General features: G+C 45.0%; 3 protein-coding genes across 3 annotated transcripts in view; all 3 read right to left on the reverse strand.

Moving 5' to 3' along the window:
* The window catches only part of TAL2 (TAL bHLH transcription factor 2), a 30890-nt gene extending 27936 nt beyond the window's left edge, over window positions 1-2954 (reverse strand). Inside the window, exon 1 of the mRNA XM_071580737.1 lies at window positions 2893-2954. The gene's annotated coding sequence lies outside the window, so the exon portion shown is untranslated. The remainder of the gene's footprint in view (window positions 1-2892) is intronic.
* An 8223-nt stretch (window positions 2955-11177) lies between these two features.
* LOC139684613 (ribitol-5-phosphate transferase FKTN-like) lies at window positions 11178-26302 on the reverse strand. The gene is made up of 9 exons (XM_071580736.1): window positions 26153-26302; window positions 24664-24723; window positions 21972-22175; window positions 20367-20644; window positions 19165-19297; window positions 17645-17774; window positions 16422-16555; window positions 15389-15516; window positions 11178-11479 (listed from the first exon to the last, which is right to left on the reverse strand). Exons 1-9 carry the CDS (start codon window positions 26255-26257, stop codon window positions 11266-11268), a joined length of 1386 nt encoding a protein of 461 aa, XP_071436837.1. The 5' UTR covers window positions 26258-26302; the 3' UTR covers window positions 11178-11265.
* A 371-nt stretch (window positions 26303-26673) lies between these two features.
* Window positions 26674-55058, reverse strand: LOC139685044 (FSD1-like protein). The gene is made up of 13 exons (XM_071581560.1): window positions 54913-55058; window positions 49877-49969; window positions 48311-48442; window positions 47638-47739; window positions 45077-45099; window positions 41980-42101; window positions 38383-38592; window positions 37812-38073; window positions 36903-36935; window positions 33631-33728; window positions 32244-32495; window positions 30828-30916; window positions 26674-29974 (listed from the first exon to the last, which is right to left on the reverse strand). Exons 1-13 carry the CDS (start codon window positions 54925-54927, stop codon window positions 29852-29854), a joined length of 1554 nt encoding a protein of 517 aa, XP_071437661.1. The 5' UTR covers window positions 54928-55058; the 3' UTR covers window positions 26674-29851.
* Between the last annotated feature and the right edge of the window lie 16526 nt (window positions 55059-71584).

Below are 71584 nucleotides of genomic sequence, written 5' to 3' on the forward strand. Positions count from 1 at the left end.
GTGTGAACTCAAGAGGATTCCAACAATGAGTAATAAAGGAGAGAACCAACTTCCTCAAAGTCACTGTGACAAGCCAGTCCTTGGAAGGGAGGCATCTGTATTTTTACACAGATGTTACTCATTTAACATTTCATTCATCTGGGGAAAACACACAATTCCAACTGACAGTGCAAAGCAGAGACTGGTTTTCTCTTCAGCTGACAGACTTTAGACTTATGATGAGGGTAGAGAACTTTAAAGCAGCCAAGAATCAAAGAAATCAGCATCTCCCAGACTCTGGTTCAAGAGAAAGGGTGTAACAAGATCAGCTGCTTCTTTTTCATTTGGACAGCAGAGAAAGACTCAAGCACAGAGCAGCAGCAATTCACTGTCACTCCCAGTATGAGCTCTGGTATAGAGTGTAATTCTGGAAATAGGACTTTTCTTAAGCTCATATACAAATGATGATTCCAATATCCCTTTTATAAAAGCAAAAAGTTATGGAAAACCACTACAGACTCATGGGAAATAGGAACTCCCCCCAGCTGGAGATCAGATTAGCCACAGTCAGTCCTTAACTACAGACTGACAGTTGTCTGATGTGTTCTCAGAGACACCTGGAGTCAAAGGTTTTACACATTTCCACAAGTAAAATATTCCAGTTTCTACACAGGTGGATCCATTTGCATTCTTCCCATTTATTTCCTACCAACCACAGAAAGGGAGCACATACACCCCTTCCTTTTTGCAACCATCCTTTATGGCTTTGGGAAATGGCCTTCTACAGTCCCTTTCTTCAGGCAGTGCTATTTCTTCAGTCTTTCTTGTCTCTTATTTTGGAGCTTTGAACATTTTCCTCTCTAACAGCTGCAGACACCTCACATGCCTTCTTTTCTGCAGGAAAGTCAAGGAACTCTACCTGTTGTTTAAGGCCACAAGGGGAATTTAGGAAGTGCCCTGCTCTGCAGAGCATTTTGAACATGAAGGTACTTACTAAGTTAAGAAGGTGACACAGAATCAAGAATCCGTTTCAGATGAGGAAATTCAGGACAACCCATCAGGAAACATGCCTAGATCTGGATGTTCCCATGGGAAGGGTGAGGCTTCAGCCTCCAACTTTAAAACAGCAGCAGTTCCATGATGTTTCTACCACCCCTTGGGCCTCAATCTGTGTCCAGACACGAGATCTCTGGTCAGGGTACTGCACAATGCGTGACAGGAGACATGCAGAAGGGCACTCTGTGCAACTGAAGGATCCCTTCTCCTGTAGATGGGGATCTGCCTTGTTTCAAGTACCGTGTTGTGTCCAAGTATCTTTATTAAAACATAAAAGCTCAACACAGTCAATAAGCAGCGTAAGAAACAGTTCAGAATTTGTCTCTGTGCATTATGTCACAGTAACTGCAATGAAGTGTGTTAAATCCTGCACAAGATGACAAAACAAAGGATGAAACAGCACCTCGAGTTGCAAATTAGACTCTTCTTCTTTTAATCAGTGTTAAATACACACTTGTATCTTCTGAAGAGGAAATATTTTAACCTCAAGAAACCTTACAGGTATAACCAACCATTCAAGACATCCTCCCTTTTCAGGGACATGCATTTTTTTTCCCATTAGTCTTTTCATCTACAAATACAAAGTCAAAAATTAGACAGGATCATAATTTTCTGACAGCAGCTCTTCTTTCATTGTAAACACATGTTACATCTGAAAACCTTACAGGCTTTTTGCATGTTATCAAACAAGTTCATGACAACAGAGTTATGAACATGAAAACCAAGAGAACACTTGCTTTTTTCACTTGAAGGAAGAAAATACAGACCATTCTACCTGAGAAATCATCCCTCATATGATGTAATGTTTACTTGACAGAGTTAGAAGGATTTTACAGCTCTCTCCTCTTAATTAGGCAGAGTTAGCAAAGTTCCCCTACTATCTGAACAGCCAGCATGACAAGTTGCTGAATGATTCACTCTGGGCCCTCCAGTGGCAGGAGAAACTGAAACTGAGGGGATTGGCAGCAAAAAGCAGGCAGCACAGTCCAGGACAATAGGAGGGAAGCCCCAGACTGCAGGTGGAACGATGCAGCACTAAAACTGTCCCATGGCTGTGCCACCTCTCCAGAACAGGACACACTCAGAACTCGGCTGGAAACTGGAGATGAACAGAGACAGGTTTGTTTCAAGTCAATGTGAGCACCATCCAGTCCCTTGGCACTGGTTCACCAGCATTCCTGGCTCTGCACCAAGCACTGTAACTGGAACTCACAAGCAGCTCCAGTGCCCTTGTTGTCTCCTGCACAGCAGGACTGGAACCTGGACACAAACTCCTTGGAAAGGGAGTATCCCCACCCAAATTACTGAAGAGAGCCCACTTCACTGACCAAAAGCACAACTAGAATGTTGGAGATGGGGACTATATGGACATGCAGGAATGGAGGAGGGCAAGGGATCGCCGTACGGAGTTCAACGTGTGGAAGGTCCAGGAAGACCCCCATGAATCCGGACAGTGACTTGACAACAAGGACTTTCTCAGTTATCCGTTATTTCCCCCATTTTTTAATAAATTAAAGTTGTCTATTGCTCTCCCAGTTCCAGAACCTTCCCCAGGCAGGCAGGAGCTGTCACCAAGGGTGCAGCTACCATTGGTCGGCTCCCTCTAGGGGGCGGGCCCAGCCCTGCCTGTCACAAGTCCCCACCCCATTTCACTCCCCCTCAACTCTCCTACCCTATAGTTGTTAGCGGATTTGCATGCTCCGCCTTAGTTCCTCCCCTTTTCCAGAACCTTCCCTATCCCAAGTTATATAAACCCCTGTTCCCCTCAATAAAGTTGGATCAGCCTGGATCTTCGGATCAGGTCAGACCATCCTTGGCTCCTGGGTGTTTGGTCTCATGTCGCGAGGCAAACCTTACCTAGGGCCAGGGAATCCCGGCGAACGACAACTCAGTCGGCAGTCTGCGAACCCCCGTCGCTGGTCTGGTCCCTTCCCAAAGAGACCAAGGCTGTGACAGATGGTGCCAAAACCCGGGAACTGTCGGCTGAGTCTGTCGTTCTAGATAGGCTTGCTGCTGTCCCGATCGGTGATAGCCGCAGGAGTGTTCTGAGACACTGCGGTCCGGCAGTCTCCCCCGGCAGAGACTGGGCATCGGACCCACCTCATCGTTGGAGCAGGCGACCAGCGAGAGAGGTGAGCTGTCGGGGTAGCCCCTACCCTTCCTACCCCCATCTCCAATTCCCCCGAAAAGACTGAGAGACTCGGAACTCTATACTAACACCAGGGGAGCTGCTCTTGGGAAATCCGAGCGCCCAATTTACAAAAAGATCAGAGCAGTCATCGAATATCAGGGCCATAAATATGATAAAGCTTCCCTGAAGGCCCTGGCAACTTGGATTAACACCCACCAGTTGCAAATCCCAGAAGAACTAAACATCAAGCACTGGGATAATCTGGGAGCCACACTTTGAAGAGCAGAGAAAAAAGGGGACAAAACGGCGGCAAAGGCGCTAATTGCCTGGAGGCTAGTATATATGCTGCTCCAGGACCGCCAAAGGACTGGGCTTAACCACCCGACCGTTAATTCGGCAAGGGCACAAGATGGCGCCTCGAAGCCTTCGTCCTCCCCTACCAGCCCCAAGGACAAGAACAAGGACAAGATGGCGGAGGGGGGACACTGCATGGCTCGCGGCGAATATGGCGGCGGCGCGAAACACCTCGTGGCCTGGGACAATGAGGGGGGAGCTGTGGGAGGAGCTGTTGACGGGGAACGATGGGAGGGACCACCCGAGTACACGGCCCCTGAGGCACCGCCCAAAGGCTACGCCCCTCATGGTGTCATGGCCCCGCCTTCACCTGGTGGCCACGCCTCCGCCCAGGCCTAGAGCCCCGCCCATCTGAGTCAACATGGCCACGCCCATGCAGCTAGGCCCAAGGCCCACTCGAGGGAGGCCTACCCACCGCTACCACCGAGGCCTCCCTGCCACCGTGCCCTGCCCAGTCTGCCCTGCGATGCGGCACCGGAGAAGCCGTGTAGGCCCGAGGCCCTGGCCAGGCCGCAGGCCTTGCGGCAATCCGTCGTGCACAAACAGCTATCCATCCGGACATCTCAGGAGTGCTGCCGCGTCACCCGGGTTACATTGTCGCCTCCGGAGTGTGCACACCCTCCTGCCCCGATAACACCGAGGGCTGAGGGTTGTGTTGAACTGGACAGTGAGGGGAAGTCGAACATCTCTCCCCCCGCTAGTCCCACGGGACATTTATCGGACTGTGACTTTTCAGACTTGACACATGCCTCGGCGCCAAGGCCAAACGCTTTCGACACCACAGCCGCAGACACGGCCCGCGCTTTCCCAGCCTCCACCACCTCCCAAGTGCAGGTGGTACACCACATCGTGGAGGCACAAGAGAAGGCGTGGAAGGCCGTGCACGAGCAAGCGGCCCAGGCAGGGGACTTGGACATGCTTAAAGCCTTCCCAGTACATGTGGAGGGAGGTAGGCCGCCACAGTGGAGGCCTATCTCCTACCCTGTGCTCAAAGACATCAAGAAGGCCATTGCTGAGCACAACCTGGACTCCCCATACACGCTCAGCCTCCTAGAATCCTTTTTCCAGGCGTTCGACCTCACGCCAAACGACATCCGGCAGGTGATGAGCGCCTGGTTGCCTTCCCTCCAATACTCCGCCTTTGAGGCGGAGTGGAAGGCACTTATAAGGAAACATGTCACCGAAGGGGACTTTGTTCCCGTTCCTAGGGGGCTGACAAAAGAAAGAGCTATCGACCAAATGTATGGGGAGGGAAGGTTTGTCACCAACGCTCAGCAAGCCATGATTCCCCTGCCTATACTGCATAAAACGGCGGACCTGGCGTTCGAGGCAATAAAGAAGGTTGCGCAAACCAGCTCAAGCACACCTTCATACGCACTGATATTCCAAGGACCTAAGGAACTTTTCTACAACTTTGCGTCCCGGCTTAGGGAAGCTATCGCAAAACAAATTAGCGACCCTAAAGCCCGGGACGTATTATTTAAATCATTAGTTGTGGAAAAGGCAAACGAAGAGTGCCGGAGAATCCTCCGGCCCCTGAAAGATCCCACGTTGCTGGAGATGGTGGAAGCCTGCCGCAACGTGGATTATTCGAAAAGGGACTTAGAACTTGTTGCTTGCGTGGCTACGGGCCGCTGTTACAACTGCGGCCAGGAGGGGCACTATGAAAGACATTGCCCCGCCAACCAACCACCACCTTCACCCAAGACTCTGCCTAAATACAACTGTCAGCGTTGCGGTAAGGGGAAGCATTGGACCTCACTGTGCAGGTCCGTAACTGACATCAATGGTGACCCGCTTCCTCCGAAGTCACCTAAATCCCAATACAGGAAGCAGATCACCTTCAGCGACCCCCCAACGCAACGCAAAGAGGGTGGTGGGCAGGGAAACTCCCCGCCGAGCGCCAGGAGGGGCGCGACGACAATAAATGCCTCTCCTGCGTGCCTCCAAAGGGCTCACTCAGAGCCAAGCCTGCACTAGGGCAGGCTCGCTGCATCATCTTGCACCCCAGTGATCCCTGTGTCATCCTAAATGGGGAGGAGTGCGAGATGAAAGTAACACCTGTGCAGCCGTTGGAAGAAGGGGAGGAGTACCTCTTGCAACCACCCGCGCAAGCATCACAGAGGGGCATCATTGCCCAATCCCAACTTGTAACCTCTAACGGACATGACAATTTCAATGACTTGACTGTATCTTTTAGAGTTCTTCTCCCCCCAGTGGAAGTCTCCTCAACGGATCCGGTGGCTGTCCTTCTCCCAACATCACATCTACAGCGCCACCAACCAACGGAGAAGGCGGTCAACTGGACCACGACCCTGACGGCCGAACAGCCCTTGTTGTCGGTGGCAGTAGCCTCGCCCTTCGGAAGCACGAACATCGAAGGGCTACTCAACATGGGGGTGGATATCACCATCATCGCCGTCAGGGACTGGCCTAACACTTGGCCAAAGGAGGAGACTATCTTAAGTGTTACTGAGGTGGGAGGGACTCTACGACCCATGCAGAGTCGACACGTTATCACCTTTACCGACTCTGACAACAACGTGGCCTCCTGTAGGCCACTGATACTGCCACTGCCAACGACGCTATGGGGGAGGGACATACTGGGGCAGTGGGGCACCAAATTAAAGACAAATTTTTAATATCGGCCACTGGTGAGCAGCTGCTACCCAAACTCAATTGGCTAACGCAAAAACCTATATGGGTAGACCAGTGGCCCCTTCCGGATGAAAAGCTGCACCAATTGGAGTTACTAGTGAAAGAACAGCTAGAATTAGGCCATATCGCCCCATCAACCAGTCCCTGGAACTCTCCCATCTTTGTCATCAAAAAAGCGTCAGGCAAGTGGCGGTTGTTACATGATTTAAGGAGAATCAACGACGCGATGGAGTCCATGGGCCCAGTACAACCAGGTATGCCAGCCCTATCCATGCTTCCTCGAAATTGGCCTATTGTAATAATTGATATTAAAGACTGCTTTTTCCAAATCCCCTTGCATCCGGAGGATGTGGACAAGTTTGCGTTTTCTGTTCCAACTAGGAATGCCGGAGAACCCCATAAGAGATTTGCGTGCAAGGTTCTGCCACAGGGCATGAAGAACTCGCCCACACTGTGCCAAATTTATGTTGCTAAAATTCTATCCCCAATTCAGCTCCAAAATCCAACAGTCATCATTTACCATTATATGGATGACATTTTAATTTGTGCAGAATCCAAAAAAGATGTAATTCGGGTCCTTAATTCGGTCACAACAGCGTTGCAGGCCTTCCATTTCGAAATTGCACCAGAAAAAATCCAATGGGATTCTCCGTGGCATTACCTAGGCTGCAAACTGTCCCACTCCTCCATTACCCCGCAAAAAATTAAGATCGATTATGACATACAAACTTTAAATGATATGCAAAAATTGTTAGGAAACATTAATTGGATTCGGCCTCAATTGGGTATAACAACCAACGAGTTGAGCCCCCTATTCGACCTGTTGCAAGGGGATCCCAACCTCGATTCTCCCCGGTCCCTGACAGAAGAAGCTAAAAATGCCCTCCAAATTGTAGAAAACAAAATTTCGAAAATGCAGTCTAACAGGAAGCTGGTGGGGGTTCCGCCTGTCCTGGTTGTACTCAAGGATCCAAAACAGCCCTTTGCCATCATAGGGCAAATTGATGAAGAGAACGATGAAGTGATCATTTGGGAATGGGTCTTCCTCCAGCACTGCTTCTCTAAAACCATCGTTACCCTCCCTGACATGATTAGCAAAGTCATTCTCAGGGCGAGGAAGCGGTGCTGGGAAATGGAAGGCAGAGACCCACATACCATCTTTCTGCCAATAACATCAGAAGCATATGACCAAATGATCCTTCTCTCCACAGATTTCCAATTGGCGGTCCAGGATTTTGAGGGCCAAGTGCAGTTCACCCTACCGGGTAAGAAAATTACACAGAAAATTACACAGAAACTCAAATTTATCCTTCTAAATTTAAAAATTATGCGGTCCTTGACCCCTATTCCCGGCGCCGTCACCGTGTTCACCAACGGGTCGGGAAGAACGGGCAAGGCTGTGGTGACGTGGAAAGTCAAAGATGAGTGGTGTCATGACTGCCATGTCACCACAGGCTCTTCCCAAGTGGTGGAGTTGTCGGCAATGGTCAGAGTCTTTACCATTTTCTCCAACCAGGCTCTGAACATTGTCAGCGATTCGGCCTATGTAGTAGGAGTTGTTAAGAGAGCGGAACACTCCTACCTCAAAAAATTGCGTAACCAACAACTCTTCACCCTATTTCGGACCTTAATGACACTAATTGACAAAAGAGAGCACGCTTATTTCATTGTCCACACCCGCTCTCATTCCACTCTCCCTGGTCCCGTAGCGGAGGGAAATCGCCAAGCTGATATTTTAGCAGGTGTATCTGTTGTCCCTAATCTGGTGCAGCAGGTGCGCACCTCCCATGAATTTTTCCACCAAAGTGCAAAGGCGTTGCAGAAACAATTCAATCTGACCCAAAATCAAGCTAAAGAAATTGTCAAAAGTTGTTCAGAGTGCCAAAAAGTTTCCCCCCTTCAGCCCTCAGGAGTTAATCCTAGGGGGCTGAAGCCATTACAACTGTGGCAGACAGACGTCACACACATCCCTCAATTCGGCCGTCTAAAATATGTACATGTATCAATTGACACATTCTCGAAATTAATGATGGCGTCTGCCCACTCGGGGGAAAAGAGTAAAGATGTACAAAGGCACCTTACTGCAGCCTTTGCATTCATGGGAGTGCCAGCACAAATAAAAACAGATAATGGCCCCGCATACGTCTCGGCCAGCCTGCAGGCATTTTTCCAGCAGTGGGGCATCAGACACACCACGGGGATACCTCACAATCCTACGGGACAAGCGATAGTGGAACGTGCTCACCAAACTCTAAAAAACATGCTGAAAAAACAAGAAAAGAGCACCGCATCACTAACGCCCCAAGAAAAATTGGCCAAAGCCTTGTATGTCCTCAATCTCCTGAACCGCCAAGAAGGAAATCTGACCCCCATCCTTCGCCATTTTAATGAAAGTAACAACCTAAGCAACGAAAAACCTAAAATAATGTATAAAGATCTAGAAACCGATAAGTGGGAGGGCCCCTTTCCCCTAATAACCTGGGGGAAGGGTTACGCTTGTGTCTCTACAGACAGCGGACCAAGATGGGTGCCCTCCAAGAGAGTCCGGGTCTTCCAAGGACCATTGCCGTCATCATCGCAGCCACCGTCGTCTCCTTGACCGACCTGTGTGCAATCCTGATCCTCCTCAACATGATATCCCCGACCGAACACCGTCCCGTCCCGTCTCCGGCATCTCCTAAGTTACCACCTAAGGCGGCCCTCAGGGGCAACATCTGGGCTGAACTTTCGGATGTGATGAATTCTGGCAAAATCTGTTTGACCAGCACTAACATAGATGACCCTCTAAAATCTCACCTGATGGCTCTCCCCGATAGCTCCAAAGTCAGCCGGCTGTTCAACGATTATTACTTCTTGACCCTGGCTGACTCTGAACCTATCGAGATAAAAATTTTAGGCTCCCCCCGCAGTAACACTTGTTTTTCATTTTGCAAAACCTCTGCTATTGCTTACAACACCCTAACGCCTGATTCCTTTGCTTACCGCAACATTTCGTTTTGGTGCCTTAACAAATGATATAGAGAGCCTCTAAAGTCCCATGTCTTCATTCGGCCAAAAAACCTACCCAAGGGCTGGTTCCTGGTCTGCGGCGACCGCGCCTGGACGGGCATTCCATCTCTGCCAGTAGGGGGCCCGTGTACCATCGCCCGGCTGGTCCTCCTTGACCCAGCCACCCCCACCATGCCCAGGCGCGTCAACGAGGACCCGGACCCAGACAATTTGAAATCCATGATAGTATCGTTCATTTCTATTAACACCACCTCAGATCTCGACCTCCTAGACCGCTTCATTAACCATTCTTTTGTAGGAAAGACAGACGGGCACATCGACAAATATCTCCCAATTGGCTGAAGCAGATTGTGCTCGTGTGCCTTTCCTCGGCTTTCACTTATTCTTTGGCTCTTGCCAGAAATCTGATCATCCGAAAGGTCTTCCCTGCTTCAATACAAAACAAAAAAGGAGGAGATGTTGGAGATGGGGACTATATGGACATGCAGGAATGGAGGAGGGCAAGGGATCGCCGTACGGAGTTCAACGTGTGGAAGGTCCAGGAAGACCCCCATGAATCCGGACAGTGACTTGACAACAAGGACTTTCTCAGTTATCCGTTATTTCCCCCATTTTTTAATAAATTAAAGTTGTCTATTGCTCTCCCAGTTCCAGAACCTTCCCCAGGCAGGCAGGAGCTGTCACCAAGGGTGCAGCTACCATTGGTCGGCTCCCTCTAGGGGGCGGGCCCAGCCCTGCCTGTCACAAGTCCACACCCCATTTCACTCCCCCTCAACTCTCCTACCCTATAGTTGTTAGCGGATTTGCATGCTCCGCCTTAGTTCCTCCCCTTTTCCAGAACCTTCCCTATCCCAAGTTATATAAACCCCTGTTCCCCTCAATAAAGTTGGATCAGCCTGGATCTTCGGATCAGGTCAGACCATCCTTGGCTCCTGGGTGTTTGTTCTCACATCGCGAGGCAAACCTTACCTAGGGCCAGGGAATCCCGGCGAACGACAACTCAGTCGGCAGTCTGCGAACCCCCGTCGCTGGTCTGGTCCCTTCCCAAAGAGACCAAGACTGCGACACTAGAAGTTGGAGAGAGCTGTCAGGCTTCCACTTTCTTCCCATCCAAAGCCTCATGTCACACTGACACTTCCCTTCCAGTTCTCCTGCTGCAAATGTGATGAAGCAGTTGGTATTTGTACACATTTCTGCTGCCCTGAGAGGGAAGAGCTGCAGTTCTCAGAGGCCTCTGTTCTGTGAGCCCAAGTAAAACAGAAAACTATGAACAACCTCCACATTTGTTAACTTACAAGAAAGCAGGGACAGCTGCAATTTCCTGAAGCCCAGTCAAAACTTTTGCAGGGGGAACACCGGAACTGGGATGGCAAAACCAGAATTTTACTATTTTATGGGGAACACATCCAAGCAGCACGAACCTTCACATTCTTAAAAAAAAACAGATTGGAAGATGTCCAGTGTGGATAGTTTCCTCTTCCATTCCTTCAGTATTGCACCATTATCCCCTACATGTAAAGCAGCTTGGCCACATGGGTTCTATGCAACAGAAACATTCCACTCTCAACCTGTTGGCTATTGTAGGAATGGATCAGTCTCAAATGAAGCTCATTTGAGGGACTTGTAATTGCAGTGTTTAGAACTGGAATATTCACAGGATCTCCTTTGAAAAAAGAGGAACTTATCTGATTTTTCCATCTTAACCCTCTCTGAAGCTTGAGAAGTGAACAGTCCGAAGGTTTGGATGATCCCAGGAAAGTCCAAGCCACCTGGCCACTGTTTACACATAAACAGACAACTGCCCATGAGGTTTCTGCAACATTTCTTCTCTGTTCCCTTTGTGCAGCTTTTCTTTCAGCTTCCCTTCTCTTCAGCTGCCTTTCATCTTCTCCTGTAACCACCTGGAAAACACGCGGTGAAGGTGAAATAATCCCTGCTAAGCCAAAAAGCAGGTAAACATCTCCTTAGGAAACACAGGAGAAGTTCCAAAGGGAGTGGATGTTGCTGCCTTTGGGCAGCCAGGGGTCACAACTGGACAGCCCTGAGGGCAGCAGGCACGCTCTGTGGGCAGCCAGGGGTCAGTAGATCTGGATGACATCGTCCCACTCGCTGACAGGCCAGACACCGTTGTCCTGCACGTTGGATGGGGAACTCTTCCAGTCCCACGTCTGCACAGGAACCTTCCACTCTGGGCCGTAGTTGGCTTCAACATACTGGAGGGTTTCACAGGGCACGTGCACCTTGAGCTCTACAAACTCAGTCCAGCACAGGGTGAACTTGGGAAAGAGATACCTGTGTCAAACAGAGGAACATGGTCACTGGCAGGAGACTGACACAAACCTCTCAGCAAGGAAGTCCAAGGAGAGAGCAAGCAGCTGCAGCAAGGAGCCAGGTTACATTTATGCTGTTTAACTTATTTCATAACTTCTTATCTATGAAATATTATTTACATACTGGACAAGGGTGTAACCAACAGTAAGTGATGAAGATTTGCCTCATGTGCTTAGGAAGGACCATTCCTAATTCTTTGGCTGCTCATTCCCAGATCATTCTGCCACCTACAGGAAACCACTTGGTCCCTGTCTCTGCTTTGCCTCTTTCAAATGGGATTGAACAGTTCCCTCTTTAGAGGGTGTGAGGATGAGACGTGCCCACAGCAGGGGAAGTTCACAGGTAAACTGCAGGGTTCAATCAGGATGACATCCTATAGAAGCACAATGTCAGAGCTGATGTGTTAACCAAGTAACTGCCAAAGTCTGTGCACTGTTCCTGCAGAGAGAACTCCCACTTTGGAAGCACTGAAATTCCAAAGGAAAAAATTCCTTTCCACAGGTTAAAATGAAACCATAAGTACTCAGTCCTTTTGAAAAAAGTTAAAATATTTGTGCATTTGCATGAACTAGAACCTCCCCCCTTCATGTTCTCGTAAGCATAATTTTATTTCTCAGCTCTGAGCAAACAGTATCAGAAAACAAGACACCTTTGTTTTATGCCTTAAATGGAAGGAAAGAACAAAGTGATCAAACATGTTCTGGATATATATCCATAGACTACTGATTAAACAAAAAAAGCAGAATAACACCAGCTACAAAGGGAAAAACAAGGTAAACTTCATTTCTGCAATTGTGACCATCACACAGCTATTTAATAGGAAGCCCTTTCACAGCCACTTCACATGAACACGGGCTCAGTCAGCTGGGGTTGCTCAGCTGGAGAAGAGAAGGTTATGGGCAGACCTTACAGCAGCTCCACAGCACCCACAGGGGCTTAAGAGAGAGCCAGAGAGGGACTTGTGACAGGGCCGTGCAGGAGGAGCAGCTTTCAACTGAGAGAAACGGGTTTGGATCAGATCTCAGGATGTAATTGCTGGCTGTGAGGGTGGGCAGGCCCTGGCACAGGTTGCCCAGAGAAGCTGAGGCTGCCCCAGCCCTGGGAGGCTGGGCTGGACAGGGCTTGGAGCAACCTGGGCTGGTGGAGGGGACTCTGCCCATGGCAGGGGGTGGGAATGGGATGATCTTTAAGGTCCCTTCCAAGCCAAACTGTTCTGTGATGCTGTTCAGCTGTTCCTAACCCAGGAAATCATTTCTCAGAATTCAGGGGACAGGTACACAAAAAAAAGAAAAAAAAGACTACCAGCAAACCACTGAAATAATATATCCTCCAGAGAGAGAACTCTGAATAACTCTTCTAAGAACATCATACAGGTAATTTAAATAAACTAATCTGCAAATTAAAAAGTCATTTGGAAATTTCACCTGAACAATTTTTTAACTATTACTAAAAATCTAATGTTTACACTGACTGGCAAAAAATAAAAATGTGGCTTGCAGTGATGCCTCACACTCCTGGAATCCTTGCTCATCATTTGCTCATTCCAAGTTGCTGGAATAAAGTTCTTACACACAGACACTTCTCACCACTTTTTCTATTTCAGATTTATCAGTCTTTGGACATGGAAGCACTAAAAGGATTATACACTTACACAAAGTCCTCTGGGTTAAAAACCTACAGAATTAACTCATTATAAGGACTAAAGGATAAAGTACAGATCTGATTCCCAGTCTGAGCTTTTGCAGATCCTTACTCTCTGCTGGAGAATGCAAGTGTCCAGTATGAATTCTGCAAAAAAACAGAAGGTCTCAACTGCTGCAGCTCCAAGGAAAGATCAGGAAGATGCACATCCCAGCTTGTGTCTGCAATGCTGGGTGAGTGTTTGTGCACACAGGAATGCAAACCACACAGACTGGGAGGTTTGGAAACCAGCTCTCCAAGGAAACAGAGACTAAAACTGACTGTGAAAAAATAGTTTAGGGACTAAATGAGAAAACCTTCAGCTCTCCATGCTGTCATATGGCTGGATGTATAGAGAGTATGGCTGTGCAAATATTTAGCTCTCTGAAGAAAACATAATTTACACTTCAGCTTTAGAAACATAAATATCTTAGAAGAAAAACTCCACCCTTCCCTGTGATGATCCAGTAGCAACTAATCTCTCTTCACATCATCAGCTGGTGAGATTCCTTTAAATTGTGACAGTGGATTTCAGATTCATCAGAACCAACAACCACTTTCTGACTGACCTCCTCAATTCACCTTCCTCCAAAATTCTGACAGTGCTGAAGACAAAGCAAAATTGAGGGTCACTCAGATCAAACAGGCCAAATGATCACATCTCACAGGTACAAAAGCTGGATCTTTTTTGTTTTCTCTTTCTGAGAATGCATTTGAAATAATACCTATCTGGAATTACCTGGCTAAGGATTATGAACAGCTCTGTTCTGTCAAGGCTCAGGGCCTTTACAACGATAAACAAGCAGCTTTCTTGCTCCTTTTCTGCCTGCACTAAACTAAGATTAAGAAACAGTAGCTCAGAATTAGTGTTGGCTTCCTTATAATACTGTGCCTAAGCAAAGTTATTGTCTAATTTTCATTGAACTAGAAAGCCACGTTGGTAACTTTTAAAAAATGACCACCAAAAAAAGGACTAGGATGCAAGAAGAGGAAAGAGTTTTGTGAAAGCTGGAGCTCCCAAAGAGCTGTAATATCCAAGGATACAGGGGCTGGAGTACAGCACAGGTTCCCATTTCCCTCCTGTTCTTGAGCACTGGACCAGCCATATCCACAGGAATGGGGAAAAAACAGCTCTCAGGTGCCCAAGGTCTGATGCCACAGTGGAGTTGTGACAAAGCCTGTCAGCTCCACGGTCATGGGAACAGCTGCTGCCATTGAGATCCAACAGAAGCACAAAGAAGTGGAAAGGAGCTTCTTGGTCAGCTCCTCCTCAGAATGCACCCACAAGAAAACTGTGAGATTGATGCTGCATTCTGAGAAAAATCCTTTGCAACAGTGGCCATTTCCTGTGGGGATATTCCAAGAGCTCTTCCTTTAGTCTGTTGTAAACTGCCTTTGGGATCTGGTCATCCAAATACCTTTCCCAATCTGTATCATTTCAGAACAAAGATGACTAAGACAAGGACTCAGGCACCACCACAGCTGGGTGACAGAATTCACTGAGTTCCTGTTAGATAAACAGAAGCAAATACAGTTCAGGCAAAATAGAAAGATCATGAAATCCTACACAAGCCAACAAGGTTTTCAATTAGTCTGTGACTGTCTCCTGAATGCAGGTGGGGGATGGAAAGAAACAAACTGAATTAACAAACCTACAGTCAGGTTGCTGAGCAGATTAGGAAGCTGTTGTCCTTCCTTGCTGATTTAACACTGAAGGGGATGAAACAAACACAGGGTGCTGTTCAAAGTTCTGTTTTTACAGCAGGAACAATCAGGCCTGCAGGAATCTTGTGCATTGCTGTCACAGCACCACAGTCAATAGAAGTATTCCAAATCATTACCTCAAAATCCCAAATTCTGGGGTTCACTCTGCAAGGACAGTTGGGGGCTTTTTTTGCCCTAATGCTTCCTCATCAAGAGAGATGCCTGAGGATTGATTTTTTACTGCAAAATTAGTTGTGTTTTAGAGACCTCTTTCTCATCCTGGAGTTCATGGAACTCAGAGCTTGCCACAGTCAGGTAACATCTGCCTCACACGGGACATGCCAGCACTGCTTTGGATTTCATAAGCCTGGCACCTCTCCAGCAAAGCACAGCACTGTTCTCTTTCTACTTTGCACACAAAATGCCAACATTAAACACTAACTTGTTCAGTTTCTTTCCTATTAGTGGTACAAATCCAGTTCTTACTTGAATTTCTTCCCCGACTTGGCTTGAGTTCCTCCATTCCACATGTGGTCATCCTCTTCATAGAAGAAAAAAATATCAAGTTTCACATCACCTTCTCCCTGGAAAGAGAGTTCCAAACTGTCTTCCACCTGCAAGACAAAGGGACACACTGTACATATACATGAAAACAGAAGGCAACTTACAGGTCAGAGAACAGAACCATTTTCATCAGACACACGGGGGACTCATATCCTGACTGAAGAAAACATCAATTCTGCAACCTTTTTGTTTTAATGCCTTAGAAGCTGCAGAAATTTTTTGCTCCTCAGTGGAACCACCTTCTCTTTCCTCCCTTTAGCCCCAAAAGCTTCAACACCATCTCTCTGCCTTCTGCCACAAGGAAAATAATCTCAGTGAATAACTGTGTGATTTGTAGGTGTCTTCATCTCAGACACTCCCTCTGTGATAAAACACCCACAGGCAGTGTTGGGATCTCTCTCTTGAACTGGGGCTGAGCCTTCATGTTCCTCTCCTGTTAATTAATCCTTAATTTCCTTCTCTCCCAGCCTGCAGTTTGCACTCTGCAAAGAGCTCAGCAGAGACCCACAGAAGCTGATAATGAACAAGCCCAGAGCCCTCCTCAAGCCACCCTTCCCTCTCTGCTGGTTTTACATCCAGGTCTACAGAGAATCTCAGAATTGCTGCCAATCCTCCCAGAGGAGATGAGGCCCTCACAGTCCCAAGGACTCAATTCTACCTTATGTTTCCTCAACACCACTGACACAGATCAGACACCTTTAAAGCTTATTAAACACTCCTGAGGTGAAATTCAGACTCCCCAGACAAGGCCAAAGCCATCAAGAAGGGTATTTGCCCACACACAGTCCAAGAAAACACACAAAAATCAACAACTCTGTGATCAGGTGAAACCCAACTGAGTAAATGTCTGATGAGGAGACTTCAGATACTCACTTCTGTATAACTGATCTGCAACAGGACTCAAACTCACAAACCCACAGAAAGGGACATGAAGTAAAGCATTCACTGTCTGTACCTTGCCAAATTTGTGCTTCAGTGGCAACCCTGCTTTCTGAAAGGCTGGAATGATTTCTGCTTTGTAGTCCCTTATAAAGATTCCCAAATCCACATCTTTGCTGTAAGGAATGACACTGCACTGTCTATACCAGCCTGAGGGGGGAGGGAAATAAAACAGAAAAAAATAAGAAGTTAATTCAGGAACATAAATTCAGGAGGAAAAAAGCAACACAAAAATGAACTGCCATGAGGTCATCAGGCAGAAGTCTTTGATTGAGGCCATAAACAAACTTCTGCCTTTCTCTAGTTTGAAATGAACCACAAAGCAAACAAGTATTACTGCAATTACATCAGCCCTTTCCCCCCAGAAAGCCAAGAGTGAGGGAGAAAGCACTAACTCTTTCAAAGACAAAATATCTTCAGTTTTCTAATGTAAATGTCTTTATAGAAAAAAAGAAATTCTCTCTTTGGGCCCAAATCTAAACAGCAATGAAGAGCTACAGGGCCACAGCTGTGCCTGATTTTCAACTCTTGTTTTATATCAGCATCCAAGATGTTAATCATCTTTCAATCACCACTGCAAAACAGAAAGACAAGAACTGGGACACCCTTTGGCTGTTTCACCAGGGGAGCTTTTAGTAACTCTCCATTCACAAAATTATATTCCCCAGGATTAAACAAATACAAGTCCAATGTGCACACCCAAGTTTTCACAAACTCTTTCAATAACAAAAGAATCCTCACCAGGAATAAGATTCTCAGCAGAAGTGAAAACTTGCATTACCTACTCCAATAGGCTGGATTTGTATTAAAAGGTTGGGGTTTAAAAATAAATAAACATGAACTATGGGTTAAAAGTCAGTGATAAGCATTAAATGTCATGGTAAGAACAATCAGGGGAGTCTACAAGGATGTGTGTCTAGCACTGTGTTTTCCAAGCAGCATTTCAAGAAATTCCAAGCCACACCAATTAGGGACCTGTTGATTACTTTCTAGCAGTGATGAACACAACACAGGTAATTGCTGACATTAAATGCTCCATGGAAGTTTTCCCAGCATCTCCAGGGCTTGGGTTTCCAAACCAAGCATTCTGACAGGAGCAAAAAGGTGGATTCCAACAGAGCCAATGCCACTTATTCCCTTCCAACCCAGCACATTTGGCCTCTGCTGACATCACAAGTAATGGAGGGTGAAATGTTTAACATTTCAGATTAAAAATGCAACACAGCACAACTGTTTTACCAAGGCAGGTTCCACTGCTCAGCCAGAACTTCACTCCTAAGCTATTCAGTGTCAGGGCAGCCAGGTGCAGCAAGGACTTTGCTTTTTTCCTGAATTCCACTGCGCCAAGAGAGGCATCATCAGGATACAGCTGGAAGGCAAAGGCAGAGTTATTGTCAGAGAGCAAACTTGGCCCTTCATTTTTTTCAAATTTAAAGCATTTCCTTAACTAGAATCTGCACTAATATCTGTTTTTATACACCCAGCCCATGCACTGGAATGGCAAGTTAAAATTTAACCTCTGGAACATCCATCCTCAGCATTCCCAAACCACCAGAATGCAAACTCACAACAGGGCAGGATAAGAAAATATGCACCAGACACTGATTGTCAGCACTTCGCAGCAACAGGGACTGTTAAAGTCGATGTCCTGAGCCCAGAGGGAACTCGGGGACAGAATACGTCCCTTTCAGCCCATCAAGGCTTTTCCAGCCTCCAGCGCTTCATGATTAGTTTATCTGGCGCCACCAAGAGTTACAACTGGATATTGAGTGTTGGAGAAAAACCTGCCACGGAACAGAAACAGCCTGAACACAAAGCCCTGCACACCTTCCAGCCACAGCTGGGGGAAGATCTGCTGTCAAGGCAAAGCCCAAACCAGCAGGGCAGGCTGGGCAAACGTCACCGAGTCTAACAAAGGAACAACACACCACTCAGCTTCATGACTGGTGTCTCTAAGAGCTGAAATGAACACTTTTCCAAACTGCTCATCTCAGTATTAAAGCGCCAGCAAAGTTCAATAAACATTCAGAGGCACATTTGCTCTGCCTGGGGGTGATTTCTGCCTGGAGGCTTTAGAGCTGAGGGGAACAGACTGGACTGTCTTTCACATGTGAAGGGACAACACAGAGTTGGGTAAAGTGACCCTCCTGTACACACATGGGCAGCTACAGCCTCTGAGGCTGAACAAGAACAGCATTCCCTTTCCTGAGGACACACATGACTGAAGGAAGGAGCCTCTGGTGTCCTTTTTCCCCCCTTTCATGAACTCAGAGATGGCTCAGATTCGGTGCCCTGATTCTGACTCCACAGTCTTAACTGAGGTAACTCTTGATCACTTTGTAACTCACATCCCTTTCAAGTTACAAGGACAGAATGCCACCCAGACTGAAGCAGAAACTTTTCTACTGCCTGCAGCACATGGTTCAAAAATATACAATGAAACTCCTCAAAACTGTGAGCGTTGCCATGAGGAAAGTTTTCAGCCACAAAGATACAGGAGATCTCAGACTGACTTACATGAGATCTATTTAACAGTAACGATGTGTGAGAACTATGGACATGTTGGTTCCCTCAGGATCTTCAGGTAAAGTTTTGGTTTTGTTACCACTTAAACTCTGTGGAATGAGAATCAGGGTCTGTATTTCAGCTTCATGTCTGCAAACAGTCCCATTTAGGGAAACAATGAGCTGTTCCTGGGTTTGGGTCAGTCAGTGAGAACACACATCACATCTCAGAGACACAACCTGCTTCCCACTAACCTGAAAGAAAGCCCGAGCTTCTCTGTACCTGCACTCAAGGAATCTGGAGTGTGACATCTCCTCTAGAAAACTGGATGGATCTTTGGGAATTTGAACTTGTAAGTCATCAATGGAAACATGCAGAAGTTCTGGCCTGCAGGAAAGAAAATAACATATTACCCCATTCAATTCCTTTACAAACCACAAGGCAATTCTTCCTGTAACTCAGGTTAAAATCTTAATGCACAGACAGGCAGTGATTCCTTTGTCCAAACACAGCCAGACCCAATTATGGTAAAAAAAGAAAATATCAAGAGCTTCAAAAAATCCCACATACATTTCAAAATTTTGTTTCAAAACCATTTCTATGCCTACAAGCCCATAGTTAGTCAGATCACTCACTGATTCCTTTACTGACTCACACCTTGCACTGAATTTGTTCAGAGATGTTGTTCAGTACATGTGAAAATTCAGGCTATTTGGTTATTGTCCAAATGTGCCATGCACTTAGGAATGATTTTTCCCTGTCCTTAGAGGCTTTTTGCTTTTAAATATCAGAAGAGAATTCCCTCAGCACATTAAGAGCCTGCAGTAGTTGGCACATGTCTTAATAGTGGGATGTCACCTCCCCTTATTCAAACTCTTTAACACTGACTATTTGGACTGGATTTCTGTTGGTTCCCCTTTTCATTTAATGTTCCATTCCTGCATTCAACTTTTAGATACACTGTGATATCTGTCGGGTGGTACTAAAAAATCTCTTGCTACTTCCATTTCACCTCTGTGTTGATAGCACAGAGGGCTATCAAAGGATTTCAAACTTTTAAATATATTAATAGTGAACTGACTTTTGAGCAGAAGATCCTCTGGCACCTTCAACCTCAGCCAGAACTGCTTTGACTTATCTCATTTTTCTGCCTGCTTGGATCTTGCTACAGAGCAACGTGTGCCCAAATGTAGCTCTGAATTTATGAATGGTGTGAAGCTCTTGTTTCCAGGGGATCAGAACTCTTAATTTATGAGTGATACGAAGCTCTTGTTTCCAGGGCCTCAGAACTGGATTGATGTCCACACCGTATCTTACCTGCTCTTTTTGGATCTGAAGCACACCTGGGCTAACTTTCACCACCTGGCCTTAGGAAGGAGTAGGTTTATATACACAGGAGAAAGAAGGTTTTTGGAGGGGCCATTGTGGCTCTTTCCCTTCTCTGTTCTGCACTCACTTTTCATACGCTCCAGGGTAGCGCCCAAAGTGGAGCCTCCGGAAAGGCACAAACTTCCTGTCCATGTGTGGCTGGAGCCTCAGGGGGCCGTGCCAGAGGAAATTCCCACTCCTCTCATAGAAGACCACCAGGTGAATGGCATGGGATGCCAGCTTGAAGATGTAGTGCAAGGGAATCTCCATCCCAGACAGGTCATCCATCCCAGCCAAGCGGGGGTCCTTGTTTAAAATCTTCAGCCACTGGAACCCCATTTTCTCAGCAGTTCTGAAAAGGCCCACCTGAAAAATGAGAGAGGCAGGAGGTGGGGCAGGATAAAGATTAGAGAAACCAGCATTGAATGATAAATTATTAACTGACTATATCCCTCATTGTAATTTTTTTAATCAGACTTAAACACAAATGAATCAAGAACTTCTAAGACCTTGAAGACCAATCACAGAATCATAGAATGGATTGGGTTGGAAAAGACCTCCGAGATCATCAAGTCCAACCCTTGGTCCAACTCCAGTCCCTTTACCAGATCATGGCTCTCAGTGCCACGGCCAAGCTCAGGTAAAACCTCCAGGGATGGGGAATCCACCCCCTCTCTGGGCAGCCCATTCCAATGCCTGAGCACTCTCTCTGGAAAGAATTTTTTTCTGATATCCAAGAGCCACAAGCAATTCCAACCACCTCATTTCCTTAAGTTTTGTCCTGCAAACTATTCAGTAAAAGAACAAATAAAGGTTGTGAGCTGTGCTTGGACTACGTTTGCTCCTTGCCATAGCACTTTTCTCTGCATTCTCAAACTGTTCTCTAAAATTATTCTTCTGCCAAACGTGCTGTTCTTACATCCTTGAGTAACATCACCCTTTTACAGCTGTGGGTAAAACAATTGCCTGATCAAGTCCGAGTGACATCACCCTTAAGTTCTTCAGCAAAATAGTCACAGACCATTTCAATGTCTCCTGCTTAATTTAAAAAAAAAAAGAAAAAAGCTGTTTGTGACTGATCTCTTGTGTCTGTGCAAATGAATTGGGTAAATATTTCCAATTACACTTAATTGATGAGGTAATCCAGCATTCAGCTTTGTCCTTCATCACATGCTACACCTCTATTTTTAACATATTCATTAAAAACCCCTAACACCAAAGAGAAACAGAGGCACCAATGTATTGAGTGAAAGGGTATCAGGTACAAGGATGTACTAAAAGAAACATAAACCAGCAGAGTACGATAATCTTTCCACTCTTGTCCCATCAATACCTGCAAATCCTCCTTGATAAATCCCCAAACTCCAGATTTAGAACAGCTGCACCCACATTACAGGCTTAATGTTCTCCTTCTTCCTGTCTAACAGACCCTCCTTCCTTCTCCTTTGGCAGGGACTCTTATTGCAGGTATTTGGGAATATCCTAAAACCCTCCAGCCCTCTCTAAATGACTCCTAAAGCATCCAGGCTGGCACCTGGGGAACTCCTGCTGGAAAACAAGATTTCCTCTGCCTGAAATATGACAACAAAATGAATCCAGAGGCCTCACTAGAAAGAGGAAAGCATCATGAAACGGCATCACAGCACAGCTGAACACTGCAATACACAAATGGGTGCTGAAGGCAGACACTCACTTCATGTTTCCATGTTTTGTCCAGCAGTGCAAACGTGGTGAAGTCTCTTGGAGCACAGAAGTACCTGCACTGTGGGCTGGGGCCACCAGGAGAGCTCCTGATCTGCTCCATGTCCTTGTCAACCAGCCCCAGAATCAAAGGGTCGATCAAATACACTGGAATGTTGTGGCTGGATATCAAGCCCAGGAACTTCCTGACCACATGCTGTTTGCCAGAGGAGAGAAACACCATTGTTAAACACACAAAGGTAAATATTATATATATATAACACTAAACCCCTTTGACAGAAAGAAAAAAGCCCAGCTCACTGCAAGTAGGAAATGTTATCTCCCAGAGCATCTGAGTGCACACTCCACTGCCACACCTGTGGAAATGAAAGCTTTCTCTTCCAGAAGAGCTGGCTGCTCTCGGGCTTTTCAGGTCTCTAAAAACCCTCCAGCCTCAGCTGGCACTTTCTACAACTCTGAGTGCTGGAGTTGAGAAAGGACTCCAGGCTGAACTCCACATTCTTTCCCACTCTTGATCTAGAGAGGGAAAGCACTTGAATAAACCAGGGATACAGAAGGAGATGTGATGTGTGTGTGGGTGCTGAGGGACCCGGCTGGTGTCATTTCAATGTTTCTCTGCAACACCTTTAATGGCTTTGGGGGTCAGAAGCTGTTCTGAGAAAAGGTGGATCTTGGCCATCTGCAAAAAGGAGGAACTGGGGAACTCTTTGCCACAAACTCAGCCCTCAGGAAGCTCCTGAAGCAAAAGCCCCTGCCCAAGTCCCATCCCAGCACAGGCAGGACAAGGATGTGAGTGGGAAAGCCAGACAAAGGCAAACTGCAGCACCCACAGAGCCAGACCCCCAACACTGTTCACACCTTGACTTTACCAAGGCCTTGGACTCACTCCCAGACAGGGCCTCAGGCACAGGGACTGCCTGACATGGAGAGGACTGAGGGAGAGGGCAGGATGCAAGTGCTGAGGGGCTGGAAGCTGCAGCAAGAAGGCTGTGCCTGACCAGAGGATTTATTACCTTGATGCAGTGGAGAGTTTTAGTCAAGCACATTGAAATGTCCCTGGCACACAGAAGCCAAGGGCAGCAGCCACAGTCATCCTGCTGTCTGAAATGCAGCTGGGTATTCATCTGTAGCATTTAAATTTAAGGGCTTCAAACCTCTGGCTTGGGAGAGATGTGAGGACAGGACAGGACATGGGTCAGCAGCACAGTTTGGGCAGCAGCACTGCCCGTGTGGTACAGGCAGGAGTGAGGCCACTCTGAGTAATTTCAGCTGCACAGAGAGAAAAGGGCCAGTGCTGTGTCCACAGGACTTCTCTAACTAGAGCTGGCAGATCTGACCAAGGAACAGGAAGCAAATCTGTGCCAAAGTGCCACTGTCCCTCCCTCACCCCATCACTTCTCTGAGAAAACACACAGGCTGTCAGGTTAAACTGAATCATGGCACAAAGGGATGGCCTTGATGTCAAGCCCTCAAGAGAAAACACTGAAATAGTATTTTGGACACATCACTGCAGGGGCTCTGGAGAAGGCCTGGAGTGCAGTGGGGCCCTGGCAGGGCCTGGAACATTCTGCTTTATCACTGATGACCTGGAAAGGGCCTGTTAAACCTTGAATCATAGAATGGATTGGGTTGGAAAAGACCTCCGAGATCATCAAGTCCAACCCTTGGTCCAACTCCAGTCCCTTTACCAGATCATGGCACTCAGTGCCACGGCCAAGCTCAGGTTAAAAACCTCCAGGGATGGGGAATCCACCCCCTCTCTGGGCAGCCCATTCCAATGCCTGAGCACTCTCTGCAAAGAAGTTTTTTCTGCTCTCCAACTTCAATTTCCCCTGGCAGAGCTTGAGCCCGTGTCCCCTTGTCCTATTGCTGAGTGCCTGGGAGAAGAGACCAACCCCCACCTGGCCAGAACTTCCCTTCAGGGAGTTCCAGACAGTGCTGAGGTCACCTCTGAGCCTCCTCTTCTCCAGGCTAAACATCCCCCGCTCCCTCAGCCTCTCCCCACAGCACTTATGCTAGAGTCCCTTCTCCAGCCTCGCTGCTCTTCTCTGCCCCTGCTCCAGCCCCTCAGTCTCTCTCCTGAGGACAACTCTGCCCACTCCCTGGACCTGCCCATGGCACCCATACCTGGCAGGCAGTGCCAAGGGGTGTCACCTCCCAGAACAGGGAGACACTCCTGGCACAAGCAGGAGCAGCCCCCAGAGCAGCTGGGCTGAAGAACTGCCAGGAACAGCTCAGAACCAGAGCCCCTTCCTTCTGGCTCAGCACAAACAGGGCCTTTAAAGGGCTACTTTGCCAACCAGCACCGTGATCCTGTTGCACTGGGCAGGGGCAGCTCCCAGCACATCCCTCCCTTGAACCAGCTGGGCTGTTTCTCCCCTGGGAGATCAGTTACCAAAAGCCTCTCCAGAAGTGTTTCCAAACAAATCCCAACCACAAACACGGTCACTGAGCTTCCCACTCCCCCAGGGCAGGGGGTGTTTGGGGGGCACTCAATCCTGCAAACCTCGGGCAGGACACAACAAAAAAAAAATCCATTTCACACATCTAATGGTACTTCTGGTGCTGGTCGTGAGGACTGGAATGATTTACATTATTGGGAAATTGGGCCCTGAGTTTGCAGTTCTGTGTGAGTTCCTGACGAGACCTGGGGCAGAACTGTATGAACCAGTGACTGTACATACCCAGCTGGTGCTGCCTCGGCTTGACTGGCTCCCTCTGACTCTGGAAAAAGCTGCTCCATTCTAAAAAAAAAATCCAAAAAACAAACAACAAAACCTCAAACAAACAAAAAAACCCCAAAAAATACGAAAGAAACAAACACAAAAACCAAAAAAAACAACAAAAAAAGAAACAAAACCCCAAACAAAAAAAAAGAAAAAAAACAAACAAGAAACTCCAAAACAAAGAAAAAAACGACAAAAACCCGACAAAAACCCCCAAAACCAACAAAAAACACAAACAAAAAACCAACCAAACAAATAAGAAAAATCACCAAAATAATAAACAACGAAGGAAGGGAGAAGGAGGGAGAAAGAAGAGAAAAAAAAAAGCTTCAGTTGAATCCTTGCTTAGAATTTCTTACCAGGACATTCAGGGACATTTATCCAGCCAGCACTTGGTAGTTATGGCTGTGGTTTTGCCTTGGGTCACTCAACTACAGCACTGAGTGTGGAATCATAACAAACTGCCTCGGCTCAGTGTATTCAGAAGGACAACACGAGCCTCAGGGACCTCCAGACATGCCAGGAGTGTGTGATGAGGCCTCAGGTTGCCAAGTCAATGTACCAGGACATGTGAAATAGGAAGATGACAAACACTGCCAGGCAAATACCACGGGAGGAAAGACAGCAGGACTTTGCCTCATCTTTCCAGGTGTCATCCCAGACAATTCAGGTTTAAAGATAAAAGCCAAGGCAGCTCACGGCTCAGCTTTTACTCTTTCCCAAAGTATGAAGAATTTTCCATTCACAGCCTTGACATTTAACCATCAGAAAGGGCAAGAAAGAAGTCAGAGGCTGCAGCACCACCTGGCACTGAAACTGCATTTATTAAAGAAGAGAAAAACAAACAAACAAAGTCAGGCAATTTGATACCTACACAATTCTGGGGCAATAAAAGGAGTTCCTTCGTCGCAGCTGCAAACTATGAAGCCATCAGAGTATTTAATCTGCAGTGCCATTTCCCTCTGTTACAGAAACTCCCTCGCCTGAGCATTTCAGGGGTAAAGAGCAGGGCTCCAGGGATAAAAGCAGGATTTAATCTGTGACATGAGGAGAGTTCCGAACACTGAGCCACGAAGCACTGAGACAAGGGCAATTAAAGTTGTGTTTGCTCTGCAGGACAGCAGCGCTGGCAAAGCTGCAGCCGCAGGTGCCGCGTCCCTTCGGCAGGGCCCGCTCCGGGTTCAGCTTCAGTAAAAGCCCCTGAATTAGAGCTGAGAGTTCAAAGCCGCCTGTCCCCCCGGGAGCATCATCCCGGCTGGAGCCGCTGGGATGCCTCTGGATGGCACAGGGACTTGGATACTGAAAACCGACCCCTGACCGCCCTCGTGCCACGGGCTCCACATCCACCCGCAGGAACCTCCAGGGAATTCCTGGGCGGGATCAACGCCCGGGGAGGAGCGCAGGGAAGAACAGACACACCCACCCGCCGGGGCAGCGCTGCCCTCACCTTCTGCGACAGGTAGAACTTGTAGTAGCAGAGCTGGAAGAGCAGGAACACCAGGCTGGCCAGCGACAGCAGCGCCAGCACCGCGTTCCTGTTGATTTTCTGCATCAGCGCCCTGCCCGGGACGCGCCCGCCCGGCCGCCCGCACCGCGCCGCGGCTTCAGCCGAAAAGCGCGCCCGCTCCTGCCCCCGCAAAGCGCCGCGGCACGCCGTAAAGCCTCCCTCGTCCCCGTCGTAAAGCGGCCCCCCCAACACCCCCCCCTCCAAAATCCCCCCAAACACGCCACGGGCGAAACAAACCAGAAAGAAGAGACAGCGGAGGCCCGTGGGGTCCAGGCTTTGTGTATTATTAGTACAAACCATCGCGTGACACGCGCACGGCCCCCCTGGCTGCGAACGGCGCCCTCCGCCCACCCAGGGATGGAACGGGACGGGACGGGGGGAACAGCGGGATGGGAGGCGGGGGGAGGAAGGAACACCGGGAATGGGGGGGGGGGGGAAGGAACACCGGGAACGGGGGGGGAAGGAACACCGGGAATGGGGGGGGGGGGGGGGAAAGGAACACCGGGATCTGGGGAGCCCCCCGGGCTCTGCCCCCTGGGAACACCCGCCCGGCTGCCCCTGCCACGGGACACCCACAAAGCGATGCTGGGGCAGCACAACCCCAGCACAGCTCCCAGCGCTGCCTCCAACCACAGCACTGACACATCCCCGTGTTCCTCCAGGTTATCCCCCCGTTCTGAACGCCAAAGCCACGGAGGAGGCAGCATTTGTACACCGGCCTCTGCTTTTTTTGTTGGTTTTCCCATGGAGAGTGGCTGAGAAATGAGCCTGCCACCCCTGGCATTTGTTGAATATTTGGTATTTGCAGAAGCACCTACTATATCCCCTGGATGGTTTTTTTGTTGTTTTAAGTCATCCTGACACTGACATCCCTTGTTGCAGTTCATGCAGCTTTTCCCTTAAAGTTTTCCACGGGAACAAACAGGAGCTCGAGGGGAAACCTTTTAGTTCCTCACAGGTCTTTGTGAGGTTATTTTAGCTTTGAAGGGTTACCAGCAATTAGTATTAAAACAAACTAAAACCTGAACATCTCCTTTTGGTCACAGAGCAGAAAATTCCTGTTCAGCCCCCACAGTGGCAGCTCCAGAGCAGAGACTGGGGAGTGTTCAGTACAACGAGGTGGCTTCACCTACAGACCTTCCAAAGGTCTAATCCACTGCCAAAGAACAACCCCTGGAATCCCTGAATGGACTCACACAGGAAAAGGGAACCCCACGGGCTCCAGGCATCCCTTCCCCAGCTGCAGGCACAGAACTTGTGCCAACTGCAACAAAAACATCCCTGGGAGCAGCAGCGTTGGCATCATCGCTCCTCTTTCCATGCTGATGGTGCTGGAGAGACACCAGTTCAGGGAAAAAAACAAATAGTCTAAAAAAATCTAAAGTGCTTAAGGCAATTCTTCATATCCCCATTGACTAAAAAAACCAAAACAAAACTGGACTAGATGTTAGCAGCAAAAATTTGACATCTGTGCAAACTATTATAGAACAAATCCATCCTTTGAAAGGGTAAAAAGTCACAGGTTAAGTTCATCTAGGACATCAGTTAAACCAAACTTGCAGGTCACAAGTCACAGTATAAAACACTCCAAGCTTTTCTCTAACTAAATGTTAAAGAAAAAAATACATTTTTACATTTGTGCAGATCAAATCCGCTTTGCAGGTTGCACCACATCTTGCAAAAAGAAACGTTCATGATTTGAATGCTCTTACAGAGGGCTGGAGATTAGTCCTGGTTTGTTCTTACTACACATTAACTTGTTGCAAACATCCCATTTCTTTCCAGAAAGGGCAATTTCAAGAGGAGCTGCAGCTGAACCCCCAAGATGAAGCCATGGCTGGGCAGGGGGAGGAGGTGCCTGTTCTGTGTCTGTGTGTCCTAGTCCTGGACCAGAACAGGCCCCAAACTGAACTCACAGCAGCTGAGCCCCTAAAACTCCAAGCCAGGTGCCACTGCAGCAAAAAGGAAAGAAAAAGATTACACAGAGACTCTTGGGATAGCAACATCTGCAGGGAATGTGTGAGACAGAGTCAGACACTGTGAACTCAGAACCACGTCACTTTGGAGTGTCTTTGTCCCAAACCCCAAACCACTGAACTGGCAGAAGAAGGTACAGTTAAACTGGGAATTAGTTTGTACTTTCCTCTGCAAAAAGAAATTATTTGTTCACAATGCAAAAGAATTAGAGATGCTCAAGTTCCAGAGGCAAAATCAATAATTAAGGGCTCAGCCATCCCATCAACTTTGTGATTTCTGAAGAAAGAGAAAACTTGCCAGAGCTGGTACTCACATTTCCTTGTTAATTTTAACTTCCCACTGAACATCACAGCCGGTTTATTAGAAGTTGTCTCAAGGAATTTCTCCTCCTCTTGAGAAATTGTGATGGATAGAATGGAACCATTGCTGAGAACAGGATTTAACATGATTAGGTGCTCATGTTTTTATGGGCTAAAGGATAAACTGAAGAAAAAAGGACACTGGCCCAGCAGCAAAGGAGCCAATTCATTATGGGCTGTATTAGCATGAATTTACAACAGTTTTCAGGTGACAGCAGGAAACAATCTGCAGTTGGGACACAACTGGTTCAAGTTGCACCTGAAAACTATTTCTGGCTCCTGGACTTGATTAGAGGGAAGAAAACAGATTTAAAGAGTCTGGAACACACCAGGAATTCTCACTGAGAAGCTGGAATTTTCCATGAAGAATATAATGTGATTTTTAATTTATTATTTTTTTAGCTGTCCAGTTCCTGTGAATGCTTTGACTTCTTACTAAGCTTCCAACCAGGGTGATGGACACCCTGGCTCAACCCTGGCTTTCAAACGCCAGGAGAGGACCCAAAATTGAGGCTTTTGAGAGAACAGGACCACCCTGTACCTTTAAAAAAGCAGTTCTGGATCATCTGGGTCTGAACCTCTCCCCAAAACCCTTCCTGTGTCACTTACTGGGTATCGTAAGTTGTGTTCACTGAGGACATAAGAATGCTTTTAAATACCTACACATTGTTACATCTGCTGTAATTTGGGATAAACAGGAGCCAGTCTCAATATACATGATTTGAAATGAGCTACTCATGAAAAATAGGAAAGTTATGTATCAGGAAAAACAATAATCACAGCCTGCTCCTGCTGTTTCTTCAGATCAGGTCTGCAGGTTCTTTTAACATTCTTTTGAAGTTCTGCTGCTGTGATATTTTGCCAGGCTAGGCCAGCAAATCAACATTATTTCAAAGTGTGTGTCTGACATCACAAGTTCTAATGGGAAGCTTAGCAATAATAAAATATATAGCTCAGTAATTTGTATTAGGAGAGCTAATAAAATGGTATTTGCTATATTCTTCATAGCAAAGTAACATTTGTAACAAAACTAATATTTGAGTCCATAATAAAACACTTAAATACAGCATTAGAAAAGTGCCCAGTTACAGCTCTTGGTTTCTTTTGCTTTAAACAGGGAGCAGTTCAGTTCCCTGACATTTCTCTGGATTCCCAGGAGGTTCCAAACACTTTAGCCCCAAACCTTTGCACTGTCAGGCCCCAAACAGCAGCAAACCCAGCTCAATCCAAAGCTCACGAGCTCCTGTGAGCAGGAGCTGCACAGAACAAAAATCACATTCAGCGACAGAGTGTTTGACAGACATTACTGGGCAACATTGTTTAGGCTGCTCGTTGAGCCACTCAATCCATTCTCACTTCTCTGAAGGGTTTTCACTGCACTTGGCACCTGCAATCCAGTGCTCACTGTGAGCCCTCCACACCAGATCTGAGGGGAAAGAGAAAAATCTGCATTATGAGACACACACATCTTTCCCCTCCCATCCCACAAGTCCCACAGTGGCCCCAACACAAAAGTCATCCTGCAGCTCCACATCTCTCTGGCTGCTGGCACAGCACTCTGTAACACATTCTAATCACTGACAAGCTCATTTTTGAGTCCACAAAGTCTAAGATGCTTCACATTCTATGCTTTATGACTGTAAGTTTATAACTAAGGCTAAAATCTTATATTTAAGATGCTCCTAATAGGAAACTTCTTTGAAGGCCACTGTGCCAGCAGGAAGTACTTCCCATGACAGGGAAGAGCAACACCTTCACTGTGCTCCAGGGCCTCAAAGCAGTGCTTATTTCTGCCCTGGCAGTGTAAACACAGTGCCAAAAGCATGTTTTGTTTCTAAAATAGGTTTTATTTATAATACCTACATATTTTATAACCTATTGTTATATTACTAATATGTAACTTTATTATATGCCTCTATGTATTTATAGCATTTCATATTACAATTATTATTAAATTATATAGTTGTTAAACCAATGTTTTATTTATTTTATATCTATTATTTTGTGTTCCTCAGGAACTGACTTCATGAGTCAGCCTTAGAGGGAAGGCTGAGACAGTTGAACAGCTCTGGAGCCATCCCTGACCCCGTGGGTGTGCAAAGTTCTGCTGGAGTGTCACTGCAAGCACCACAGGAATTCAAAAAGAAAACAGGATAACATTTAAAAAAATTACTAGTCAGCAAAACCAATGCTTCCAGTTTCCTACTTTAACAGACAACTAAGTCTTCAGTAAACTGAATTCTGTGCTAGAAGCTGAACAGAATGGAATAGATACTGACCATGAAGCCTGGTAGTAATGGCTGGGTAAACTTTGTTCTGAAGGTGTCTAACAGCGCCTTGGAGTTTGCATTGTAAAAGGAGAGCTGGCCTGAGAGAAAGAGAAAACAAGCTGACATACAGTTTAAACATGAGCACTTACACAAGTTTAGATGCCACTGCTGTCTAACTTTTACAAAAAATGATTATTTCCCAGGTGACCTCAGCACTGTCTGGAACTCCCTGAAGGGAAGTTCTGGCCAGGTGGGGGTTGGTCTCTTCTCCCAGGCACTCAGCAATAGGACAAGGGGGCATGGGCGCAAGCTCTGCCACGGGAAATTGAAGTTGGAGAGCAGAAAAAAATTCTTTGCAGAGAGAGTAATCAGGCATTGGAATGGGCTGCTCAGATGTTATGGGTTCACCTAGGTGGGCCTAGATTTGGGCTCTGGAGTTTGGACTAGGCCGAAGCTGTCAGCTGACTTGAGCTGGGCTGAGCTGACAGCTGACCTCTTGTAGCCAGTAATTTTGTATTCCATACCACATTATGACATCATCTCCAGGAAAGTAGGAACCAGTGTGGGAGTGGTTAAGGCGGTCGCTTCTCAGCCCTCCTCTGGGGAGGACGCACGATGCTGTCCCAGGGGGGATGGAGAGGACCAGGCCCACCACTGGCTCACAGGGTACCTCAGGAAAGTAAAATGTCTTGTTCTGGGTCTCTCCTTTCTGCTTGGGTTTGTCTCCCTGGGGAATAAGCTTCTTCTTAAGTAATGTGAAGTTAGGACAGTAGAATTTGTGTGTTCGTTAAGAAGTTGACGTGGGGAACTTGTTGTTGTAGACTTGTGTGAGTGTATATTTGTACTCTCTTCTAATTGTCTCTTTCTTTCTGTGAAAAATATATGTAGATTTAGTATAAATGCAGTTTGAAGTGTTTTTTTTTTCTTTCCCCTCTCTTTTCCTCCCTTTCCCTGGTGTTAGGAGGGAGGCTTTTCTCTCTGTGCTTGGCGGGGTTGGCAGTTGCTTATCTCAAACCAAGACACCAGAGAGGGGGTGGATTCCCCATACCTGGAGGTTTTTAACCTGAGCTTGGCCATGGCACTGAGTGCCATGATCTGGTAAAGGGACTGGAGTTGGACCAAGGGTTGGACTTGATGATCTCGGAGGTCTTTTCCAACCCAATCCATTCTGAGATTCCATGAAAGGTCTCCAGAACACACTATGTACAGTCCACAAGCCTGAGAAATTCACAACCAGTAGCTCTGCCACACAGATGAACTCAGGGTGTTTGGCATTACAAGAACTAGTACACAAACAGCTCTGTGTCTGTTTTCATAAAAGACTCTCATGCTGGGAGTAATGTACTACTTCAGCCTTTCACTGCCCCAATTCCACACAGGTAGTCACCTAAGTTTTCACCTAAATCCTTCCAGATTGTGATTTACCTCCATCAAAGTCGCAGTATACTCCTATCCTGTCTGGAACAGGGATACCAAGAGTCTTTGCTTTATTATTATGTTTGGCTGAAAATGTGGTTTGCAGCCAGTTGTTGACATGGATGCACCAGCTTGAATTAGTCTTTCCCAGCTGGTCAAATTTCCCTGGGTTTCTGTGGGTGACTCCCACGCTGTAGGATTTGCAGTCCTTCTGGGCTCTCACTTTCCAGTAATGCTGTCCACTTTCAACAGCAGTGTCTCCTACCAAAAGAAACATATTTAGTTGCTATAACTGAGTGTACCTTACACTGCTGCCTTCCCTAGAGGACCAAGTGATGCCTCCTCTGTTTTACTTTAAGGGATAAAAAAAAAAGGAACTCGAAGATGAAAAAAATTAATTGTACAGTATAATATATATCTATATAAAACAGATTCTATTTCCATTGAACAGCAGTGAATGTCACTAAGAGCTTTGTAATAAAGAGCTTCAACAGACTCGAAGATGCTGCAGCACAGAATTCTGATGCTGTACAGGCAAACCCCGCAGGACAGTGTTAATTACATAGCCTCCAATAGTCACAAAATTTCCCTCCAATTCTTGCCTTGATGGGGGGAGGGGAAGGGGGAGCCTTTATTTTACTTAGGGCTTATGATGCTTATTTTGTTTATGCTTATTCTACTTATGGTCATTTTGTTTATGCCTATTTTGTTTATGATTATTTACCTAGGACTAATGATCATACTTATTTTCTTATTTTACTTACGCTTTTATACTTATCATGGAATTTGCTTGGTAATATGAAGTTCACTGTGTAACATGTAGTGAAACACTCACTGTCCTTGAAGGTGAGATACCAGGGGGCCCAGGCCAATTAAAACAGCTAGGATACCCCATGATAAATCAGAAAACATGTCAAAAGAACAAGATAAGTCCAATTAGACCTACTAAAGTTGCCAACAAGACTGGTTTGAACCAGTTCTGAGCAAAAGGTAAAAAGTTCACAGGAGGAAGATGTCTTACTTCATCCCTAAAGACCCCTAATGAACACCATTCTGAATTACCTGGAGAAACAGCACAAGTGCAAGAAGGAGTGGCATGAGGAGGAGAAAACGAAAGTCAGTTCTTGAGGTCATTATAATAACTCTGCCTTCTCTAAGAAAATAAAGTTTATGCATGAAAGAAAAATAAATATGTATAACTTACTTGCATATAAACCCTTTGATAGCTCAACCAGGTGCACATGTTTTGGAGAAGCATTCCCTATGCATCCTGGGCTCAGAATAAACGTACCTCTCTACAACCTCACTGGATTATAGGCTTTTTATTCTGCAAAACAGCCTCACCTGCCCTTTCCACAGCATCACCCCCCCAGCAGAGCAAACAAGGTCCCCTTACCCAGCACTGTGTAGGACTCCCCAGCAAAGCGGTCCCTGCTGCCCCTGGCTGAGGCTCGGGGGCTGTTGGTGCCTCTCTTCGGAGATGCTGCATTGCTTCTGAAAGGAGATGAACCGCTCAAGGTTTGGACACAGTGACAGAAAGGTGCATTTAAGCGTTCCCAAGTCAGTCAGAGACACACACAGCTATTGAGAAGACACATTAGTTCAGCCACTTAGTAGCTCTTAACAGCTCGCATGCACAAGGACCGAGGGAAGAGGTGACAGACACAAAAACAAACCACAAGATGTTGTAAGGAACAAGTTCAAAGGCAGCTGAGAACAGAAACAGGAGCAGGGGTAGGGGGAAAAGCAGATGTGTGGCACATGGTTTGAATGAAAGGCACTTCACACTGAAAAATACACTAATGAGCAATCAGTTGTATAAAAGAGTAATTTTAACCTAATGAGGCTTTCAAACTTTTCTTTTTAACCTGGTTAGGCCCTCAAAAATAATTCCCAGCAATTTAATAATTAAACCAAGTGAAGGCTACGGGCAGTATTCCCCAGGAGCCAGAGAATCACATCTGATTACTATTTTAAAGGCAGTCAGTAGCAAAGAATTTTAACTTCTCAGAAACAGCTATGCAGTTTAATGGCATTGATGAAAATCCCCGAAATAAGTACAAAATTGGTCTCTGAAATACACTTGAGAAGTCATTTGCATTTCTCATCCTCTGCAGTCTATCAGACATTCACCTTAGAAGAGTTACCACACACCAAATAGTTTTCTGTCCAACTTCTCCTTCCGCTACAATTCGGTAAAGCTCTTTTCTACTCTAATGTCCACTAATGCAGTGGAGTTCAGCTTGGTTCCTTTTTACTTCATTCAACACGAAGTTCTCTGGATTTATTCTCAAATACCACTTCAGAAAGGGTTAGAAAATGCCCCTTTTCCCTGATACCATCATTAAAATAAGGTCACATGGGAATCAAAACATGAGTGATCCTGAGGTGCCATACATAAGAATGCTAAACTCTAGTTCATCACTGATTTTCATTCCAGTTACAGAATTCTACAAGAAGTCACTGATGAAGATTGTTCATCACCATATAGCACATAAATTTGACAACACTGATAACAAGACAGCTCTGCTTCCAAACTGCACACAAAAGAATTACATGAAGGGGGTAAGTGTCTGTAGTGCAGGGGCACCACATCAAGTGCTTTTCAATGTTGTAGACATGGAGGATGCTGCAGTTTACTTACCAAATAAAAAGTTAACAAGTGATAGCATGAAAAAAAAGCAAAAAGCAAAGGCAAGAATTAAAGCATCATTTCAGGGGGAACCATCCCTCTTTGCAGATTGCATCCTGCTCCATGTGCATCAGACATCATCCACTCACACGTCCAACAAATGCTGCTGAAAGTTTTTTATTAGATTCAGTATAAATGAGTTATGCAGAAAGCAATGTGGCCATTTAGAGAATCACCATGAGAAAAAAATGCAGGTGCTTTGCTGGTAATTTCTCAAGGTTAGGAAAGCATTAAAAGGTTCTCAACATCACTTCTTTTTCACAAGTCTGTAAATGGCCATTGCGTGTGCTTTGTCCTCTCAAAATCTAATAGCCTTTAAGAGTTGAGAAAATTACATTAAATATTTGACATAAAAGCTTCAAAAAAACCAGTTTTTCAGGCTTTTTTTTTAAATTTTTCCTCACAGTGCTTAATTTCCCTTCCAGCAGGAAAAGGCAGGAAATTTTACAGCAGAAAGTCAGTTTGGTGCCCTTTTTCCAGTACAGCAGAGTCTTCATCACCCAGTCACTGACACATTTCTCCCACTATTCAGTGGCCTGATACTCTGTCTCGTGGTTAGGATTGCTGCCTACAGGACTGCAGTCAGTCCCTGTCTCCTCATCCACTTCAGCACAGAAGGTGTATTCCAAGCAACGTGTATTCTCTTCTGGAGAAGAAAGGTCAAGGGAGGGACATCTGAAATCATCCAGAGCCTTTTTTCTAGTCTAGTAAGTCACAGGTAATTAAGCACTTGGTTGCCATTGTGTTTTCCCAATCCCTACAAACTGCAAATTTTTTGTTTAGAACAATTACAGTACAATTTTTTCCCCATCTACTATGGAGCCAGCTCCAAATTTCCCCTGCAGATGGTCTCAACAGGCAACAGAAGCCTCCTACAAGAATAGAGCTCATCTAAATCTCCTGCTAGAAAAGGGTGGTTGAGATTTAAAGTTCAACATGGGACCTTCTACCAAAGCAGCAGCAAGAATTAGGGAAGCTCTTTACTCTCAACTAGAGAGAGGCCAAGGTACAAGATTCCCAGACTTGGGCAAGTAGGAACATCTCCAAGACATTTTTAGAACTTAGTTTAGCAGAAGTTGATGGATTTGTGGAGTGGAACTACTGACACTGCACAACTTCAAGAGATTGTTTTGCCTGCACAAACTTTTCCCTCCTGCTGATCTCAAGCCAAAGAGAGATCAATACAAGGGAGTAAAACCTACAAGAAATTGGGATCCTGGGCATGTCTTTGGTCCCCACAACTCTTAAACCAGCAAAAAAGAAAAAGAGAGCAAACATGGGAGAGTAATTTCTCAAAAAGGACTATTAGAAAACTAATGAAAAAGAGTTTGCACTTAAAACCACAACTCCAGGAATAGGAGAAAATTTTACCTAAAATCTTTCACATCTCAAAAAAGACACTCTCTCATTTGAACAACTGATTCTGCAATTAGAATTGCCATGAAGCCTTTGACACATCAGGTTAAATTTCACCCTTTTTCAGGATGTAAAAGCACTTACTTCTTACTCTGCTGTCCAGTGACAGCTACAGAACAAGTTCAGATGCAAAGAGGTTTTCAGAGTCAAAAATAGGAACCAAAATACTTTAAAGTTCTCAGAAAGAAGATCTGTACCACATTTTAAAAATGTAATGAGACATCCTGTGCCAGCAGGTTAAGTAAGCATCAGTATGTCTGTCAATAACAGTGATCTTTGTATCAACATTAAAATACAAAATGCTCTTCCAACCATTGCAAATCAGGTTTCCTACACACAAGGATGCATCCTGCCAGAAAGACTCTCTTCCAGTCACTGAAAAATGTTTAATAATCTCTATGAATCCAAATTAAACTTCAAAATAATTTCTAAAAGCATATGTGCACTGTTACTGATAAAGGCTATTAGATTTGTTTCTCATGGCATCAAGCAAAGGGAAGTAGCAGAAATTCCCAACAAAACTAGGTGCTACGTCCTAGGAATAAGAGGGATATTATCACCTTCTATTGCTCTTCAGCAGAGGGTTCTGGCCACTGTCGACAGAAACAAATAGGCATTAAGGAACTGTTCTATTACTACAGTGAACTATCCCCATTTTTTAAAAGCCAATTAAGGGACTGGAGCCCAGAAAGACAACTGGGTTTGCTCAACCTGAGGAAGACAAGAGCAAATTGCTGTCATTAGTGATGTAACAGGAACAGAGAAGATAAAGTCAGGCCTTCCTCAGAGGGGTGCACACTGAGAGGCACCACTGGAAACCCCAGTCAGGGATCAGGATATTCCTTCCCTCCCATGAACGTGGCCTGGAATGGAGGGCCAGCAAGTTAACACATTCTTCATCCACACCTCCTTCATCCTTGGATATATTCAAGGCTCAGCCAGAGCAGACTGACCTAATAATGTCCTTCCAACAGTATTTATTCAGTGATCCAGAACAGCACACAACTAACAACCTACCAAGAACTCTGCTGAAGTTACTTAAAAAGAATTTTTTCTGCTAGTTTCTTTAGGAAGCCATCCTTAGCAGTCCTCAGATCAACAGACTTCTGACACAATGACTACCAACCTTCAGCAATTTCAAGTTGCTTATTTTATTAATATTGAAAGTGATTAGAATCTACAGCTAAGAAAATAATTTAAAAAACCCCAAACTAAAAACTTTCCAGCACCTTCTAGTTGCAGGAAGCTGCATCTGTCACTAATAACCAGATAGCTACACCTCCTGCTTAGATGCCCCAAGAGTCCTTCAGCCACAACATCCATCTTTCCCTTGCTGTGTGCTGGCATGATGTAGCAGCACATGGTCCTGTCCATCCACAGTTCAAAGCAACCCATGCCAAGCTCTGCTGGAGAAAGTCATTATCCCATTTTCCAGAGTCTGAATGCTCTAAGGACAGCTTTGTGCCAACAAGTTTCTTAATCCTCCACAGAAATGGTTGTTTTCCTTTCCACTTAGGATGTGTTTCAGCAGTGCTTGTGCAGAAGCAGATTCAACATGCAGGTTCATAAAGAAGGCAGAAGAGTTTAAGTACAGGGTTTTCACTCCAGATAATGTTAACTTTTCAATTTTACCTTTGGTTTCCAGAGTCACAGGATCGGAGTATTCCCCTGCCACAGCTTTGTTGCAAGCTTGTACTCTAAGGTTCACAAATTTTGTATCAAACTTCAGACCTAAAAAGTGAACATTTAGAAACATTAAATTATATTGATTACTGACAATTTTGACAGGATTAAGGACTATTACATGCAGCTGACTTGCATTTATCCCAATCTGCAAAAAAACACACTTAAATATCAGCTTGAACTTTAATTAACACATGATTTTTTACAGAGCCTCAAAGTCAAAATAAAGGATGGAGCTATTACTGCACAAAGATAATGGAAACTTCAATACATGTAGAAAAAGGGGCATTTTGCAAAACTTCCAAGCATAAAGAGTTCTACTGATATTCTTGGGTTGGAAGTTTGAAACACCTTTACCTGATAACGTGTATTGAGTAGCTTTAATGTAGTCGATCAGTTCCCAATGCTGTTCCCCTTTTAGTCGAGGGAGCCCACCAAAGTTGGTTTTCCGGTACTCCAGCACAAAATGATCAATTCTGCTGTCTTCTTCAGGCATCCTCCACGACACTGTTATGCAGTTATCAGCAACCAGACACGCTGCTACATCTATCTCTGGAGCTTTAGGGACTGCAGAAACACAAACACACAGACCAGCTGAAAGAGGAGAATGGACTGAAAGTGACTTTATTCTCCTTGGATTTACAGAATTCAGAAGTTATCCCTGGCCTAGTAACACTCCTTTTTTTAGAGGATCTTTTTCATTAGCAAAGCATGATCAAAGACAAGGCTTATTACCCACTTTTTCCACCTAACATGCTTTTTACAAAATGAGAAGTACCCATTAGCTCGAGAGGGAGTATTTGCATCAAGTCTTCCAGATGTTTGCTTTATTTTTAAGTTGGGCTCATTCCCTTATGGAAGCAGCAAGAAGGAATTCCTGTGTAGAGTGGGCATACAGCTGTGAACCTACATTTAAAATAAACACCACGGAGGGAGAACATTAAGAAACAAACTTCTGTTTCTGAGTCTTTGGAAGGTAAGCACAGTTGCAGCCCCCACACAGCATCACTTATATTTGCTATAAATCACTGCTTAGCACTACAGACAGGGTAGTATTTCCCACTAACCACTCCACAGTTACAGAGTTTTCCTTCCTTTTCACCCTTTGTCTTGAAAGAAGAGGAAACAATTCCAAAGATCTACTAAAGACTGAAATTTTGTTTATATACAACACAAGTCTATTTCCAGGGAATCAAGGGGGACTCAAGTCTGTGGACAACCATTTGCAAGAGAAGGTATTTATATACTATTTGTAGTGTCTAAAGCACATTCAAGGGAGACTTTTGCTGGAGGAGTGCCAAAGAGTTTCTGTTTGCATTTTTGGAGAAAAAATCTGCCAAAATCTTTTCCTTTGTTTCAGCACTGACAAAAGCCTGAAATAGACATAAAAGTGGCCTGCAAGTCAATGTATCAAGCAGGAACATCCAAAAAGTGTAATACTGATGCAGCTGTGGAACTGACAGACCTGCAGATTTCTCTTTTTTATCAAAAATCATCTCCTTTCAATCCACTGGAGCCCTTAATTGTGCTGTTCTGCAGAGGTCCCAGTGACCAAGACCTAATTCCATGTTTGCCTTTATGCAGTTTTCTGCATAACTATTTCTTGAATAGATTGGCAGCCATGGTTCCCCTTCACAATGACTGATGACAATCAGCTTTACATTATTTACGGCTGAGACATTTAGAGATGTAATTTTACCACCTAGATACAAAAAACACCTCCTAGAGCTATAGCAGGTCCACTAGAAGCAGAAAGCCTAATTTGCTTTGGGAACACTCCCTTCACACCTTCTCTTCATGATCTATTCGGTATTTTAACCCAGCACTACCAAAGACACCCTTTTACCCTCACATCCCTGCAGCTCAAGCCAAGCAGCAATTGCACTGAGACTGCTGTGACAGCTTTACAAATGCTTCAGAACTAAGCAGCACAGAGGAGACTTAAAGCAAAAAATACTCAAGGCTGCACTGGTTCTGGCTGGGACAGTCACATTTCTTCCCAGAGGCTTGTGCAGGGCTATGCTTTGGCTTTGTGATGAAAACAGTTTTGATAACACAGGGTTTTAGTTATTTAGAGCTGCATCAAGTTCTCTTCTGCTTCTCACATCGCCCTGTCAGTGAGGGAGCTGAGGGAACACAGCCAGGAGAGCTGACCCCAGCTGACCCAAGGGATATTCCTGACCAAATGATCCATACCCAGCACATAAATTAGGGGGGAGAAGGGGGGAAGGTGGGAGGGATGTTCAGAGGGATGGCATCTTGTCCTCCTGAGTCCCCATGACTGGGATAAATTCACCAGCACAGAGAACTTTTGCTTTACCTTTTCATCTGTGTTTATCTCAACCCACAACTTTTCTGCCTTTCACCCTTCTCATTCTCTTCCCCAGCCCACCACAGGGAGAGTGAGCAGCAGCTGTGGGGTGCTGGGCCTGTCTGCTGGGGTTAAACTACAACACAGGCTCAGGTGTTAATGACATGCACTTGACATCAAATTTCAAAGTCATCCAGCAATAATTTCAAATTCATTCAAGAAATTCCCTTAACAGGAAAAAGCAAAATTTAGGACAAGTAATTCAGTGGCTTCAAGTTCAGCCACTTACCCCAATTATTTTTGTCTTAAGATACCAGATAAAGAGTCTAACAGGTGACCAAGCCTTCAGCACAATTGTGGTACACAGTGTTCAAATTACCACACCACCAAACCCATTTTCACCCTCCTGCACTAGGACATTATTATCTCCTGATGTGTGAGGGCCTGGCAATGCTCAGTGCAAATTTGTCTGCAACATTTTGATGTCTGAGTAATTTGAAAAGCTTGGCACTACAGCAGAAAAAACAAGATTGATACTGAGACAGTCAAATTTCCTGGGAAAAAAAAGGCCCAAACGATTTTAATTCCTTTGTATTTGACAAGGAAAATGCATGTCTAAGAAGGGTCATACCTCTACGTAGACACAGCCTTTGTTCACACTTGCTGCTAGACAGGTGCACTGCCATCAGCTTACCTGCCCTGCTCCCTTAGCTGTGAAATGCACGGCAATGACTGACATCCAGAGTCTAAGGCTAGGAGGGGAATTTCTGCCTGGAAACTGGGAACTGTCTAAGGCTAGGAGGGGAATTTCTGCCTGGAAACTGGGAACTGTCTAAGGCTAGGAGGGGAATTTCTGCCTGGAAACTGGGAACTGTCTAAGGCTAGGAGGGGAATTTCTGCCTGGAAACTGGGAACTGACCTCCAGGAATAACACTGGGCAGTTCCCACACCTGCTGCCACACACTGCATCTGCAACATGCCAGGCAGAAATGCAAACTGATGCTGCCAAGGCCTTAACAGCTTTGGATTAGTAACCTAGAGATGGAACAATCTGCATCCCTGCCAGCAGGATTCCTGTCAATATATTCTTGAGAACAGTCAAGGGCAAAGTATTCTAAACAGCAAAGTACTATGAAGAAAAAGAAATTCAAGATATATACTGGCCTAATGCACCTAAGGCAAACAGGAATAGATGTATCAATATAAATTCTGTATTACAGTAACACCACTGCATTACTAGACTCTCTCTCTCCTACCATTTCACCACTCTTTTAAGTGACATATTAGTCTGCATTTCCATCCCTAACAGTACTGCAGAGGAGCAGCACTTTGGAGTGCCACTCAGCATCAAAAGAAACTTCAGGTAAATGCACAAAGTACAGAGAACTGACAACACAGAAAAAACATGGTCTGGAAGACTCATTCTCCCTTCTGAAACGCTGTCTTATCTAAAAATTAACACAATAAAACCAGAAAACTCTCTTATCCTCAAGCTATTCCATTTAACATTCAATGAGTAAGAACGAGTTGAGGTGCTGTGACAATGAGGCTGCAAGAGGGGTGGGTTTCTTCTGTCTGGTTGTTTTTAACATAGCAAGTTGCTCATGGAATAACAAATTAAACCCACTGCACGCAGTTTTTACCTGGCAAAAACTTCACAGCCTGGAGCATGCGCTTTTCCAGAGCAAAGTCCACCATCAAATGAGCCATACTGTCACTGACTTTGGGTTTCAGGGAGAGGCGGAACGCTGAAGCCACTGTGACACTGAAGTCAAGAAAGCAGCATTAGCAAAATGCATTTCACGTTGTTTAAGCCATTTTCCAAAACAGCAATCAGATAAATCTATTATCATTAACCTCAAACTACTGATCAAAGAGCAGAACATTCCTCTAACAGAAAACTTTACCATTTAGCACACTCAAAAATAAAAGTTTTGATAATGTGACTGTCTCACAATAATAGTGCAAGCTATCAGTTGTTCCATATTATTTGGCAAATAAATACTGGAGATAACTAGAGAAGAGGTTAAAACTGTTTGCTACTGAAAAAACTTGGATAAGAGGCAAAACAAAATTCGTAGCACTTGACATAAAATCAGTAAGTCTGAAAAATGGAAAGCATTTCAGACCCAGGATCATGTTTTAGGCATTTCTAAACAGCAGTGAACAAGCTGACTACGCTGACTGCATATCTGTGCCTGATTTTATCAGGAGATGGAAGAAATGTTTAAGCTGCAGATTGGAACATGCAAGTGTAAAACCTGTTTTACAAGACGCAACCTTCTGAACGTCAACAGAGGCAAGTTGAGGGTCCTGCACCCAGGAAGAAATAACCCCAGCCACTAACACAGACTGGGGATTTGCTGCTGGAAAGCAGCTCTGAGGAGAAGGGCACGAGGGTCCTGGCAGACAACAAGTTGTCCCTGAGCCAGCAGTGAGCCCTGGGGACCAAGCAGGTCAGTGGCATCTTGGGATGAATTAGGTAAAGCATTGCCAGCAGGTCAGGGAGGTGATCCTGCCCCTCTGCTCAGCCCTGGTGAGGCACATCTGGAGTGCTGTGGCCAGTTCTGGGCTCCTCAAGGCAGATGTGGAGCTCCTGGAGTAGGTCCAGAGGAGACTGTGGAGATGCTGAAGGGACTGGAGCATCTCTGTGACCAGGAAAGGCTGAGGGAGCTGGGGCTGTTCAGCCCCGAGAAGAGACAGAGAGGGGACCCCATCCATGTCTGTCAGTGTCTGCAGGGAGAGGGCAGAGGATGGACCAGGCTTTGCTCCGGGAGGCCCAGCAATGGGACAAGAGGAATGGGCAGGAACTGATGCCCAGGAACTTCACCTGGACATGAGGAAGAACTTTTCCTGCACAGGTGAAGCAGTACTGAACAGGTTGCCCAGAAAGGCTCTGGATTCTTCCTCACTGGAGATACTCAAGGACCATCTGGACACAATCCTGTGCCACGTCCTCTGGGATGACCCTGCCAGAGCAGGGAGTGGGACCACATGACCACTGTGGGCCCTTCCAACCAGACCCATCCTGTAATTCTGTGAAGCACAGCTCCCATTTCCACGTCTGAAATCTGAGCTCAGTACTTGTTCTGAATGCTCCCAAGACATTCCTGTCCTCCAACGACACTACCAGAAATAAGGACAAGTCTCTAGAATAGTTCTCTGACTCTGAAGACATGAGGCCACACAGGAGAATTTGAGTAACACTGATTCAGACAGCACACAGGTCCCAACTGCTTTAAAAAACCCCAAGATACTTAACTACAAAGTATTATACATAGCACAAAAGTCAGCTGTAAACACCTGAATCTATTTGACACCCACAGATGCATGGCACCTTTGGAGTACCTAGTGCATATCAGTTCCTGTGAGGCACCACATACTTCACTGGCATGTAAGACAGATTGTGTGCTAATCACAGATACACCCAATAATGGTGAAAACCAAAACAATCTGGTAGTGAGGAACAGGGAGGAAATACCAAGTTTAATATGAAAGACATATTCATGTCAGGAGTGACAAGTATTACAATTTTGGGATACAAGACTGAACTATGTACCACAAAAGACAAGCCAATTGATTTCCCAAGGCAGGGTTCACGTTCTGAGATTCTGCATGGGCTGCACAGCAAATTCCACTGTTCAGCCAGATGGGTAGAGTAAATCTCTCCTTAAGGAGGAGTAATCCTCTGATTAGCAGTAGGAGAACACCAGAGAGCAGTCAGCTCCAGACAGCCCTTTAACTTCTGTTCACACACGAGCCTTAGAGAACCACAAAGGATTAGGTGATACAGCATTTCAAGAAAGCAGAAGAGGATGTTTATTACAGATAAAAAGTATCAAGATTCCCATCACTGCCACTATCCACTATCTCTCTCATTTGTTAAGGACCATAAGTCATTACCCTTGGAAAAGTAAAGATTAATTTCTCTAGCAATTACTCATTATCCACAGAACCTCAGAGAATTTAGTCCATAAGACCAAGACCCTTCCTGGAAAAACCTGTAAATTGAAAGCCAACCCATTTGGTCCATAAGAGCAACATATGCTGAAAACACCCTGTAAGGTGCCTTCCAAAATATTATGCACATCACAGTAAGTTTTCTGAACCAGAAGGTCAGACTTTTGCAACATAGTGAACATTTTTCCAAGTGAAGGAAAAATGGCCCTAACATTTATTTGGAAACAGTCAAGTTTTGCTTTTGAAACAATTGTTTGAAGACACAGTTCAAAGAAAAGCTATCAGAAATAATAACTTCACTGTCATTAGACAGACTGATGCCACCAGAAACATTTTAACAGCTACAGGACTTTTTGCATTCAGAAGGAAAATGAGAGAACAAAAGTCTTTAAGCATTTTAAAATACATAGAAATAACAAGATATTCTCACAACTTAAAGGGGCAGAGTCAGCTTGAAACATCATTAAATTTCAGCCAACCAGTATTAAGAATAATCTTATTAATAATTGATATATATATTTAAAGACATAGTAATAATAGCAGCAGCTGATGCAGAGCTCTACTTCCCTGCATTAAAAGCATCTCTTTATTTAGAGATATGAAAAGCCAGGAAAAACCCTACATGAAGTTTTGAGTTCTCTCTCAAAAGTTGTCAGAACTAACACTTAGGAAAGAGTCAATCAATTTGACTTAAGCTGACTATGATCCTTTCAAAATAAATGCATTTTCAAGGATAAAGATTAATTCAAAGACAGAAAAGTGATAGATTTGGTACTGTACCTATGTTTGATCTGTCTGGCAGCCTTGATGCATGTCAGGGAGAAGAGAGAGAAAGCAGTTAGTATTTCCATGCAAGTACCAATGGCAGTAACATGCAAGAAGGCTGAGAACCATCTCTGCTGCAGTGCCCAGGCTTTAAGATCAAAGTGAGTCCAACATTTCCATCGCAATAAATTGTCCCATTAAGCACGTTAATAGCATGGGTTAGCATGGCAACAGCACATCACCTGGGACAAAACACTGATTCCAAGAGCCACACCAAACCAACACCAAATTACTTGACTTCCTGGGTGTCACTTTGTCTTTTTTAACCAAACTGATGCAGAGAAACCATCACATTTTAAAAGAGCTACAGGACCAAGTCAGCAACATGGTATTTTCTGTGAAGCTGTGAAGTGCTTATCAGTGGCATGTGACCACACATGGCTTGTTTGGCTACATGTAGGATGCATGCTCTGGTAAACAAGAAAAAAAAACAGGACTTGCTGTAACTTTTACTCTGAAAGTTATCTTACTTTTCCTAACAACACTTCCTAAAACACTCTCTCCATATGTCACTACTCAAAAAATCACAGGACAAAGTTCCTCCCAGCACTTAAATGATACTCCTGAAGCAGATGCAGAAGTGGTGATGACATTGCAAAGATAAACACTAACTGGCATTGGGAAAGACCAAAATCCCTTTCCTTCACCAAGAGGAGCTACAAACCTAAAGCCAAGTGTTTGTTACTGCTGAAGTAGTGATGGCTTAGTTATGTCTGCTATCCATGCTTGGAGTTAATGTCGCTACTCGATCCAGTTGCCATTCAGCTGAACTACTTTCCCCTCCAAGGAGGAGACAAGAAACCTCAGGGAGCTTCCCAGTTTGAAGTCAAAAGTGGAGACCTTCCAAATTTTTCACTAATTAAAAGTCATACTCAAAAAATTAATTAAAAAATCCTGTTGTCCCTGCAACAAAACCAATGGTATATGCCCAAAGTGCAAAGCAGAAAAAACCCCACAAATGTTTAAAATAATTTAGCTAAAGAGGTAGTTTTGTTTCACCTCAAAACAAAGTTATTGTAGGAGATGTGGGCTATATGACAGCTGTGGATAAAACAGAGCTACCTCACAACACCATGAGAGTATCCAAAGACAATCTGTGCCAACAAAAAGGGTCAGGGCTGGAGCTCTTCCTTCAGGAACACTTGGTATTCCTACTAGCAGAGTAACAGAATTATCTGCCTAATAGACAAGACAACGTTACCTTCAATGCCATATCCAAATGCAAAAGTGCTAGTTAGTGCAATACCAGTAATCATATCCTAGACATTAAGAGTTTACTGAGTTGGATTTAAGACTCAGACTCCAAATCTGAAGACATTTCCCCCCCTGCAAACACTCAAATAGCTTTCCTTAGTCTATTTGACTGGAAAAGAGCATTAGAGATACCTGAAATGAAATAACCTACAATAAAGTCAAACCCACACTCTGCACAGAGCTAACTCCATTTTTTCACACATCAATATGATAAGACAGGACAACTCCAGCTGAAGTCCTGAGAAAAATGCCCAACTTGGGAACTGTTGCTCCTCAAGGGAAGTAAATCCAAGCTGACACCCAGCAAGCAGGACAGCACACACACATGCCAAAAGGTAAAACTGACACAGTAAGACAGCCTGCCTGCTCACTCTTTCAGAAAGATTTGTGTCCTTGTTCCCCTTACAATGCAGAAAGAAAAAAAGTAATTTGGCCTTGGATTGGTGTGGCTGATCCCACTGCTGCCAGTAGGATTATTGTAGCAAGCACTAGAGTATTAAGTATGTGCAATATATGTGGAACTGTTTCATTAACTTAAAAGCACATTCTTCCTGTTAGACACATCACCTGATTTACAAATCTGCTGTGGTAAAGAACAAATTATCTGTGTTGGTATCACAATGCAAGGCCCAAATCTGGGCTCTTCTCTACACACGCACTGGAAGGTTTTGGAGAATACGCAGGAATTCAGTTTCAAACTGAACTCAGTTCTGAACTGAATCCATTTTGTAAGACCTTTCAGGACAGTACAGAGATCAGGGCTACAAATTAAAGATCCACAGCTTGTAGCAGGTTCTGCAAAACACATCCTGTCACCCACAGACAGAATCCAGAGACTGTCTGCAAGTGCCGTGGAACAGCACTGGGAATGGACAGGTCACTTGCCATGGCTTTGAGTGCCCACCATCACACATTTTCCATGTCTTTACTCGGCTCTAGAGAGATTTATTTCAACTTCACTGTTGGGGCTCATCGGTGCAAGTTTGCTTAACAATGACAGGTGTCCTGGAGAAGGCATTGCTTTCCTTCCCCTCTCACTCTGAGTAAGAAAAAACTCCTTATTAGAAATTGCATAAAAATTCAAGACTATACTGCTTGACTTGGCCTCTTCAACAGAACAATAACTGTATTTTGTGCCTCTCTATCCTTACTGTCAGTACACCTGGTAAGTTTGCAGTGTCCAGGAGGGTAATGCAAAGGGTATTTCAGATGGAGACAGACACCAACATCTGCCTCACGCCCATCTGCTCAAGGTTTTCTACCTCCAGGAGTTTCGCTGGGTTCTTTATGTCCAGTGACTGCACAGCAAGTTCCAGAAGCTCTTCAGAACTCTCCAGGGCGTGACTACACTGGCTAAGCTGATCCTGAAGCAAAACCAGAAAGAATAATTTCATGTATTCACATTAAAAAGGAAGTGGTTTATCAAGTACCAGTCCTAGAAACTACATGGCTTTGTTATGAATTTTTTAACAACTTCTTACCTTATATAATACAGGTGATTACCTCTGGCACAGCAACTAGAATTTCACTGTGCTTGACAAGTGCACAGTGATACCTGCCACATCCTGCAACTCCAGTGGGGAAAAAGCTGGACAGGTGGTGAAGTCTCATTTAAAACCCAGATTTAACTTCAAGGCCTGTTTCTCCCAAAAATCAGGACTCCCGAAGCAAAGAAATTAACACTTTATTTTCTTGTGCACTGAAATGTCTATTTACAGAACTGCACTTCAGCTATGAATGGCAGTGTTTAATGTGGCAGGAGCCTTCAAAAAGGCAGTGACTTTATCCCCAGCCAGCTCCAGAACTGTCACAGGACAATCCTGGGAATCAGTGTTGCTGTCTGACAAATGAGAACAGCAGAGGAACAGGAAGAGAGGAAGTTTGAAAGCGCTTCTACTCAGCTGCAGAAGTTTGCAAATGTAGTTACACAGCTACCTGCAGAGCTTGAATTTTACGAGCCTCTTCTTGCTGGATAGTGTTGGCCATACTCCCCTTCATCTCATGCAACACAGAATACAGACCATCAAATTCTTCATCCAGCTCACTGATTGCATTAGAAGAGTTTACCTGAGAAGAGAATCAAAAATGCTGTTTACACCAGAAACAATGCAAACCAGCCTTTTAGACTGAAATTCACATTACCACTTCAGAACTTGGGACTGCTCCTCAACTTAGCCACGGGGAACAGCACTAGGAGTGATGGACACATCCCAAGCATACTCTGCATCGGGACACTGGATGCTCAAATTCTATGATACTTCTGTGGCACTTCAATTCTAGGATACTTAAACTTGCAGAGAACCAGCATATCTGGCAGCTTTGTTCCACACCAAAAAAAGCCTTCAGTCCTTTCCCACAAGTGGATTCCTAGATGTCTGGAAGGAGGTAGTCATCCAGTTCCATGTAAAGTGATTTAATTTCATACTAAAAACTGCACTCAAGACACCAGTTTAAAGATCTGATGGACAATTTCCATTTCTGCAGTTAACTTGTCCCAGCTTTAGCATCAAGCAACTTATGGCTGACTGACAGACTAAAAGAACCTACACCTCATCCTTGTGTAGATGCTTTACCAACTGGGCCTAACTTTCAGCTTAAGCCCAACAATTTGCAACTACTGACAAGATGAAGAGAAATAACCCTATCTCAAGTACCAGGATGGTCCAGACTTCCAACATGAAGGTGTGCTTGGAACTTGATTCTCACAGCCCATCCCTTAGACTCCAACCCGTTTGGGACTAACAGAACTGTCCTCACCTCTCAGCAACAAGCCATGACCCTTAATACAATAATGTTGTAGTTTGGGATTATTATGTAAATTCTCTCCCCTGCCACTTAACTGCCCAGGCCAGCGGTTAACAAAAGAAGCAGTTAACTGTTGATGGCTCGGGTGGGGGCAGGTTTGTCTCTTTTGGTTTTTTTTTTTGGATATTCTCCCCAGTCTTGGCTTGGCAGAACGCGGGAGTGGGGGCTCCAAGGAGGCAGGCTGCCCTGCTGGTTACTGCTGGTTTTTTTTTTTCCTGGCTGTCTCGCTGCTGCCTACTCCGGACTACTTTTCGTGCCGTGCTGCTGCTGCTGCCTGCCTTGGATTTGCTGCTGGTTGCTCGTACCTTTCTGCTTCTTGGACGGGGAACACAGGGGGAAGAGACTGAGTCCATCTGAAAGCTCACTGCTCCTCTGTCTCTCTGGAGAGGGACTGAAACTCACTCTGCAGCCAGCCGGGCTGTGACATGGACACTTAAGTATAACCTTTTCTCCCGGAGGAAAACCTGCTGGGTTTTGTTGTTGTTTTGTTTTTTTCTTTCGCTTGTGGTGTTGGGGAAGTGGGTTTGCACTAGTCTGTTTACATATATATATATATATAGCAGTTATCCTTCTTGTATTAAAATTCCTTTTCTTAAATTTGATAAAGAGCGGTGTGATTATCGTGGAGGAGGCCCCTCCCCTGCTTGTGGGTAAAACATTTTGGTTTTTTCCCCTCAAACCAAGACAAATATATACCTGAACATTTGATATTGTATGGTTCAGCATGTCAATGAAGTGAATTTCATCATTTTTGTTCACCAGAGTACTGACAATCCTCTGCAGAGTCTCCTAGAATTACAAAAACAAGTGAGAGAAGTTGTAAAAGCGCTTTGTAATTTTTAAAATCATCATCATTCCAACAGACACAAAACCTCATCATAAACATCCCAGTTATGCAAATTCAATACACATTCAGATGGGATCAGGAAATGCATTTTGTTAGAAAAAAGAAAGTATTATCAAACGTCTAAGAAGCATTCCACAAAACAGAAGATCTCCAGGTGTTGAGGGGAAATCAAGAACCTGGTTTATGATACTCCACTGTGTCACATGTTTTGCTCTACACAAGAACACCTACTGGCCTCACCTTCTGGCACACACAGTTTCTCCAGATGACAAAGCCAGTGCTTGTGCAACACAAGAGAGAACCACCAAAGAAATTTAAAGGTGGCAAAAGGTAACCCAGAATTCAAACCTGCATGTCCTAGTGTCAAAAGAAGCTAAAGAAGTGTTAAATAAACAAGCTGACAGTTTATTGTATACACAGAATAAATCTGTAACAGCGATCTGTAAACTTGTTCTACAAGTGGCAAAATATTTGTGTGAATAGTTTCTCTATTCCAATTAAAAGTGATCTCAAAGAATAAAGCTTTCTGAGAGCTGAGAAAGGGAATCAAGGTCATTTCAGTGATGTACTAATCCAGATGTTCAAAAAGCAGCAGATTCAGTTTACAAAACACATACCAAGTGTGCAAAACATACACATCAGAATGTATTTTAAATCAAGTCAGACTGCCAAGTCTAATTTTGTTGAGTAGCCAGTCACATATTCTAAGACTTTGACAAAAACACATCCTTGTGTGGTACTTAAATCAAGCTGCTCAATGAAAGCTCAGAGCATATCACTGTAGTTAAGTAAAAACAAAGGACAAAGTGAGGAAGTGACTAAGAATTTTCTGTAATTTTACTTCAGGATGGTTGATAAGAAGTTTCAGAAGAAAATCTAACTCTAAAATGTCAGATTTGCCTCTTTAAAAAAGAGTAACTCCTGTGTAAATTATAATTAAGTTTCAATTGCTCAGTTTAATGTTGTTACTTGACAACATTCAGGAAATCATGGCATGAAGAAATAATAAGCACACTTTAAAAACAGACAGACCACCAGAGGGATGTTGCACAAGTCCATTCCACAAGCAATTCCTTAATAACCATGTACTATTTAGATCACATTTGTCTGCTGGAAAGCAAGAAAAATCTTATATCCATTTATAACATCCACAGTGAACCTCAATATCCAGTGTAAGGAACTTCTCCACTAGCCCTAAGCCATGCTCCTTCCTCTTTCTTCTGACCCCTTCCCAGCAGTTTCCAACAAACCTGCAATGAGGTATTTATTGGTTTGCTCACAGAGTTGAACAAGCAGAGCAAAAGTGAATTTTTTGTGCTTTTAGCACAGGTGTCAATGGTGTTATGTGCACAGGTAACAGACCCGCTGACACTGATGCAGTCAGGACTCTGAGAGCAGAAACAAGACCCTGGTTTCTCCCAGAAACAAGAGTACAGCAAGTCTTGATCACTTCATTACTGAGCCTTTTTGTTGTCTGGTGAAAACTGAGCACGTCTAAAGACAGTTCTGTGCACATTAGAACAGGAGATGAATTGCCATTGTCCAACCAGCTGCTTCTGCATTCCCCACTGACCAGAGACAATTGTTGTCACAGGCCAGAGAGCCTGGAGATAAGCCTTAGATCCCATGAGCAGAACTGCCCATTTGGATGAACACGGAAACTCACAATCCTCTTTCAGCAAGGCTCTTAGGGCTTACTCAGTTGCAACATATGGGGGAAGAAGTCTTCTTGTACATAGTGCTGACCATTGGCGTTGGGTTTCACAGCCACATCACGATTAAAGGAGAAGATCTGTGTGTGAAGATCACTGAAAAAGCCTTCAGACAGGCAAACACACAGCAACAGCTGGAAAATGGGTGTTAAAGTTTTCCACTATGCCTAAAGTTAAAGTCAACTGATCAAGCACAGTGACCAGAATGTTCTTTTTTAAGCAAGCCACCCATTTCTCTGGAAAGAAATGCAACCAGTTTTGGTCATATTTGACTGAGTTTAAATGCCTACTAAAAATACCCACGAGCAGCAGACCGGATTTTTCCAACACACCAATGCACAAACCACCAGAACAGAAAGGCAGCTTTTAGGCATCACTAGCTTACAGTATTTTCTAATCACTGATATGCAATACACAGACTTTCTTCCAAATGTACCAAGACACATGCCAAATTAAAAACACACTGCACTCTTGCCATTTCTTCCTTTAAGGGCCACTTCCGAAAATTCTCTACAATTTCATGCAACAAAAAGGGTTCTGGAAGAATTACCAATGGAAGTAGCAACTGAGGCCCACACTCTAAGTTACTTCATAGAAGTATTTCAACAACACCAAGCTCAGTAAAGCTTCTTGGTATTTCTGCACTGAAAGAAAGTTAACTCTATTGCATGCAGCATTTAACAGAATTGTATTACAAGTGATGTTCTTTTAGCTTCCCCTCTGACCTCTCTCTGAGTTCACTTTCAAATGAATTATCCAAACATTATGACATGTTTATTACACAAGTCATTTTTGCTGCTGTCAGTGAGCTTCATACTCTTCTTCCCTTCTATGTCCTAATCTTACTCTCTGAATCTAATACACTTTGCAGGAAAAAAAGAAAATGCATGATATTGGTAAACCAACAGTGTGATGCACAAAGGATGAAGAAGAAAGAAGGATGTGATAAAGAATGGAAAGCCCTAAAACATGTGGTAGTTTGCAGTCTTGCCAGATGGATAAAAACAAACTCTCCTTTGAATAGCCAGTAACTACCATGACACAGCACCTCCTAAAGCACAGGCACTTCATAAAAGAGTAAACTTTGATACATTAAACAATTGCAGCAGTTCTGTTTAAGAAGAAAGCTACCAACTTGCTCAAGCTCATAACGAAGGCTCATGACCTGACTGCACACTCAGCAGTGTCTGAAGCAGTCGGGACTCAGACAAAATCGTGAGGTATTTTAACCTTCACGTCCAGATCATATTTCAAAGAGGACATGCTTACATAGCCCCCATTCATTTAATCTTCTGCTCTTGTCAACACCTTGAAGCTGCCAGAGTTTGAAGAACTTCATGCAGTACAGGTGACAGGAGCAAATTTAACCAGTGTTAGAGAAAGTGCTGTAGAACATGAGATTCACTGCATTTTACTACTGTATTCAGAACCTCCGAGCAGCACTGAAATTCAAACGTGACCCCATTCAGAAACATCCACCCAGAGCACCCACGGCAGCTGCAGCCCTCATTTATTCCTCCTCCAAAGAGACTGAGCTCACAAACATCAAGCAGGAGAAGACCCAAATTCACACAGTTCCTCCCCAAAACACACTTTATGGCCACTCCACATCTCACCTTCCAAAGCCCCTGTTCAGAGGTCACAGTTGCTAAGCATAAACAAGCACGTTTTAAGCAGAATGAGTTACACAGAGGTACAAGACTGTGGGATTCAGCAGGATGCTTGCTTAGTTTGACTTGCTTAGGATGAGCAGCTGGATTGGCTGAAGCCCTGGGCCACAAGCTGTGCACTCACACCAAGATCTGTTCTCAGCTGGAAAAGGGTTAATTTCCTCAGTAATTCCCCTTGATCAGCTGGTACAGGGCTGGGTTTTGGCTTCAGGATGTGAAGAATACTGGTGACACCCTGATGTTTTGGTTGTTGTTAAGTAACACTGACCCCAAGTCTGGGGGTCTTTTAGTTTCCCAAGCTCTGCCAGCGAGCAGGTGCACTGGAAACACAACCCAGAAGACAAGGAGGCTACAGCTGTCACCAGAAACTGCAACTCAGCAAGGTGAGAACAGTGAACAATGAACAGCTTGTGTGGACGCTGAGGAAGAACCCAAAGAGGTGTCAGAGCACCCCAGATGAAAAATCACCCCTGGACCAAGACCATGTGAGGGGCAGATGCAAAGTCAACAGGGTAGAACTGCTCGAGCTGACCTGCTGCTGTACCACTCCACTAAATTATTTATTTTGATGAATCTGACACTGCAAACTCTGCTATTGAGGTTCACCTGGGGCTGAGCCTGAAGAAACTGCGACTCCTGGAACGGGGTGAGAATGCTCAGGCAGCAACTTCTTTAACACACACATGAGCACAAACACTTCACTGAAGTATCAAACACCCCCAACCTGTAAATTTCAAGCCATCCTGGCACCAAGTTACGCCGACCCCACTCATAAGCCATTTTCCAAGCTGAGGAAAGCACAGTCCTCTCAGAAGCAGCAACAGAAGCCCTTTTGCACCGACACACCGAGAGCCAAAAGGTTGAGTCACAACTTTTTGCAGGGAGCATCATTTTCAGAAAGCCCCAACCCTTGGCCAAGCACATCTCAGTGACCTCTCCGAGGAGTGGGGGCGATGGCAAGGCTGGCAAAGAGGGAATTGTAGGGCAGCAGCCACAGCGGAGAGAAACCCTACAAAACGCTTTTAGGCATTAATTCCCTCCAGATTACATCAGTGGCAAACAGATGGGCTTATGTACGCACCGTAATCCCTTAGGACGGGGACACACAGGGTGAAAGGGCGCCGCAGCGCTGCCGCACTTCGCTACAGGACCGCGGGAATTCTTGGGGTGGGAAAGGACCTCTGGGATCATCCAGTCCAACCCTCTGCCAAGGCAGGGTCACCTCGAGCGGGTGACACAGGAACGCGTTCAGGTGGGGTCGGGATGTCTCCAGAGTCAGGGAGACATTCCTTGCTTCCCGCAACACCGGCGGGGAGCGAGCGGAGCCGGGACGCGCCTCTGGATGCGCATCCCCCGAACTCCCCCAGCATCCCGGGCGGGGGCACCGCGTCCCCCGCGCCGCTGCCCTCCCGCACCGTCCCCTCCCCAGGCAGCCAGGCCGAGGACCGGGAAACACCCAACACTCCCTAGAAAAACCCCGCCCGGTTCGGCACGGCCACTCACGCGTTCCTCGTCCATGGTGCCGGGAGCGGCGCGGCAGGGAAAGGGACGCGGGGTGCGGGATGCAGGGACGGGGGATGCGGAGAGGGAGGATGGGGGATGCAGGGATGGGGGATGCGGGGATGAGGGATGCGAGGATGCGCTCCCGGTCCCGCCGCTCCCCCCACTCCGCGATGAGCGGCCCCGCGGCTCCGCCCCGCCCGCACGGAGCGTGCGCGCGCCTGCGCGCCCTCCGCCGCTCCCGGGGCCGCGGGTTCCAGTCCCCGCTCCGACCGGACCCGGATGGGATGGCAGGAAAAGGGGTGGGCATGGGAGATGTTTCCCTCGCTGGTCCTTTCGCCCTGGGCTGTGTCAGGCGTGCCAGGCCTGCTTAGTCTCATTAATGCACCTCCAAGGTGGGTGCCAAGAGGATGCTGCCAGACTCTCCAAGGACCAGTGGCCATAAGCTGAAACACAAACAGTTCCATTCAACATGAGGAAAAACTCGTTTCCATTGAGGGGGGCAGAGCACTGGAACAGCTGCCCAAAGGAGTCATGGAGTCTCCCTCTCTGCAGAAATTCCAAACCCACCTGGACGTGTCCCTGTGTCACGTGCTCCAGGTGACTCTGGTTGCACTGGATGATCTCCAGAGGTCCCTTCCATCCCTAACAGTTTGTGATTCTGTGCCACCATGCCCCAGGGCAACAGGAGAGAGCAGGGAGGGGACAGGGACACACACCCCAAAACCCCCTCCAGGGTGACTCCAGGGGAACACCCAGCTACACATTCCAGGGGATTGCTCTCGCCAGGGGCGATGCCACACAGCTGGGAGACTGTACCTCTGTCCTCGGAATAGTGCAACATCTGCAGTCTCAGATGTTACACCCCATCCCTCCTCAAGGTCCCCCCCAAGCCATTCCGTGATTCACAGAATCAACAAGGTTGGAAAAGACCTCCGAGGTCATCAAGTCCAACTTGTGACCCAACACCACTCCATCAACCAGACCACGGCACTGAGCCCAGTCTTTCCTTAAACATCTCCAGGAATGGTGACTTCACCACCTCCCTGGGCAGCCCATTCCACTGTCTAATCAGCCCTTCTGTGAAGAAATTCCTCTTAATGTCCAACCTGAACCTCCCCTGGCACAGCTTGAGGGCCATGTCCTCTCACCCAGCCACAGGTTGCCTGGGGGAAAAGCCCAGTGCCCACCTGGCTTCATCCTCCTTTCAGGTAATTAGAGAGAGAGATAAGGTCCCTCCTGAGCCTCCTTTCCTCCAGGCTGAACACCTCCAGCTCCCTCCAGACCCTTTGCCAGCTCCGGTGCCCTTCTCTAGACATCATTCCATCATGTGTGTATTAGGTCAGACATCCTCTGAGACAGCTTTGCTTTATCTCACAAGTCCCTAATCCAATCTTAAAGACCTTTTTTTTGAGCCCTATGGTGTTGGAAAGGCATGGCAGTTTTGTGAGGATAGGGTTTGGCAGAGATGCAGCCATAAAGCAGCTGCTGGGCTGGAATGCAGCATTGTGGTTTTCTGGCAGCTCTGAACACTGGTAGGAAAATGCAGTGCTTTTCACAGGGATGCTTTTCACAGGGAAGCAGCAATGGTGAAGTGAAGGTGGCAAAAGATGCCTCTTCAAACCCATGTCTGCCTCTGTGAGTCCTGTCTCTCCATGGCTGTGTATTCTTCACTGGGAGCACTGCACGAATCCAGGGCAAGAGGAAGTGCAGAAGCGGCAAAGTGGTGTCGCCTGCCAAGAGATGTAGTTCCAGTCTTTGCAGCTCCATCCAGAGATCCCCTGGGGCTGCATTAACTGGCACAGCCTGGGCCTTGGCTGAGGTTTGGACGTTTATGTGGTCTCCCAGGTACCCAATATCCTATTTGTTCCCATCAACACTCACAGCCTGTGCTGGTAGTTTCCATTTGAAACCATTGGAAAGAAGAGGAAGAAAACCATGTCTGGTCATGCCACTCCTCAGACTGAGGCAAAGAGACTTACCATGACCATAAGCCCATGAATGAAAACTTGGTGTTTTTCCCCCAACAGTTAAGCAAAAATCCCTCAAAAATCCAAGGGGACTTTTGGTGGTTTAGCCTGGGAAAGAAGTCGGCAGCTGAGTCAGAAATAGTGCCCGTGGTCACCCAGAGTTGCCAGTAACATCAGCCTCAGGAAAGGGCACATTTGGCTCTGAAAGCACCTCTTAATTCCAGATCTGGACTATGTGGGAAGATTCAACTCCACATCTCCCTATATGCCTTCTAAACTGCAAATGCAGGGAAAGGGTCACCATCATGAAATTACTTCCCAGTTTTATGGGGTTTGTAGGTTTTATCTTTTCACAGGAGGCATTGGCAAAAACATAGACCAAAATTTCAACAGTTTTAATTCCTGACACACATGATACCAGAAATATCACAAGAACACTCACAGCTCTGCCCTGGGTCACAGTCTTGTTCAAATCAGTGCCCTGGTAAGAAAACCTGGATGTGGCTGCAGAGGAAACTGAGCACAAATGGGTTGTGGGAATTTTGGGTACGCCTAAGCCTACAGAAAATACCTCTTCAGTGCAACAAATTGCCACAGAGTTCATGATAAGTAGAATTGAAAGAAAATAGCTGTTCTCCATCCGAGGAAATTCGCCTTACATTAAATTCCATGAGTAATAAAAGACAGCAGCCAAGCCCAGCAAAACCAGTTCTGTTCATGGTCATCCATTGCTCTGTGCTGGTCCCAGTGCTCTGAGAACACATCAGTCCCTCAGCAGCCACTAAGCTTGTGCCATCTCTGCGACCCTGCCCTGCTGTGAATTTTGTTTTCCTACTAATGACTCTACTGTGTCAGGAGACTGACCCAGCGCAGTCAAGTTTGGCTTCAATTTCACTGGACTAGTGTGAATGTTTTTCTTTTCTGACCCCTCACACTTTCTGCTGAGAAGAGGCTTCAGTCCCAGTCAATAAAGTCTTGGGCAGTGGCTCCTGACTGGCCAGACAGGAAAATTTCCTCAAGAACCCCCGAGAGAGAGAGAAAAAGAGAGAAAGAGAGAAACTCTTCAGGACACAGGATCTATCTGTGTAAGTGGGATTTAGCCATATACGCAACTCAAATGAAGGAAAACAGTTCTTGAGGGCTGCTGGAAAGAAACGAAAGACCCATCACATAAAAACATGGATATTGCTCAGGAGTCCCCCATCCATGAAAGCAAGTCAGAGTTCTTCAAATCACATAATTTTGTCCCTTTCTGAAGTTGCTCCTCTCGTGCCAAAACACCTATTGGAATAAGCTTTGACCTATGTTAGAAGGCATTGTGTAAGTACCTTTTCTCAGCCACCACCAGAGCCACAGAGTCCAGAAGTCACTTTGCATTTTAAAACCAGATTTGACAAGCCCTGCAGCCAGCCAGAAGTAGAAAGAAGAAAGGCAGTGAGGAGATAAACTGGAGAGGAGCAGAGGCAACAGAAGGAGACAGCAGAGAAAGGAGGTTTTTTCACATGGCGTAACAGCAACCACACCTGGGAAAAAGGGGCTGCTGCTGCCTGGTTTTCCAGTAGAAAATGAGAGAGCAGGAGGTAAGAGGAGAGGAGGAAATACAAGCTCTCACCTTCAGGTATGTGCTGGCATACCCCAGTGCAGAGGCCAGTTCCAGTTAAGAAGAGAGGGAGCATAATTGACAAGGTTTTCAAGACTGTGTGCACTTTGCTTGGCTGTACAGTTGGCTGCACCCCTCTGGCCATTAAAGAGGAAGGAATACAACTTCTGCTGCTTGCCACATGGACCTCCCCTGTCTTTCTAAGAGGTTCCCAAAGCAAACTGAGGACAAAGGCCAGTGCCAGGGGCTCTGCTCCTGCCATGCTGCAGGACCAGCAACACCAGCTGCTCCCTCACTGAGTGGGGAAGAGAATCTGAATGGTGAAAGTGAGAAAACTCGTGAGTTAAGGGAAAGAGTTTCACAGGGAAAGCAAAAGTCATGCACACTAGAAAAGTAGAACAAGGAGCTTATTCACTGCTTCCCATGGGCAGGCATGTGTTCAGCCATCCCATCAGGGCCCCATCAGTGTAAGGGTGACTAGAGAAGGCAAATGCCATTGCTCCAAACACTCCTCCTCCACACTGGCTCTATATGCTGAGCCTGACACCAGATGGTCTGGACTATCCCTTTGGTCAGCTGGGAGCAGCTGTTCTGGCTTGTCCCCTCCCAAATCCTTGTGCACCCCCAGCCCCCCTTGCTATCAGGGTGATGAGAGAAGCAGAAAAGGCCTTGATGCTTTGCACTGCTCTTCAGCAATTTAAAAAAACCATCCCTATGTTATCAACACTGTTTTCAGCACAGATCCAGAACAGCCCTGTTCAATACCTGGCTACTCTGAAGAAAATTAACTCTATCCCAGCCAAAATCCAGCACACATGCCTACCTCCAGGTAGCAGGTAAGTTCTGCTGGACAGTGGGATGCACCATGCAGGACACAAGGTCCCTAAAGCTGCTTCAGAGCCAGGATCAGCCGCTGCTCTCTGAATGGGCTCAAGACCTCCTCATCCCGATTCTGTGCTGCAGCCTGGTTTGCCCTCCTCACCTAGGGCAGGCACACACACCACTGGCTGCCACAAAAGAGCTTTTCCAGCACAGAAGGTGTGGGTTTGTGGAGCCCCTGCCTTCTGCTCGGAAGGCTCTGGGCAGGTGGCTGCGAGTGCCCAGCTGATGGCACTGTGTCTCCATCAGTCTGGCTGAGTGCAGGAGAATTCACATGTGCCTGGCTTGAAAAAAAACTGCCATTTGCTGGTCCAATGAGCCCCTTGCTATTCACTGACAGTCATTTGTATTTAATAGCGTTTTTACTGGATCCTCCTCCTGTGGTCATGTCCCCTTTTAAAGTAGCTGAAGTTTTGCTCAGCTTCAAATAAAAGTTTTTAGGGCACATTTGAAGAACTTTGTAAAAGATTTGAGGAGCAAAGACAAGGCAGAGAGACGGAGGATGTGAATTTGTAAGTACTTTCGCTGGCTTTGCCATGATCTGCATTATCCCAGGGCCTCTGCCAGATCCCCCAGGAGCTCCTCCAGACCTGGGTGTCAGCAGCACCCACTGCTGTGCTCCCTGTCCCCACCTGTGCCACAGACTCCCTTTTAATCCCTGCTCTAGCAGGCACCTGTGTGACCCTGTGCTCCACAGAACTAATCCACTGGAGGATGCTGAGGCTCCACGTGGAAAAAGGACACCATGAGACCACTTGGAATTAGAAGACCTTCCATGGATGTTGTTCTGTGTGCCCGGGATCATGGGTGCAGTGTGGAGTGTGTAACTCCTTCCTGTCTTCCTAGAGAGAGTGCTTCAAATAAATTAAAGTGTTAAAATTATAACTGACCCAAGGCAAAAGCACACTCTAAAGCAAAGTTTTGGAGCTGTTTAGGTCTCAGTCTAGGTTCTGTCTCTGAATGAAGTGTAGGCAGATTGCTGCTTGTATTTATGGGTTTGTTGCCTTTTGCAGAAAGTGAGTGCCAACAAGGGACCCTGCCCCTAACACTTTCACCTTGAAGAAGTTCCAACCCACCACACATAAGGCTTTGAATCCTTGTTCAATTAAGTTTAGGGTGAGAGGGTTAAAAGCGCTTGAAAGAGCATTTTTGTCCTCTACTCTGCTTTTTTTAAGGAGGTCAGAGCCCAATGCAATTGAAATTCCACCACAACATTTTGTGCTGGAGTGGTACCCCTGGTTTACTGCAGGGAGAGAACTGCATATTTATGCACCATGGCAACAATACACTCATCATTTCAGAGGGGTCAGGAGCACTGGGACACATTTTTTCTAGTCCATGAAGTTCATTAGTAGTCACCTCTCTCATAACTTGTCAGGCATTTTTATTTTGGTTCCTAAAGGCTGTGTTTCCTGTTGTATTTATCTGCTACCCTAACCCAAATCAATTAACATCACATTCACTTGGTAAAGTGATCAAGTATCTGAAATCTGTATTCACATTCACTACTCTGAAGGCCTCCCATTCTTCCTGCTGGCTGTTGTTTATGTTTTATGTTGAATTCAAAAATAAAAAGGTTGCAAGGAAAAAGGAAAAGAACTCTCAGTAGATGGAGAACATTCTTATCATTATACAGGTACTCAAAAATGGAGAGAAAGAACCCAAATCTAATTCTCAGTGCAGTATCTACGACCAGCTGAGAACTGTAACCCCAAGATTCAGTGAAGTGAGTAATGTGAGCTAAATGTTGATGGACCAGAAGATAACTGTGTTAACTGTAAAATGTTAAAAAGCTGCAGTCACTTCTTTTAAAAAAACTCTTTTTTTAAAAATAATCTTGCATATCCTAACACATTCTGATTTTTTTCTCAATGTCTTCTATTCATCCCCACTGTGCTACAGTATTTAATTACCTGCAGCAATCAAAGATAAAGAGTAGACAAGTATGTCTCAAGCTCAGCCTTCTGAAAGAATGATTTCTGTTAAAGATTCCATCAGGTCTTTCTGAATAAACTTCTTTCTTCCATTAATTCCCAGTTCTCCTACACACTACACAAATTCTTCCTTCATGAAGGGCCTTGTGCTATCACTTTTTCTTGAGGTGTATGTGTTTCTTTACATTGTACTTGATTGAGTTGAATCTGAATTCTGCCTAGTCATTTGTTCTACTTTCCTTAGTTTTCAGATTTCTCAGTCAGAACTACAATGTCTCAGTACAATGCTCCTGAAAACTGACTCCTTTTTGCCAAATTTCAAATGTCTTGACAAAGATCAGTTCTTTCCTTTTCCCTTCAGCTTTACTGCCTCAGGTTCAAATGACAGATGGTGTCTTATCAGCTGTGCAACACTGAAAAATCAGCTCTTCAAGAAGATACCAGTTACTAACCCCTCTGTATTTCCAACCTTATTTTTGTAGCCTCTCCATCACACACTCCACACTTTGATGTTAGAGGTCAACATATTTTGCTAGTACAGCTTCAAAGCTGGCCTCTCCTCTCTGTTTTAGCCTGTAGCTAATAAATACAGCAAATGCTTCAACTGACTTCCTGTGATGATCTGGAAAGACAGATGGAAAAAGTGACATTTCTTCCAATCACCTCTCTGCTTCTGTGGAGTTGCAGTCCAGGCACACAGCTCTCCCCAGTGCTGTTTAACCTGTTCACAGCACAAGTACTTTTCTCTTTTACCTTTCTACCATAAAATGATCATGAATCATGACAGATCATCCAAGGAAGTGCATCCATGTTCTTTGTCTTTAGCCCAGCTGTCCTTTTTCAGCTCCACGGTGTTCCTTCTTTACTTCCTGAGAGCCTCTTAAAACAAAATCCTCAATGAAGTGATTACAGTGGTTTGATCAATCAAAAACCTTAGCAGGTCTGGAGGGCTCAGGCTGAAGAGTCCTAAAACATAATAAAATTAAATGAGGAGTCACCAGGATTTCAGCAGAAAATGCCTTTAGTTCTTAAAGTGGCTGCCAAAGGGCTGAGCTTTCATTGAGTTCATTACGATCCATTGTGGAAACAACTTGAAAGACTCTTGACTAAATTTAGGATTCCCGAGAAAAGCAGTGAAAATATGTACAAAATGGGAGCAATGGAATTCTTTGAAGTGGGGAAAACAGGGCAAACACCAAGAAAATAATGACCTGGACGAATAGATGTTCACCCGGAGTCCTGGCTCCATTCACAGAGGCCTTTGGCAAACCGTTTTTCAGCCATATACATCTGGGAGCGATGTGACTTCAGATTTATTTCTTCCACTTCCTTTTCCCCCACTTTCTTTCAAAACAGAGAATTAGAAAAGCAAAAGCAAATGTAAAACTTACCCTTCCTGATAAACCAAACACCACAAGAAAACAAGTCCCTTCCTCCATTTCAATCTCCTTTTTAAGTCTGCGGGAATTGTTTCAGCTGTCAGTTCAACTGGGCCAGATGGGCAGTAAAACTTAGTGCTAGACAGGTGCTTTTCAAAAAATGTTACGTACAAATTTAATACAATTTAACCCCTTCCCAGTAGAAAATTAAAAAAAACCCATTCAAACAATAAACCTCATGTTAGTTGTATATATAATCAAAAGAGTGGTCCAATGTCTAGATCTAAAAGGATTAAGGCATAAAAATCATACAGTAACATCTCAGTTGCACATTATCAAGAAGCAAAAGAAGCAGTATTTCAGGAAGGAAGAATTATTTCAAGAAAGTAGTAAAGCAGGCTTTACACTTGGGAAAACTAATCTTTGTGCTAATATGTAGATGCACTATAGGAAAGTTTTACAGACAGTAGAGGTTTGAAGTATTTCAATATTTTATCCACTTTGTTTTCTCATTTCATATGTTCTTATCCATCCACTCCTCAAAATTTTTCAGCCTGAAACCACTGAAGCAATGGAGTTCAACTGAACTCTATATATAGGGTGAACCTGTCATTAAGGGCCAACTCAACACAGAACTCTAAATCATTTCTGATTTGCTTACTGAGTCAGCTACTTTCCTAATAGGCTTTCTTTAATTGATCTCAGATTCCTTTTGCAAATCTTTTTTGTGTTCCTCAGACTGTATTGATTGATCAATAATATTTTAATTCTACTAAAAAGATTAATTAAAAAAAAGTAAAATACTTCAACTTATTTAAATTAAAACATAACATTATGTGTACAAGTTTCAAACCTGACAGACAGGTAGTGGGAAATACTTCTCATGACTTCTTTATCCTTCATAAGAGCATCCTAAGGCACCAGAGCTTTGATCTGGTGAGGAGAACTAATGCCATACGCAACTGAGAATGCTTACTGAAGTTGTGCCAAATTAATTCCCTGTTCAGGGCTCTTGAATTGATTTTTGACTTCCTGGTCTGTGAAGGAAGATTTGTCACTTCAGGGAGCTGCACTGAGAGCAGTAAAGCCAACAGTATGTGACAGAGAAGGTGTATTGAAGCAATGATTTAGCAAGTTCAGAGTATAAAATGGATGGCTGGAATCAAAAAAGGCTGAAATGTGTTTTGTATTTCATGGCTCTGTAGGAACATATAAAGGAATGGAAACAAATACCTTGCTTAAAGTGAGAGGAGAATGTTTTCTTTGAGGTTTTGTACAATCACCCACATAGGCACAAGGAACTTGCCCAAGCTGAAAATAACTGCAAGTTATTCTGTGAATTAGGTGCTGCTTGTTGTTTCAGGTTTGGCCTAGTTCTTTTTACCAACCCTGGACTGCCCTCCTCCCTCCTTTCAAAGTCTTCCCAGCAAAGGGAAAAAAAACTGAAAAGAAAAGAACTCAAAGAAACTGAACTGAATTAAAAAGAAATTCTATTTTCTAACATCTACAACCACGTATGCAATTTGCACACACTATGTGGGGCCCCACCCCAGGGGAAAAGAGAAAAAGGAAGAGGGAACAGGTAACAAGGAATAAGGAGGGCCAAAACCAAACCAAACCAAACGAAACACAAATACAATTAAAAACTTTGAGAAAGGAGGAGAACAGGCTAGGAAACCAGCTGAAACAAGGGACTGTCAAGGTTCCTCCTGCTCCTCTCAGCTTTGCCGGAAGAAGGAAGACTAAACTCCTTCCTATCTCCCCTCCTCCTCTATTATGTGGAAAACACGTGTGGAATACTTAGGTAATGTCCACTTCCTTAGTTACATCTGGTTACTGAGGAAGCCATGGATCAAACCCATCACACTTGTCCAGACAAAGGCAGACCTTTTTTAGTGATCATTTAATAGAATCAGAGAATCATTATGGGTGGAAAAGATCTCCAAGATCATTGAGTCCAACCTTCGAGCAAACACCACTTTGTCAACTAAACTGTATTAGTAGGAAGTGCCGAGCCCAGTTGTTTCTTGAACACTTCCAGGGATGGTGATTCCATCACCATCCTAGGCAGTCCCTTCCAATGTCTGATTACCCTTTCAATGAAGAAATTTTTCCTGATGTCCAACCTGAACCTGCTCTGGTGCAGCTTGAGGCCACTTCCTCTTCTCCTGTCACTAAATGCCTGGGAGAAGAGGTCAAACCCCATCTGGATACAATTTCCTTTCAGGGAGTTTATCTTGCCACTTTCATGGTCACCAGAAATGCAATAACCTAAACAGAAAAAAATTGCAACTGACCTTCAATGATTGTAAAGGACAGCAGAGTCTCTGGCCATGGTAATAAGTTATTGGCAGTACCTCTTGGCAGTTCCCCTTTGAGCCTTTCAGTATCTGTTCCTTAACACAAACAGACTTGCTGCTGGAGGTGGTTAACACAAATGGATTGAGATACCAGAAGGCTCTTGCCCCACCAGACTAGCAGGAGATACATAATCTGTCCTCTGGGCTTTCATATCCTCAGTGTATATGTATTTTGTCACACAGTGCTAGAAGACCTAACTTAAATGACGTCTTGTTATTTTTTAGTAATGTAAGGAAGAGAAAGCATATCAAAAATGTTGGGAGGGAAGTATCTGTAAGCCTTACCATATGAAAAGGTTTGACCTGCCTCTGTCTAGGTTTGCCAGAATAGTTTTCTTTATTCCCAGAAGCAAACTGTAATCCAAATCATGCATTGCAGAATGTCTGTAGGATGTTTCCTGGGAAAACTGCTGACAACTAGTTCATCTGAAAGAAAAAGTTAAAAGGGACGTTTTTCTCTATTACTAGTTGTACTTGCTGGTACTATCCTTCTCTCTCATATACATAAGTGATACAGAGTATTGCAGAATAAAAAATCCAAATAAATAAATGTGTCTTGGTTCCCTTCCCTGGGGCTGTTCCAGCTGTGCTTAGTGAAATATTACTTTGCTCTTTGCTAATTAGTAAATGACTCCTAATTTCTTCATCACATGCAAGTTCACATGCACCACACACACTCTTTTTTCTTACATATGAATGTCCAAACAGCAGACACCAGCTCAGTGCTTCTAGCTGTGGATGTTTTTCATGGTACAAACACAAGGAAGTCAGTTAAATCAAATGCCCATCTGCCAACAGATTTAGTTATGAAGAGAGCAACAAAAGTTGCGGTTTACAGGGGAAAAATCAGTGGAGCGTGTGTCCAAATCATAGAATTGTGGAATGTTTACTGTCAAACAGAAATGTTTGCTGTCAAACATGTTAAAATAACGTGCAGAATTGTGATCCATTCACTAGACAGGCTGGACTTGTGTGTGCAGGCTTTAGAACAGGACACAAAGCCAAGAGTTCTAATCCCACTGAATGACGAATTTGTTATTCCTTGCCCCAGGATATGACAACATAGAAAAAAAGAACCGATCAGGCTGGAAAAGACTCTTAGGGTCAAGTCCAACCATAAACCATAACTTGTTTTAATCCAATTACTTAAACTTTACAGTTTCCTTCAGGGAGGGGAGGGAAGGGAGGGGAGAGGAGACTCCAGAGAAAGGAACAGGCCAGTGGGAGGCAGGAGGCTCCTGTTGTCACTGGAAGGTAAAGCTTCACAATAGAGATGTGAAGCAGGCATGTTCAACAAAAACTCCTGAGACATGAATGTGACCACTCCTGTTAATACAGTTACATTTCAGATACCTGTTCTGCATGCAGTTTGGCTCAGTTTTAATTCAAACCCACTGCAGAAATCGGACATGTCACACAAGATGACCAACATTCAGTCCTGGTGGTCAGGACTGGGTGTTACTTGGGGTCCCCTATCTCTCTCCACATTGACTTCCTGCTCTCCTCTGTGCATGTGCAGATGAGGTCACACCACAAAAACAAAGATGTCACATGGGGCCTCAAGGTTAACTGATTGGAATACATGAAAAAAGGCATAAATTAAAAGAGAGGGAGGAAATAGGTCTATTTTTGTCCTGCTGTAAATGGAAAAGTGTTCCCAGTTCACAAGACAATTTAAAATAAAAATAAAAAGTGACACTGAGCACAGATCATTGCAAGATCTCTTTTGGTAGTCCACATTGAAAAGACTTGGTTGCAAAAGGGATTTTGCATTACAATTCTCTCAAGACTAGGGAAAAAATAAATTATTACTGAAGAAGTAAAAACGCAAATCCTCTTGGGAAGACAGCAGCACAAGTTCATTAAAACTGTAGGCCATTAATTCCTTGAGTAAAGCAACATCCTTCTCAGGTGTAGGATTTTATCTCTGATGACAATGCTGACAAAACTTCTGCTCCTTCCTGCTGTTGCTCTTGACTCCAAATGATAAATGTTCAAAATCTGCAAAAGACAGATAGAGACTGCAAGAAATAATGAGCCAATCTGCTGGAAAGCGGCTAAAATAATGTCTTCTAATCTCTCTTTTTCATTTTGCCTTGTCCTATTATATCTGTCTGCTTTTAGGTAGGGAACTTTGTTAGCAACCCCATGCAAAATACGGAAGCCATTCACTCTAGCATCTTTTTCCCAACTTCTGCTATGTAGAAGACAGAGAGGGATTGCCTTCAGTTTACAAATAGACACAGTGTCCAATCCTTTATTCAATTTTGACCCCTTTCTGAAACTTACTGCACTTGCTTTGGTGGTTTGGGCTTGTGCCGCAAACTAAAGCAGTAAGGACGACTTCAGTTAAATAAAGGGGTTTGGTTCGCGCCACCTCACTATGACGTCTGATGACACGAAAATAATGTAGTGAAGGCCTTGAAATCTTCCCAGCGCTTTCTTGCTCGGAGGGCACTCAAGACAGAGGGATGTCATCTACGTCTGTCACCGCTGGGGCGCGAAGACAGGGTGCGGTGTGGGTAGCCCGCGACACTCCCGGTCACGTCTAGGCTCGTTGTCGCGCCCCTGTTGCGATGTGCCGGCAGCTCCCAGGCGGCCCTGGTGAACAGCCCCGGCACCTTCCCCGCCAGGCTGTGGCAGCTGGTGAACAGCCCCCGCGTCCGCTCCGTGCGCTGGGACCCGCGGGCGCAGGGGCTGCTCCTCGACCGGGCGCTCTTCGAGCGGGAGCTGCTGAGCGCGGGCGGCGCCGCCGGCGCGGGCGGGGATGTGCCGGCGGCGGCCCCGGGCGTCTTCAAAGCCACGAACTTCGGCAGCTTCGTGCGGCAGCTCAACCTGTACGGCTTCCACAAGACGCCGGCGCTGGCGGGGCCGATGCCGCGGCTCTGCCGGGCTCCGCCGAGCCCCTGCTGCACTTGTGCAGCCTCTACTTTCGGCGCGACCGCCCCGAGCTGCTGATGCACATCAAGCGCCTGACCAGGGCCAACAGGGAGCGGCTGGCGGCCAGGCTGGAGGTAAATCTGCTGGCACAGGCCGGGAGCTGCTCCCGCCTGGCCCGCTCTGCCCGGGGGCGGCAGCACAATCTCGGCTGGGCTGCGCTGGGAACACCCTCGCCCGGCCCGGCCCAGGGATGTACCTGCTCTCTGCCCAGTCCTGGCGAGGCTCAAGGAGCTCTCGCTGAGTCCGTGGGACACGCTGGGGCGGTGCTGTGCGGGGACAGCTGGGGCAGCGTCCTGTCAGTTCTGTGCGGAGGGGAGACCTGGCATCAGGGTTTCTGTGGCTTGTGTCCCGCCGTAGCTGGACAGTTTTCCAAGGGGACTGAAGGAGTATGGGAGAGCTAAAGAGATGAGTTAATTCTTCTTGAAAAGCCCCAGAACATGGGGCTTTTTCTTTTTAACCCTCCTTGGGAGGGTATGAGATTTTGTAGTCCCTCATAGAGATACAATTGCTGCCAAGGGCCATGGACATGAAGACAAATATTGACTCAATATCCCTTTTGCTTCCCAGATGTCCATCTGCTATAGCTCTTCAGGAGGGCTTCTCTCTGTGGCAGGGAGGGACCAAGAAAGGGCCTGTGAAGCTGGGGCAGCTGGAATTCCTCTGTATATAGTTATATTTAGAGATGTGTATAGTTACACTTATGTAGTTACAGATACATGGATAGATACTTGGATAGGTAGACTGATATATGTGTAGGTATATTTATATAGGTATCTAGTTATATATGTATATTGTTGTATCTGTAGTTATGTTTACATATGTATACAGTTGTATAGCTATGCCCTTATATTGCTGTAGTTACAGGTTTATGGATATTTAGATAGGTATATTGATATTTTTATAAATATATAGATATATGTATATTGTTATATTTTACAAGTATACTCACATATGTATATCTGTAGTTATATTTACATATGTATACAGTTACATTGCTCTATAGTTATAGGTATAGCTATAGGTATATGGATATTAAGATTGATATATTGATATTTGTATATTTATAGATGGGTTTGCTTATGTATATTTACATACAATATATCAATTTATAACAATGTAAGATATATATTTGGTATATCATTTGAATCTCTCTTTTGTTTATGTATCTATAGTTATATTTAAACGTGTATAGACTTTTACAGTTATATAAATATTTACTTTAAAGGTTTTATTTAGCTAGCTATATTGATAAATATGAATTTCTGTATAGGCTATAGAGTTGTAAGCATTGGTAATAAATAAATTAGTTTTTTTAAACTTAAATAGATATTTGTACATTTATGGATCAGTAGCACAGCTGTAGCTATTTGTAATAAATTTAGTTTTATAATTAAGTTGATTTTTGCGTATTTATGTATCAGTAGTGCAGGTGCAGCAATTTGTAATAAATTTAATATTTAAACTTAAACTGACTTGTGTATATTTGTACATTGGCAGCGCGGGTGTAGAAATGTGCAATAAATTTAACTTTTAACCTGACAGAAGTGTCGATTTGTGTTTTCCAAACAACCAGCAGATGTAAATGTGATGGTGCTGGAGGATTTTGGCTGTGACTGGAGGGGATTGGGGAAAAATATCCAGGCATGTCCCGCAGATCCCCCAGTTCCGGTAAAGCTGGGGAATGATTTTGCATAGACAGCAGAGCCACGCATTCAGTAAAACCTGCTTAAACACATAACAAGAGTGGAAACTCGGTGCTTATGCCAGAGTCAAATCTGCACTATAAAAATGAATTGAAAATATTATAAGGAGAATTTTTAGTGCAGAAAACTTCTCAATCTATCATTTATTAACCTCTGTCACAGGTGGGTGTGAAACAGCCACCTACTGAATAAAAAGACCCTTAAGGAATTTGAGGATTTCATATGCTGACCAAAATGTTTCAGGCAATAGGGAAAAAGTCCCATAAAAGACCAAAAAAATCCCTAACACATGAAGAATTTCAACAATTAATAAAAAGGGTACTTTATCCACAACCTGGAATCCTTTTAAGCAGGATCAGACTGTGTCAGGGGATCAAAGGAACCGAGTCCTTTATTGAGATAGTGGTTGGCTTTTTTAGGGGGTGGGTGGTTTGAGGGTGGAGCATGGGTGGAACACGGAAATTAAGGGGTTAGGACAAGCACATATTGAAAAAGTGATGCAATTCCCCAAATATGAACCAAGGGGAAGGCGAGAAGGGAAGCAATAGTGAAGGGGCTAGAACTGTCATAACTGGGGAATATGAACATAACATAACCACAACAGTCAAAACGTATCTATAACAAGAATTGTCACAACATTAAACAATAGTCTCTCTGGTGATAGTGTCCATGGGCTCTGAATGCTCAATCCAATGTCAACAGTTCTCTCCTCCAACACTTCTAGCTGCAGGGACACCTGGCCACTTATTTGCTGGTAGTGCTGCGGGTATTTTTAAGATCCGAAAAAAGCAGGTGATACTTCCATGGTTTTGCCATGCTGGAAGTAAAAAAAGTTACCTCTAGAAACATGTTTGGAAGCAGATGAGTTTATCCATGACTGTATGTGCCATAGCTGCATTTGCAGACAAGTACATGGGTACAGGAGTGATTAAGCTTGTACGGGCTGGAGGCTGCCGTGTGTTAATCTGGTGTGTCAGTAAAAAGGACAGAGATCCCCGTAATTTGTATGTAAGCCAACTCCTTGGCAAAGACATGCCTCTTGTTCATTTTTGTTGAGAAACTTTGGAGATTCAGAACTTGTTACTGTCACTGATCCATTTTTCCCAGTCTAACCCCTCAGGACTGATCTGGTTCTGCACTCTGTTCCACTCAGCAGCTGAACACATTTCCTGCCATCCAGGCTTCTGCTCATGCCCATGCCGGGGTCATGCCCAGAGCAGGGAACACTTGTGCCTGTGCTGATGTGCGGCAGCACACACTCGTCATCCTGCTGGACCTGCACATCATCTGACTCGTGCTAGAGCCGTCCCTGCCTATGAGTAAATCTGGAGGGGTTTGGTTTAAAAAGAAATCAAATATTCAGAAGGTTCCCTGGGAGACCATCTCAAGGAGAGAATGAGGGAATGAAAAACATTCTAAAGAAAAGCTAACCCTTCCTCTGCCTCTTTTGGAAGAAATAAAAGTAGAAATTTCTTCATATGCAACCACAAATCTTTGCAGCCTTGAGAGCTGAGAAGCATAAGAGCCAGGAAACCTTGTACATCCAGAAAACAGAGAATATTCTGAACACATAGTTAGAAAACAAATAATGTGTACTCCATTGTATTTTTAGCCTGAGGTGTTAAAACTGTCCACAATAGGAGAGCAACAATGACAACCTGAATTATTTTATAATGCCACATCTGAAAATTCACTCAGAAAACAAGAGAGAAAACATGGCCAAACAGATGTGAGGATACTCTTGGGAGCCAGATTAGATGCCTCAAATCACCACTGTCTAGTTACATCTTAAGCAAAAAAAATGTGTTAAAAATTAAACACTTTCCATGAAAGGCAGATTATGCTTTCCTTTCTCCCTTCATTCACCTTGCTGTGTAAATAGGAGATGTCCTCCTACACTGCAGAGATTG

This window comes from Pithys albifrons, chromosome Z, assembly GCF_047495875.1.
Source record: "Pithys albifrons albifrons isolate INPA30051 chromosome Z, PitAlb_v1, whole genome shotgun sequence".
In the NCBI taxonomy this organism is placed as follows: Eukaryota; Metazoa; Chordata; class Aves; order Passeriformes; family Thamnophilidae; genus Pithys; species Pithys albifrons.

Bases quoted from the DNA above. Each gene is read 5' to 3' on its own strand.
- LOC139684613 (XM_071580736.1), bottom strand. From the start codon at position 26,257: ATGCAGAAAATCAACAGGAACGCGGTGCTGGCGCTGCTGTCGCTGGCC. The intron at 22,176-24,663 runs GTATGTACAGTC...TCTGGCAAACAG, and splicing joins GCCGAGGCAGCACCAGCTGG to CATGTGGTCAGGAAGTTCCT. The intron at 15,517-16,421 runs GTACAGACAGTG...TTTGTCTTGCAG, and splicing joins TGAAGCACAAATTTGGCAAG to GTGGAAGACAGTTTGGAACT.
- LOC139685044 (XM_071581560.1), bottom strand. The intron at 36,936-37,811 runs GTTGGCACAAAG...TTCTGTCGACAG, and splicing joins TGTGGAGGATTAAGAAACTT to TGGCCAGAACCCTCTGCTGA. The intron at 32,496-33,630 runs GTAAGGGGACCT...TTCTTTTGGTAG, and splicing joins GGAGTCCTACACAGTGCTGG to GAGACACTGCTGTTGAAAGT.